This window comes from Camellia sinensis, chromosome 15 (assembly GCF_055761805.1).
Source record: "Camellia sinensis isolate YWXY chromosome 15, ASM5576180v1, whole genome shotgun sequence".
NCBI classification, from domain to species: domain Eukaryota; kingdom Viridiplantae; phylum Streptophyta; class Magnoliopsida; order Ericales; family Theaceae; genus Camellia; species Camellia sinensis.
Genome location: NC_138975.1, coordinates 40,108,847 through 40,180,935, shown reverse-complemented (window position 1 = coordinate 40,180,935; position 72,089 = coordinate 40,108,847). Strand labels below are relative to the sequence as shown.

Genomic DNA, 72,089 nt, shown 5'->3' with positions numbered 1-72,089 from the left:
TGGTAACTGTATTACCCACAAGACTTATTGGAATATAAAAAAATAATTTAAACTAAGTGCAATATAAATAGGTAAAGAGAAATTTATGAATAAATATTGCATTTTAAAACCATACTCGGAGTTCATTTATAAAAAAACAAATATGATGTAATCATGTGGTTATGATTATTTGGATCCATCTAATTTTTTTTATAAATCATTTATATATAGTGAATTAAAAAATGAATAGATTGAATAATTAGAGAGAAATCCATAACAAGTCATATAGACTCAAATTGCAAAAATCCGATCGACCATGAATTAGAGACAAAAGTCTTACACTTTTGTTTTTTGTTTTTGTTTTTGTTTTTGTTTTTGTTTTTGTGGGAATTACATTTTAGTGGGATAGAAATTTATTTTTTATACAAAGATGGAAGGATGCAAGTCACACTTGCACCTCACAATTTTTCACTTACATCTTATTATAGAATTACTTGTATTTTACATATTTTTATAATTTTTTTTCTCTATTTCACTATACTATAATTCCCTTTTTCTTTTTGTCATCTACACGATACCAAATTGTATAGATAGTCTAAGAGTAAACAAGTTTGTTTTGGGATAAATGTAAATTTAAACGTCAAAAAAAAATAAAAATAAATTAGCGGATGGATGATTGATTTGACGGTTTGAACTTTATAAATTTTGAATATTTTTTTGAATTATAATTCATAATTTTTATAATTTTTAATAACTAGTAATCTGACAAAAATATGTACTATTTGTTTATAAAAGGCCATGACATCACATAAGCATATTTTTGAGATACAGCCCCGCTGCATACCCCCAGTGGGGGTCGCGCCCCCAATGATGTGGCGCGCCCCCACTGGCCGAAGACTCAAAAAAAAAAAAAAAAAAAACAGTTTGTTTTTTTGGCCAATCCCCCAATGACACCTCACTGGGGGTCGACCCCCAGTGGGGGTAGGAAGCATTAATCTTTTGAGATATTATTTTTTATTTTCACAAAATATATATTTTATTATTTCTACTTTATATTGTTATTTATTAGTAGTTTTTTTTTTTTTTTGAACTACATTTATGGACGGATCGAGTTCATGCGAGTATGGGATGATTGATCTGCTATCCGAATCGTATCTACGGATTTTGAAATATTTCATCTATATCCGTTCACCGAAAAACATACATCCACGCAAAACAATCCGACTCAATCGGGTTAAACGGATCCATAACTAACCTTAGCATAGGTTGATAAGTAACACTAATAGAAAAATTATGGCTCCGTTTGGTAAACAGTTGAAATTATAGTTTCACCCATTGATTTGAGTTTATTATTTATTTTGAGCTTTCAAATCATAATTCTACACCAATTTCTCAAAACTCAATTCAAAACATAATCATTATTTCTCAAAACTCATAACCAAACACATAATTCAAAACTCTTTTCAAAACTCAATTCAAATCAATATTTTAATTTTTTAAATATTTTAAAAATATTTTAATTTTGTTAAGATTTTAAATATTTTAATATTTAAATATGTTGGGCCAGTCTGGTAACCATTCCGTTTTCAATTTTCAGTTTATATTTACAAAAATTTTAAAAACTGTCATAAAAACTTGTTTGATAATTTTTTTGGTTTATAAATAGTTGTCTCAGTTTATAAATTTGAAGAAAAAACGTAAACTCAAAAAATGAGTTTACATTTTCAGTTTTTAATATTTTTTTTCAATTAAATTTTTTTTCAAATAATTTATTTTCAATTATTTTTTTTTCAATTAATTTTTTTTTTCAAATAAATTTTTTTTAAAATATTTTTTTTCAATTTATTTTTTTTAATTAAATTATTTTTTCAATTAATTTTTATTTCAAATATTTTTTTTTCAATTAATTTTTTTCCAATTAATTTTTTTTTTCAATTATAATGTGTGTGATTCCATTGTCATAAATAATAAAAATAAATATAAATATTTTAGGCCTGAACAAACATATTTTTTAGTTTATGTTTTAAAATTTTTTTAAACATTTTGTTCAAACCAAATACGTTTGTAATTTATGCTTTTCTAAAAATAAATAAAAATCAGTTTATAAAATTTTTGTAAACATAAATAAAAAATGTAAACGTTACCAAACGCTATCGTTACAATTTTTTTAATTTTTTAAATATTTTTAAATATTTTAATTTCAAAATATTACGATTTTAATTTTTTAAATTTTAAAATATTTTATAAAAATAAATTCAAACTCTATTTTATAAAAATAGTTTTAAATATATATATATATATATATTTAATATATTTGGTTACGATTTGAGTGTAGAGTTTTTTAAATTTAAAATATTAACATTTTAAATTATTTAAATTTTTTGAATATTTAAATTATTAAATTTTTACGACTTAAATTTTTTGAATATTTATTTTAATTTTTTACTTATTAAATTTTTAGATTATTTGAATTATTTAAATATTTATGATTTAAATTTTTTGAATATTTATTTTGAAAAAAATTTATTTCCTTTGTAGTATTTTCAATTAAAAAATTGATTAATATTATTTTTTGTTAATAATAATTTTTTTTAATTGAATTTTAAAAAGAGTTTGGTTATGAGTATTGAACAGAATATTTAATAGTGTGAAATTAGTGTGTTTTGTTATGAGTTATAACAATTTTAATTAAGTTTTGAAAACTTTTTCCAAAACTCATAACTAAACAAATTTGTCAAATCAAATTTTTAAAACTCGATTCTACACTCAATTCAACACTCTATTCAAAAATCATAACCAAATAAATTTTTTACACTCAAATCATAATTCCACAACTCATAAATTCAAAATACAACTCATACTCTCAACCATATTTATAAAATTCTACCAAACGTAACATATTATATGTTAAGAAGGTATTACATGACACTATTATATGATATTTTTTTAGTAATCATAAATATATAAATTTTATTTATTTATTTATTTTTGTTGTCTTGCTAACACCTAACCAACTCTTCTGTCAAATTAATCACAAGAGCAAAATGTAACCGCGTGATTTCTACCTCGCTGCATCCAAATTTTTTTGTCCTTGATGCCTATTTTGAATCTTTCTCATAATAATTTGCATTCTTGGATTGCGCTTATTATGACAAAAGGATTGACGGTCAAAAATAGCAGCTATGAAACCTACCAGCCCATGAAAGTGTTACTAAAATATACATATGATGTGTGGGCCATATATTCATGTCCTTTTTTTTTGTGGGCCATATATTCATGTCCACTAACTACTGTCAGCTCTCCCCACTCTACAATAAAAATTAGTATTTGAGCATAATTGATTAGGATTAGGATTGCAAATGAATTAAGTCGAGTTGAATTTTGCTGAGTTTGAGTTTGATTCGTTTATTTATTGAGCTCGTTCATTGAACTCAAACTTGGGTCGATAAGAAATTGGGTTTGGGTTCGAGCTTGGCTCAGCTCGTTAACATTAATAAAACTCGAGTTCAGCTCGGCTCGACTCGATAATTTTTTTTAATATTATTTAAATTATTTAATATATAAATAATATATTTATTACATAATTTAAATAAAGATAAACGAGTCGAGCTTGTCGAGCCGAGTTTATGCGAGCTCGCATAAACTCGGCTCGTTTACTAAACGAACTTAATATTCGAATTCGAGCTCGGCTTGTTTATTAAACGAACCGAGTCGAGCCAAACTTGTTTATGAACAGTTCGGTTTATTTGCAGCCCTAATTAGGATAGACTTGTTTGATGTTTAAATTTGAGGGCTATTTTGGGAACAAATTTATAAATCAATTTATTAGTTTAGGGAGGCTCTAAAGGCATTTTAAAAATAAGGTTGGACACTTTATTATTTTAACCACTCTAATAATAAATTTAAAATTTTATTTATTTGTTTGGACACTCTAAATAATATTTATCTTAACCCTAAAATCCCTAAAATCCTATACTAATTTACTTTGTATATCTCATTACCCATAAATAGAGGAACAAAATCAGAAGAGAATTTCAAGCGACGAAAAGGGTTCATCCAACAAAGAGGGATTCGAAGCTACGAAGGTCTCCTCCCACTCTACATCAGCCGAAGATCTCTTCCTACTCTACATCCACTTATGGCTACCGATTTTTGTATATTCAACGTCAAACACAAGAAAATCAATTCTAATTGTTTCATATGGATACTCAGTGCCGAATAAAATATATTTGTCCGGATACTTGATTCTAAACATATGAAGTTTATTCGGATACTCAGTGTCGAACAAAATATATTTGTCTAGATACTTAATTCCAAACATATGAAATTTGTTCGGATACTTAGTGCCTAACACATAAAAATTGATTCTAGTTATTTCATGTAAATACTCAGTGTTGAACAAAATATATTTGTCCGGATACTTAATTCTAAACCTATAGAGTTTGTTCGGATACTCAGTTCTAAATAAATTCAAAAAATCAAACTATGAAAAATAATGAATAACAATTAAAAACTACTTTCTTTATAACAAATTATTTGAAAACATATCCATTGTTGATTTCAATATGAAATAGAATACAAGTATGATGAATTAAAACAAATAGGGTTGGGTTAGGTTGGGTTAGGTTGGGTTAGGTTTGTGTATGAAGATGCAAAGTGATGAAAGTAAGAAAAGAAGAGAGAAAAGGAATATTGAGACTGATGATTAATGGGGTGTCCAAAACACTTTCATTTACATTTTTTTCTAATGTCAAGTCTTTTTTGGTCATTTTAAATAGGGACTTAATAGTAATAAAAAAAATATAATTAAATAGGGGTGTCCATTATAATTTTGAGATGCAAATAGAAGCTCTTATTAGTTTATTGGCTTATTTAGATCACATCACCTTTATATTTTTTTACACATTTTTCATAATAAGTCCAAAAGTCACTTCCCAAAACAACTTGATATTATTGTTATGTTTAGCCCCGTACCGTTATTATCAGTTTCATTTTGATAATTCAAATCGTTCATTTTGTAAGACCCGCTATGTATATCATTTATGAAAAAATTAGGTCGATTTGATTATTGTAATCTTTTTAATTTAAGCATTTGTCTAAAAAATATATATGGTCTATTCTAAAAAACACATCATCATCTTTTTTTTCTTTTTTTCTTTTTTTTTTTTGGGGGAGACTAATGTGATGAAATAAAAATGTTATGATTATCAAATTAATCTTTTTTTTTTTTTTTTTTTAAATGATATACATAGATGCTTTACAAAAGAAAATGGTCCCACGAGCTCAATATCATCGTGATCATATTTAAATTTGAAACAAATTTAACTCATTTATCATGATGATCATATTTTATTTATTATTTTACGTGAGGCCTCAAATTTAATGTATTTCACTACTCTATATATATAGTGATGATACATAATAAACAAAACAATATCATCATCATCATCAAATTATTGATTAGAAAAATAAGGAACTATTCATCTGATAAGAAACTTGTGAATTCATTAAAATATACAAGGTAATGTTGCATAAATAAAATTTTTATACAATATTTTATCTAAAATAATGTGACTTATTTCTGTGAATTTTAAATTTCTTTTTTAAAAAAAATTTAAGACAAAATAATCATCATAGTGACTTTAGATTTTTTTTTTTAAAATGTCAAAAAATGTCATATTAAAATTATATTTGTAAATATTTTTTCCTATATAAATACCCAATACTAAAGTAATTTTTTTTGGGATCTGTTTCAGTTTGCTTTTTTTTAACCTACTATTCCTTTGGAAGAAAAAAGAGAAAAACTAAAAAAAACCTTGGTTCTTGTGGGCCCATTTCAAAATGGCTTGATGGCAGAAAAGAACACTTACAAAAACCCCCCAACACAACTCTCTACTCTCACCACTCTCTGTCTCTCAACCTCCTCTTCTTGTGCTTCCACCACCATCAACCTCTCTGAGACATATCACAAACACCTTCATCAGTACTCCTCCAAGACCGCTCCACCCCGCGCTGCCGCCATGGCCAGACCACAACAGCGATACCGCGGTGTCCGCCAGAGGCACTGGGGCTCTTGGGTCTCCGAAATTCGCCACCCCATCCTGTAAATCCTTTTTATTTTTTTATTTTTTTATTTCCAATAATATATTTTCTAAACTTATGATATTTTTTACTTTTTTGGTATTCTAAACTTGTTTATGGCAACAGGAAAACTAGAATATGGCTAGGAACATTTGAGACTGCGGAGGCCGCAGCGAGAGCGTACGATGAAGCTGCCAGGCTCATGTGTGGCACGAAAACGCGAACTAATTTCCCTTACAATGCAGAAGAGTCTCGGTCATCATCGACAAAGCTTCTTTCGGCTACTTTGACAGCTAAATTACAAAAATGCCACATGACATCACTACAAATGGCCAAAAAAATGATACCTAAGGAGCCTCGTGAAGTGCGATCACCGCGTGTTGCCAGAGATGGTGGCATTGTGAAAAAGGAGGGGGAAATGGGTACCGGGCTGTCGGAAAAATGGGTAGTTAATGAAGGTGATCAAGTGGAGAGTAGTGCCCAACAATTCAAGGCTCTTGAAGATGATCATATAGAGCAGATGATAGAGGAATTGCTTGATTGTGGGTCTATTGAGCTTTGCTCTGTTGTGTCAAATTAGGCAATATTGTAAAATGTAGCATCTACTTCCATCTGCTAATGCCAGCCTTTTCTTCTCTCACTTGTTATAAATCACTATATATATATAAGTATATAGTACGTTGGAGTGGCTAAGATCCATAGAGGTGTGACCCAGATTATGCACTTTGTTCATGATCTCAAATAGAAGGAAAAACAAGCCAAACTTTTGAGGTGTTAAAGATGAAGGAATTAGAAGGTTCAATACTGCTTTACACTTTGTGGGTCTCACATATTTTGTTTTGTCGGTATTGGTGTGCATAATGCCTCTCTTTATGAATGTTTTAAAAACATGCTTATATCAAGTGAAGCTCTTGTTAATACCAATTGATTTTAGGCAAGATAGAGAAGCTCGACTTGACAAGAGCTATGCATAGCCAAGTAACTGTGGGTTTGAATCGAGGGAGCCTCATTGTGAGGGAGAGAAGTATTGATATATATTATGCGGACCACTTCATTATTGTAGCACGCATCAAGATATTGTCTGCTTTTTACTACGAGAATACGCACGATTTTGTTCCTTTCACTAGAAAAGACCTTTTGAAGGTTTGTAATAGTACACTTATAAGGTAAATCAAGAGTTCCTAACGGACCGACGTGGGAATGAATTGGGCCCTCCACAATGGCCCCCAAGCGTGTGGGTCCATGTGGTGGAGCTAGCTTTCCCACAGACAGCACCATTTGTGCAGACCACTCTACTGTCATAGCACGCACCAAGATATTGTCCGCTTTGTACCATGGGGACATACAAACAGTATTGTTCTTCCTTAACTAGAAAAGGCCTTTTGGAAATTTGTGAGTGTTAGTATATTATTGTATATTCATATTGTATATTAGTAGTGTTAGTCATCATTGTAGTCTATTATTATGTTTATGCTTTCATAATTGTTGTTCCCTCTCTCTCTTTATGCTTTCGGTGCAACGGCACCCAATGTCCCTCTTCCTCTCTATAAAAGAGAGGTGTAAATCTCCTTGTAATTACACAGATATACAACAACTGAACAATTCAGTATTTCTCTCTCTCTATTCTCTATCACTCTCTCAAATTATTGTTTCATGGTATCAGAGCCCAGTGTTGCATTTCTGGCAATTTTCGATTTTGGTGTTTAGTCCCGTACACAGTGGCATACATCAAACCGCTCGGAATTTCCTCACGATTCCAACGGCACCAAGCCCGTCCTCAGAACACGCTCCACGCGCCCTCACGCGCCACCTTTGTCTTCGGCGCGTCACCACCTCCGTCACCACTCTCACACGCGCCCGCACGCGCCATCTGTTGCACCTTGCTTCCGCCACGCGCCTCCACGCGCCCACACAACCGCGGCTGACGTCAGCCCTACCACTCCCGTACGCCGCGCCTGCTACTGTGCGCCTTTCGTGCGCCGCTTCACTAAAGTGCACCCGCGTGCGCCAAAACGGCTACCGTGCGCCGCGCCTGCGCCTGTCCGCTATCGTGCGCTGCCGCTTCCTGCTAACGTGCTCCTTCTTGCAGCCTGCTAACGTGCGCCGCTGACATCATTGCTGACATCATCTCTGTCCAGCATACCTTTCCTGGCTATTTTCGACCTTCCGGACTCACTGGTACACTCTGTTTTACCTAATTTTGCTCCTACAAGTCTATTCCTCTTGCTTTAAATCCTACTCAACTAGTATTATGGATCGTCCTGATGCCTCCCATCCCATTTCCGTTATTTTGAATGGTTCCAACTATGTTCTGTGGGCCCAAGCCATGTCTTCCTTCCTCAAAGGCAAGAAGCTCTGGCGAATTGTCACTGGGGATGTGACTAAACCGGTTAAAGACAGTGTCACTACTGAAACTACTGCTCATACTGCTACATATGAAGACCAACTTGAGGAATGGGACAGTAAAAATTACCAAATCATTACCTGGTTTCGTAATACATCTATTACCTCTATCAGTCTTCAGTTTGGTCGCTTTCAGCTTGACTCTGTAAATACTCCTGCAAAGGACATATGGAATTTTTTGAAAGAACGATACCAGACTACTGGTCTTGCCCATCAATATCAACTTCAGAACCAACTTCATCGCATGCGCCAAGAATCCACTCAGTCCATTAATGACTTCCTTTCTCAAATGTACTCTGTTTGGGATCAGCTTGCTCTTTCGGAACCAACTTGGCATAACCACGAAGATGCTGTTTTATTTACTATCTATCGCAACCAGCAAAGATTGGTGCACTTTCTCATGGCTCTTACTTCCTCCTTTGAGCCCGTACGTGCCTCTCTGCTTCATCGCCATCCATTGCCCACTCTTGAACAAGCAATTTCTGAGTTGCTCTCAGAGGAGACTCGTCTTGGTACACTTCAAACTCATCATGTGGACTCTGTTCTTGCCACTCCTCCGTCCCGGCCATCATTTACCCAGCGGCCCACTGCTTGCCTCTATTGTCAGAATCGGGGCCTTTCTTCAACCCATCTCCTGGTCAACTGCCCCGTCAGATCCTGCCGCTACTGCAACAAACTTGGTCCTGGTCATCTACAACAGGATTGTTATCGCAATCCTTCCCGATCATCCTCCAACAGCCACTCCTCTCGCGGTGGCTCTTCCCGGGGAAACTTTCATCGTTCCGGGAATCAGTCTCATCACACTGCTGCTGCTGCTTCCGGGAATCAGTCTCATCACACTGATGCTTCTGCCTCTGCGGAGTTCTCTGAGTCACCTGCTCCGTCTACATCTCGCTTTTCTCCGACAGATGTAGAGGCCATGCTCAAACAACTTCTCTCCTCATCTGGTACACCTCCTCCTACTGCTTTGTCTGTAATCCCAGGTAACTCTTCTTGGTATTTTGACTCTGCCTGTTGTAATCATATGACCTCCAGTTCTACTATCTTTTCTTCCTCCTCCTCATCTCCTCCTTTTCCCTCCATTCATACTGCTGATGGTTCCCTCATGTCTGTCCGTCATGTTGGTACTGTTTCCACCTCTTCTTTATCTCTACCTCAAGTTTATCATATCCCTGCTCTCACTTTAAATCTTATTTCCATTGGTCAATTATGTGAACTTGGTCTAACTGTCACATTTTCTGCTACTGATTGTTTGGTACAGGACCCTCAGACGGGGCAGACTATTGGGATCGGCCGTAAGCATGGACGTCTCTATGAACTCATTCACCTTCATGTTCCTACCTCTCCTCAGATCGCTGCTCCTACCTCTACTTCCTCATTATCTCCTTTTCATCTTTGGCATTGTCGCTTAGGGCATATTTCTGTTAATCGCTTAAAGTCTTTGGTTTCTAGTGGACAGTTGGGTCATGTAATTCCCGATCATTTCGATTGTATACCCTGTCAACTTGCTAAACAACCTGCTTTATCATTTAATAAAAGTACTTCTGTTTCCCTTGCACCTTTTGATCTTATACATTCGGATATTTGGGGACCCTCCCCTACTCCTACTATGGGGGGATCTCGTTATTTTGTTGTCTTTATTGATGATTTTTCCCGATTTACTTGGCTTTTTCTCATGAAACATCGGTCTGAACTTAAACACATTTATTATCGCTTTGCCCAAATGGTCCACACCCAATTCTCTAAAGTCATCAAAATTTTTCGCTCTGACAATGCCATGGAATATCGGGATTCAGATTTCCTTTCCTTTCTTCAGCATCATGGTACACTGCCTCATCGTTCTTGTGCTGGCACGTCCCAGCAAAATGGCCGCGCTGAACGGAAACATAGGCATATCCTTGACACTACTCGTGCTCTCCTTCTGTCTTCTTCCTGTCCTGAAAACTTTTGGGGGGAAGCTGCCCTCACTGCTGTTTACACTATCAACTGTGCTCCTACCCCTGTCATCCTTAATCAAACTCCCTTTGAACGTCTGCATGGCACTCCTCCTCCTTACGCCAATCTCCGGGTTTTTGGCTCTGCCTGCTTTGTTCTTCTTCAATCTCATGAACACACCAAACTTGAACCTCGTTCTCGTCTTTGTTGCTTTCTTGGATATGGAATTGAACATAAAGGCTTTCGCTGTTGGGATCCTATCTCTAAACGTCTTCGTATCTCTCGCCATGTCGTTTTCTGGGAACACCAAATGTTTTCCTCGCTCTCCTCATTTCACCTACCCACACTTTCCACTTCTGTACTGTTTACTAATCCTTCCATCGATCTTTTCTCTGCTGATTTTGATACAGGGTCTTCATTCATCGAGACGCCCTTGCTCACTCCTGATTCTGTCCAGCCTGCTCCCTCTGAAGGTCTACCTCTTATTGCCACACCTCCTTCTCCACCGGTTCTTCCTCCCACCGATCCTCCTACGGGTCGACCACGCCGGGTAACTCAACCTCCTCTCCATCTTCGTGATTATATTGTTGGATCTGCTGCCTTCTCTACTTATGAACCTACCTCCTATCGTGAGGCTTGTACTAATCCTCTTTGGCAGCAAGCTATGACTGATGAACTCCAGGCCTTGGACAAAGCTCATACTTGGGATCTTGTTGATCTTCCTCCTGGCAAGACTGCAATTGGCTGCAAATGGGTTTACAAAATCAAAACACATTCTGATGGCTCTATTGAACGCTACAAAGCTCGTCTTGTTGCCAAGGGTTTCAACCAGGAATATGGTATTGATTATGAGGAGACATTCTCTCCTGTTGCTCGACTTACCTCTGTTCGCAGTTTACTTGCCGTTGCTGCTGCTCGCCACTGGGGGCTCTTTCAGATGGATGTCAAAAATGCTTTCCTCAATGGTCATCTTCTTGAGGAGGTCTACATGCAACCTCCACCTGGGTCCACTTTTCAACCTCATCAGGTCTGCAAACTACAGCGTGCTCTCTATGGCCTCAAGCAGGCGCCTCGTGCTTGGTTTGCTACGTTCAGTTCTACCATTCATGACTTCGGGTTCACCTCTAGCTCCTATGACTCAGCTCTTTTTATACGATCTACTTCTCATGGTACCACTCTTCTTCTTCTATATGTGGATGATATGATTATCACTGGTAATGATGAAGCTGGTATTCTCCACCTCAAACAGTTTCTCCACCGACAGTTTGAAATGAAGGACCTTGGTACTCTTAACTACTTCTTAGGCCTTGAAGTCTCTCATGACTCTACTGGTTCCTATTTGTCCCAGGCCAAATATACATCCGATCTTCTGGCTCGTGCTGGTCTTACTGATTGCAAAACTACCTCTACTCCAGTTGATCCTCAGATTCGTCTCACTCCTCTCGATGGGACTCTTCTCTCTGATGCTACTCTTTATCGCCAGCTCGTCGGCAGTCTTGTCTACCTCACAGTCACTCGTCCTGACATTGCCTATGCTGTTCACATTGTCAGTCAGTACATGTCGGCCCCCCGCACTCCCCACTATACTGCTCTACTCCGCATCCTTCGCTACCTCAAAGGCACTCTGTTCCATGGCCTTCACTTCTCTGTTTCCTCCTCTCTTGAACTGCGTGCCTTTTCCGATGCTGATTGGGCTGGGGATCCTACGGATCGACGCTCTACCACAGGTTTCTGCTTCTTCTTAGGGGATTCTCTTCTTGCTTGGCGTAGCAAAAAACAATCCCTCACTGCCCGCTCTAGTACCGAAGCTGAATACCGAGCTCTTGCTGATACTACTCAGGAACTTCTCTGGCTTCGCTGGCTCCTTACTGATATGGGTGTTTCTTCCTCTGGTCCTACCCCTCTCTATTGTGACAATCGGAGTGCCATTCAGATTGCTCACAATGATGTTTTTCATGATCGCACCAAACATATTGAGATTGATTGTCACTTCATTCGCCAGCATGTTACCTGTGGTACTGTTCATCTTCTTCCTATTGCTTCAGTCGATCAACCCGCTGATATCTTCACTAAAGCTCATCCTCCTGGCCGCTTTCATGATCTTGTTTCCAAACTCAACTTGGTTGATGCTTTCCCTCCTTGAGTTTGCGGGGGGATGTTAGTATATTATTGTATATTCATATTGTATATTAGTAGTGTTAGTCATCATTGTAGTCTATTATTATGTTTATGCTTTCATAATTGTTGTTCCCTCTCTCTCTTTATGCTTTCGGTGCAACGGCACCCAATGTCCCTCTTCCTCTCTATAAAAGAGAGGTGTAAATCTCCTTGTAATTACACAGATATACAACAACTGAACAATTCAGTATTTCTCTCTCTCTATTCTCTATCACTCTCTCAAATTATTGTTTCAGTGAGTATGGCACATTTTATAAGGTAGGTCAAGAGTTCCGTGCGGACCAATATGAGACGGATTCGGATCTACCACATATACGATGCCAACATGGTAGAGGTGAAAGAGACTGGATTTAGTTAACTTTATCAAAGAAAAAGCAAGTGTGGATCAGTATGAACAAGGTTTGGGAATTTGGAGATCCTGATGTGCACTTTCCTAGTGGACATTCTCTGTGTTCTTACTGCCACTTTTCCAGATAAATAGACAGCAGCTCCACATTTCATACAAGCTTTGGTCCTTTATATTCCTTCAGAAGTGTCACTTTTGACTCACATGATCACTTTAACATCACATTTTTTGTTTTGGGGGGGGACATTCTCAAATGCTAGATTTCCCATACAGGCCATGTATTTGTTTGACAAGGGAAATTAAGTTTACACTCTCTGCAGATGCACTTTCAGAGTTGGTATATGTTAAGAATTTCAGATATCTAATCAAAATCGGTGAGATATCCAAACAAAAAATAATAATAAATAAGAAGGGTAAATAATACGCACATACAAGATTTATGTAGTTTGTTTCAAAAGTAGAGTTACATCCATAGTTGTGTCTTCAGTATATGATTTGAAGAGTTTCCCAAATCTAGAATTATGTTCATATTCATGCAGTTTCACAATAATTTGAAAGAGTTACAAACGAGATATGGAGACAACTGTACCTTCAACTACATAAATATAAAATTAGAATTACATACCACAAACATAAATATACTAAAAATATCATTACTTGTCAATATTCACACTACCCAATAGTATCACGTTGGAGTTACAAAATTTGATTACATCATCACAGTTTAAGCAATCTTAACAAAAATTTACTGTGCTAGAGATCCTTTAGGCTGTGTTTGGATATTGGAATTAAGTAGAAATTTTTCGAGTGAGAACTAAAGGAAAGAGAAAAGTGAAAAAAAAAAAAAAATAAATTTCTATTTCATTTACATTTTCATTCATAAATCTCAACCCAAATTTAAGATTCAAATGTAGCCTTCACAAATCTTTATCCAAATTCAAAATTCAAACACAACCTTAACAAAATGAGCTGATACAGAATGAACTCTTAAAAAAAAGGACATACTATATACATGGTGCACCAATTTACAACCTAATCACAACATTCTATAACAAGTACAACAACATGTCATAACATTTTCCACCACAACTAGTTTGTACCATTTCTCATCACAAACAATTTGTAACATTTATACTATACCATTCAAAACACAATCACAATAATTTATAACTTTCACTTTAAGAATTCACACCATAAATTTATTATTTATAACTTTTACCACAAAGCAACACAACATACACTACAAAGATTTGTAATTTTTACTACAAAATTCTTAATTTTCTTATGATAAGTGATGTGGACAGCTTTCCTAATAAAATTGGTATATTGATGACTTTGGAAAGATATTCTCAATTCTGATATGATTGTAACCTTATCTTGATTAGCATGAGAGATTTATAAGAAAAAGCATATAGTGGCATGCACATGACTTTTTGTGATGAGGCAAAGAAGGTTTCATACCAAATTTTAGCTTGGTAGCATAGTTCCATGGAAATCATCATGCACAATAATGCTTACCAAAACTATAAAAATTCAATTTTTGCTATGATTTGGCAATTATTTTTTTCTTTGGCTGCAACTCTTCACGTTGGATCTAAAAAAGTGTCAACACCATAAAATAGTCAAAAAAGTCTTTAAAAAAAATAAACTATTCTCTTTATTTTTTAATGTCTTTTTCTAAGAAGTCAAAAAAATAACTAAAATAACTACTGTACTTCTCAAAACAAACCTATATCACAAATACGCTTAGTTTAATCACATTCTTTATCATAAAGTTTGAACAAATAATGCCATGGCATTCAACCTTAGTCAATACTCGCACATCAATAATCCCGATTAATATTCTACTCTATTTGATGCCATTTTTCTTTCCTTTCCTTTTCTTTCCTCTCATCTCAGTTCACATTAGCGTTGCCTTGTCAAAATCATAGTACAGCTGCAGTAGAAAAGAAGAATCGGCTTTAATCCTAGCTTTAAATCACACCTAATTATGTTTATTCTGTTTCTATTCTTTTTTCTTTTTTTCTTTTTTTTGGGCGTGGGAAATGGGTGGAGCCTCTCCCTTCTAATTACCTAAGTTCATGATTAACTTGGTATTTGGAAAAATTGATTATTTTGTCCCCCACAACGACCCAGCAAGATAGCAAAGTTTTACTAGTCTCATTATTTTGTTTCTGATAACAAGGTTAATGATTTTGTTTGAATAATATTAGAAATCATGAAAAAAATATCATAAAATGTATCTTGAAGATTTTTCATCATTTAATTAGTGTGTGGTGTTTTATTATATGTGTAATCCAAAGGTAGAGAATATTTCATGATTATCTTCATAATATTTTTTTCATGATTCCAAACATTACTCATTTTGTTTACACTTCCAATCTTGTAAAGGTGATTACATGATCACCCCTCCAAATGAAAAATACCAACTGTACACTGAAACCTGAGTATAAATTAAATTTAGTATGATGTGATTACATCATGAATAATTGTGGTTTACAAATGGACTGTGATAGAGACCACTAGGTGTAGAGCTCTAAATTGAACTCTACACAGTTGGCGGGGGCAAATTTAAAAACGAAAAAGAAAAAATAGATAAATCATCATGAAAAAAAAGACAAATTAAAAATCCTAATTTAGAGCTCTGGAATATTTTCCGTTTACAAATATACTTTGATAGGAAGTAATATCAGAGCAACTACGTTGGTGCACGACTGAGCTACCAGCACGTCAATCGAGTAGAACACATGATAACGTCGCCGAACATAGTCCCCAAACTAACGGCTAAGCTTGGACAACTTAACCCGAGTAGAGGATAGACCAAGTCAAGAGCAAGTCCACGTCCACGATTCAGTGATAAGCTTATCATTTCTTGGGATATTGCGAGCATGGGCCACGTTCCCCAGGGAAGTGGAGTAGTAGGGAATAGTTTCTAAGAACTCTCGTGTCCGTTTATTTTTAGAGGTAGAATACAAAAAATTTATAGTAAATGAATTAATAGTGAGGAAATTGATAATGAAAGGATTAAATAAAATTATGTTTATTTTGATGATAATTATTGATGTAAGGATTGTTAAATTATTTTTATATAAGATAAATATAAAATAATAAAAAAAATACAAAAACAATAAACATTAATGTTTAAAAAAAAAATGCCGAACATGTAAAAAAAAAAAAAAAATAGTCTGTCGGACTATTTTCTAATACCAAGTCCCAAGCCTCCATCCTAATCCTCTCCCCAAGGCCCATTCTAATCCGGAGGGGATTATGAAACCCCTCTCTATCTCCCAAAATAAACACAACATTAGTGAGTCCCACCTCTATCCCAATCTCAATCCCCCATCTATCTCCCAAAATAAACGGGACCTCAATAGTCTTTAATTGTAAGCAAATTCAACAATAATTAAGGAGTGGAGTCCGCAAACCAAGTACACAATCACAATCACTCAGGCTAACTGTTCTATTGAGTATCCTTCTATCAATACTAATTTAGGCGTCAAAGAGTTCCTCGGCTGAACACCCCAGCCAGTTTCTTCACTTGTGTTTGTAGAAAGTAATTAACGATGCAAAGATATTTTTCAATGCCATAAGTTTTTCCCCACACACTTTTTAGAGTATTATTAAATAATTTTTTTAGTATGTAATATTGTTGTAGGAAAATGGATTTGACATAATTGCCTTTTACTGGACTCTTCATTTTCAGTACAATGCTTCATACATTCTTCAATATTTATTATTATTATTATTATTATGATGATGATGATGACCAAAAGTTTCATTTAGCTTGATGACCCTGCATGGTTAATCTGGGTGATAACAAAATAACCCAATTCCTTTTTACCTTGTTATCAATCATACCCCAAGAGAAAGATCAGGTAATGCACTAATCATGCTGATAAAAAATAAAATAAAATAATGCACTAATCATCTCAACTATTCCATTTAACATATGCACCCTATCATAAATTGATATATTTTTATAACATTAATTACAAAATTTTAAATATTTTGTTATGTTAATTTGTGGTGAGATTATACATTTTGTGATTGATACTACGAAATTTTATAATAAAATTATACTAATTTGTAATTGGGTGCATATGGTATGTAGACTTTTCCTTCAATTTAATTTGGATTTCATTCTAGGAGTAGTTTCTCTCTATTTTACTTTGTGGATTGGATCGGTGGGCCATTACAAATCTTATTAAGATGATATGATTTGTTCATTTTATAAGTCCAAGTTTATAGATTATTCATAACCAAAAGAATAAAACTACTGATTTGATAATCGTAATTATTTGATTTTATTAATTTGTCTTAAAAAAATATATGACAAATATGATTTAAAAAATAGATTGTTGATTTTTTATTTTTTTTTTTGTAAAATAAATATGATAAATTATGTGATTATAATTATCAGATTAATCTATTTTTTTTAATAAATGATCTATACATAATGACATCATACATGAATGAATCGGATCATCAAATTAGATAGTGTGGTAGGTTTATAGATCCAAACTCAACCCTAAATCCAAACTATTGATTCTTTTCAAGTCATCATATCAAACAAAAAGGGTTTCTCTTAACATGATTACAGGCCCGACGAGCGGTCCACGGAGCTCCATCCCTACTTACTCACCTTTCAGACAAGCTCAATCCTAAATTTTCAACAAAACCTATTCATATATATATGAAAACAAGTTAAGAGTTAAATGCAAAAAAAAAAATGATTAATTACATTTTTCACTCCTATTGTTGGATTCAAATTTTATTTTGGTCTTTATAATTTTAATTTCGACAATTTATTCCTTACACTTTAAATCTAGTTTCAATTTAGTCATTTTATCTAAATTTTCATTAATTTTCCTACGTTTTCAAAAATCGTTAATTTTACCATCCAACTTGAATAAAAAGACCAAACTAAAACTAGAATCAAAATATAGGAACCAAACTGTTCTATTTAAAATAATTGGGACTAAGTAAACTTAGGTCAAATTATAAGAGTTATAAGTGTAATTAACCCCTCCCCCAAAAAAAAAATCCAGTTGCCCTTTATTTGCATCAGATTGACCCATCTACATAATCAAATTTTGAGAAATTCTTATCTTGCTCCAAGAAATATACTTACAAAATCATATGCACCATATGATGATGCAATTACTACGATTACAAATGAATCGAGTTGTTTAAAAACAATTCGAACTTAGCTCTTACTAAATAAACGAGTTTGAGTTCAACTCGTTTATTAATCAAGGCAAGTTCCAGTAGCTCGAAACTCAAGTCGATAAAACAAGTGAATATAAAGAAAATAAATTAATATTTAATTTTAGGGTAAATTACAAATATACCCCCTGAGGTTTGCTTAAAATACAGATTGTCTCCTGTGGTTTGAAAGATTACAAATACCCCCTTATTAAAAAAATTTATTTAACAGAAAATGAAATTCATAATTGCTCTCCTATACAATAATAAAATTACCTAAATTATTAATTGAAACATATTTTTAATATCATTAAAACTTATTAATTGACTTGATGATTTATTAATAAAAGGAGCGATTTGTTATGAAATTAGAAACCATAAGAGGTGGAATGTAATTTTGAAAACTATAGGGAGCGATTCGTATTTTAATCAAATCTCAAAGGGTGTATTTGTAATTTATCCTTAATTTTAATAATATATCAAATAAATTTTTATTTTTATTTTTTTTAAATTTGTGTTTTGTATTTGTGTAAATTTATATATTTGATTAATAAAATGTATTATTAATATAATCATTCTTGTATTTTAAATTTTTTTTTATCTTAATAAGTAAATTAATTAAAGTTTATTATTATTTTTTTTTTAACTTGAGCTCAAGTTCAAACTCGGCTTGTTTATGTAATTGAGTTGACGCGAGCCAAACTCGAGTTTCTCAAATATTTAACGAGTCAAGTTCAAGCTCAATTATTTAATTAAGCTCGGTTTGAGCTCAAGTTTAACTATTTTTCAATAAACAAACTTAAATATTCAAAATCTTGATTTGACTCAACTTAACTCGACTCAACTCGACTCATTTACAATCGTACTAGCTCTCTACACAAGGGTTCGAAAAAACAATAGTCCATATATTGCCAATAATGAAGAATGAAAATATCTATTTCAGTCTTGGATTTTCCCTATAAAAGCATAAAAGCAGTCAAAATCAATAATGGCTTAATGGTACCTCATGTCTATACCATGTTGGGACAATCATCAACCATTTTGCCGGATACATATCCTAAACTATATAAAAACACATTTCAATCCTTATTATTAAGTTTGGATATGTTTATCATTGGATTTACCCTCTTTTTGGATGGAGGGTGTTGCTGAGAAAATAAAAGGAATGAGGAGATTAAGATTTCTCATCATTTATTTGGCTGATTAAAGATGTGAAAAATAATGGGAAAGATAAATTCTTCCAAACTTAAGTTTTGTATCTCACTAAAAATAGTGAAATTTGATGAGTAATTAAAATTACTCTTTACAAAAAATTATAATACTTAAATTACGCATCTAAAAATAAATAAAAAATAAAAAAAACACGTTTATCATCTTTTATTCATTATTCATCCAAATAAGAACATAAAAAATTATAGCCATTTATTTCTTCTCTCACTTCACGATCTAAACAGAGAGTTAGATACTAGGGGTTTAAGCGACTCACAGAAAGACCCACTAAAAAGCAATTATAATTTATTCTATTTTCAAAATCTATTTTTTAAAAAAATAAAAATTAATTTGACGAAAATAAATATAAAAAATATTTAAGAAAGAAAAAATTATATAAATTTTTTTGTTTTTAATTTTTACACCAAACTGATTTTTAGTTTTTTTAATTCAAAAAATAAATTTTAAAAAATAAATAAAAAAAATTAAAAAAAAAAAGTTTTAAAACACACCCACCGTTTTTATGCAGTTTCTATTTTGTGATACAATAGTTTTTGAAAATTATTTTCTTTTTTACATTGCTAAAAAGGTGATTGTTTTTGGAAAATTTTCCCTAAAGCCAAAACTTTTTATTTTTTGAAAAAAGAAAAAAAAAAAAAAATCCAAAACATAGGTGCATGTGTTCCCCTTTCTCAGTCATGACATGTCATGAGCATGTGTTTTCTCTTTCTATTCTATTGCTTACCCATCCCTTCACATGTGCTAACCATGTTATATAGCCCATCCAAATAGTTTATGCATATTAGTTGGGCACATGGTTTTAGCTTAGCTACCATCGTTGCGAGGTATGGAATTTAGATGCTCTATATTGTGGTATAATTTGTAATGTTTTAAAATGAGTAAAGTTAAAAATAATGCAGTTTTGACATCTTTACTCAAGTTTAAATAAAGACTCCAAAATAACATCATTTTTTATTTTAAATTTCAACTCTTTTTTTTTTTTGTTGATATATAATGTTGTCATTTAATGCATTACAAAATGATGAAGATATAGAGAGAAATAAAGAGAGAGTGCATATGTGTTTTGTATATGATTCAAGTGTGTACAATAAGCTCTTTTATATAGTAGAGAAGACATATGTTAAGTAAGGAATGAATCAATCACAGCCAATCAAATTATCTAAGTTATGAAAGGTGCATTAATTAATCAATCAATCTATATATATTACTATATATATACACATACTAATAGCCCCTCACAAACTCAAGGTGGAAAGACAATAACCATCATGAGTTTGGAAACTAAATTAGTGAAACGTCTGTAAGAATGAGCGTTGGTGAAGATATCAATAGAAGTAATGGAATCCCAACACCGATACCATTTATGTTCAATGCATAACCAAGAAAATAACAAAGACGAGAACGAGATTCTAGCTTGGTGTGTTCATGAGGCTGAAGAAGAAAATTATGTGTTTTGTAGATTATCAAGTGTGTACAATGAGCTCCTTTATATAAAAGAGAATACATATGTTAAATAAAGAATGAATCAATCACAGTCAATCAAATCATCCAAGTTATAGAAGATGCATCAATTAATCAATCAACCTATACATATTACTCTCTCTATATATATATATATACATACTGTACGGGGAGGAAATAATTCTCCTCGTATAATCCTGTTGACCAAGTCCACGCTCCTCCGTACGACGTCGCTTTGTCACCTGAAAACACAAACGTGAGCTAGCCGGCGGGTGTGTGCCGGAAACCTCTCCGATGCCTAAGTCAGAAAACTTGACAAATAGACAAAGCTCTAAGTTCTCAGAAAGATTGTGTTCAATTACCTCCTCCAAGGTGTTGCTTGTGAGCTTTTATAAGTTTCGTATGGCACAATCCTAGTAGGACTTGTACTTCTCCATGCAGAGTCCTCCTAGGATTCATTCTCCTAAGGATAATGCTTATCCTTTTGCACCCTCCCCCACTGCTTAAACCAAGTGGGATGGTTTTTTATATGACCGAACTTCCACATGACCGAAGTAAAATTGGCTATACCGAGCCACAGAGGGCCGAACTATACTTAGCTCGGTCTGCTCCTCCAATTGATTACTTCGGCTGCCCTGTTTGACCTTGATGTGCTTAGTTCAAACTTCCAAGTAGCAAGTTCTGACCGTCCCAACCGCTGTATGTCACGACCGGACTAATTCTGAAACCGGTCTTCCCAGAACATACTGCGGCCGGACTAACTCTGAGACCGGCCTAACTCCGAGTTGTCTCCGGACCGGAGTGGCTTTACTCTTCCTTGGACCGGAGTAATCTCACCTCCTCGGGCCGAAGTAACTTTGTCTCCTTAAGGCCGGAGTAACCTTGCCCCTAGGCCGAAGTAGCCATTACGGCCTTTTTACTTAGTCCTTCGCGTTTTGGGCCTCGAAGCCAAACTCGGAGCTCGGCCCAATTTTTCCCAAAAATTACCCTCTCAATTGCCCCTTAATTCCATCTGTGCAACAAGATTGGGATTACCAGTCTACTGGCCGAGCTAGAGTTTCATTAGGCTTTTTCAGCCGATCTAAGAACCCTTTAGCCTCTCTAGCCGATCTAACTTTACCTCGGATATCACTATGTCCGGTCAAAAACGTCTCTTCAATCACAGCGACTGTAACGCTTCTCATTCCAATGACACGTGGCAGGCTCTGATTGGTTAAGGACGGCTGTCACGCCGTCTTCGTGCTTTGTGATCTTGAAACGGTTCCCGCCCAAATTTTGGGCTTTCTAACAAAAGTAATTCCTGAGGCTAGGGTCTCTACACTTTTGCTATTCCTTCGTCTTCTCTCTCTGTTCTCTTGCTGCTCGAGTTCTGAGCTTACTGTGTTCGTGCTTCTGTTGCTGCTACTGCTCCATCTTCAGCTTCTTCTTCTTCAATCTGGTAAGCAGGTCTACCCTTCTCGCTTTTGTTACTTGTTTTTTCCATCTGTATTTGCTTTGTATGCTTTTTGCAAACATTTTTCCTCATTTGTCTGCTTTGCTCTTCGTACTTTGATGAAGAAACCATAGAACCCAAGAGTATATGTCATATACCCTAGAGAAAACTCGATTTCGATCCAGAATCACATCCCAACCGAACCAGGATACTGTTTGTGTTGTGTATGTAGATAGATTTCAGAGAACAACCGAACTAGGACTCAAAGGAATAGCAGTAGTTTCTTCTCAACCACTCTAGCCAAGATAAACTCACCGGAAAAACGTGCACGTACCGAACTAGGTACTTCGGTCAATAACCGAGCTAAGGCTTTCGGGGCCCAGCCGGCTTTCTTAGTTCTTAAACCAAACTCAGAAAGCCGCCCCTAGGGGCTTCGACCGAAGTAACTTTCCTCAAACTGCAACCGATTTAGGCCTTGGGACTAAACCAGCTTTCTGAGTTTTTTAGACCGAACTCAGAAAGCTGCCCCTAGACGTTAAAACCGGTCTAACCTGCTCAAAACCGAGTTAACAAACCTTCTGATGAGCCGAGGTAGAACCAGCCCACTGAGCCGAAGTAGGATTTGTATATCTTGCTTATAATTTGTAGCGCGGTCCCACGATCTGTGCTTAACCCCTTTGTTTTCTACCTTGCAGACTTAGGTTGCCCAGGCACTCCTACGTGTGCTCAACCGGGCTACTGAGCCAAATTTTTGTACCGAAATAATTTATTCGTAACTTATTCAACAAATGGGTAAGTATAGATATTTAGTCGAAACCCCTGGTGGCATGGCCGAATTCAGGCAGGACTACCAGATTCCTGATGATGTCCAACTGGAGTTGGCCAAGAAAGATGCTACTCCCTGGGATAATGAAGGCTCCGTCCCTTTTACCCTTCAGTCAATAATTGAAACCGGACTACGGTTTCCTGTCCAACCGCTCATCTGCGAATTTCTTAGACAGACTAGGTTATGTCCTACCCAACTGTCCACCAATACTTACCGTATTATAATGGGAATAGACGCATTAAACCACCAAACCGGACTAAATCTTGGTCTAGCCGAAATATTCCATCAGTATTCCATCGGCTCAAAGAATGCTGGGTGGGTCTACTACCTCAGAATTCGCCGCCGCCGAGAGAAGATAATTAAGCATACTCCGGACAAAGATCTTAACGATGATGATTTCCTTTGGGTCTCTGGGAATTTTGAGGATTTTCAAGCTCAAATTCCTGGCCGACCTATAAATTGGAAAATGGGAGAGCCTGGTAATTTTGCTTCGGTCTTCTGTCTTGTTTGTTATCTCGGTTGTTTAGTTTATTAGCCGAACTAACACTTCTCTTTATTGCAGATTTCGCCCATCTCCGTTCCCTGTACAGTTATCCCAACCTTGGGGTTCTGCGAGCCGCACTACGGGTTAAAGAAAGAAGTTGGTCAAAGCTTCTAAATTTTGAGCCGACCTACCGGTATAGCGGTCGCCGCAAAGCAAAGGTAACTGATTTTCTTCTCGAGGAAGCACCGGAGCCGGACCCAACTCTGCCCGAGATAAGACTTGTCCCTCTAACAGCAGAAGAAGAGATGGCGAAAAAGAGCAGAGTGAGGGCCCTTCTTACCGAAACGGCTAGGCCCGAAGTAACGCCTCCCAGTCAATCGCAGCCTGCCGTTGTCGCCCTCCCTTCCCAACAGCCATCCTCTTCCCGCCGGACCAAACGTCCCCGGACTGCCGAACCCGAACGAGTTTTGGTTGATGAAGAACCTGTCATTCAGCCGAGCTTACCACCAAGCCCTCGACCGGAGTCTTCCGACCGGACCATCAGTTGCTGGGCACCGAAGCTATCTTTCAACGACCGAGACATTCTGGAAACAGACTCGGTTGTTGCTGAGAAGGACCACCTGTTGGCTATCAATTTGGCCAAGAGTGTGTGTCTTCCTAAAGACATGGAACATCACCACAAACAGTTAACCACCGAGCTGAAGTCCATCCGGTCAGCCACGAAATCAATGATTCTGGTAAGTAACTTCGGTCGTATTTCTGTTTTTCTACTTTTCTTTTTCTTCGGCTAAATTGAAGTTGTTGCTTTGTCAGGCTATCCAGAAAAATCAAATCACCCATAGGAAGGTGCTGGAGCTGAGGAAAGTGACAAGGCAAGCTGCGGCAGAGGCGGAGGCGAAATCGGCCGAACTAGAGGAGGCCAGAAAGGGAATGGCCGAACTCCGAGGTGAGGTCGGTCGTCTGACCGGAATGGTTAGTTCGGCCGAGGCCGAAAAGCAAAAGACTGCCATTGTGCTGAAGGACAAGTACTTGCGCGAGTTGCTAAAACTTGAAAGAAAGAAGGATGCCGAAATAAAAGAGAAGGTGAAGGAAGCCGACAAACAAGGCTTCAAGAGGGCAGAGGATGCTTATGCCCAACAATGCAATGCGGCCAAGGATCTGTTCTTTAAGTGCGGCTGGAGGGGAGCCGTTGAGAAGCTCGGTCATGATCCTCAGACCGAGGTTTTCAACCCTCCAGCCTACTTTATACCGAACTCCCTGATGGATTATGCCACGGCCATGCAACAGCAGTTCCTTGAGGGCTCAGACGATGAAGTTTCTGATGAAGACTCTGCCCCTGAGGATACTTCGGTTGTGAATGCAGATCAGGTAGTTCGGTCGGAGCCCGTGGTGGAAGATCTAACTCTTGATCAACCAAGTGAAGCCGTGGCTCCAGCCGAACCCGTTCTTCCTTCTGAAAATGTTGTAGTGCCCGAAACCGGTCTTCAAGTTGACGCCGATGCTGCCTTCGACGCCGAAATAGATGAACTTTTTTCTTAATTTTGTAGTCTTTTCTTCGTAACCGAACTAAGCAGCCTTGTAATGACTTCTTTTTGAATGAAAATTTTACTTCTCTTATTCCGGTTATTGTGTATATGCTTGCATTTGTAATGTCTTCTATTACTCCAAGTGTTGTTTCGGTTTTTGGTTGGTTAAACTATACTTACCAGCCAACCACTCCTTAGCCGACATAATTGCTTCGGCTGGGGAGTACTAAGTGTTGGTTTAATCCAGCCAACCACTCTTCAGCCTTACACTTACTTCGGCTGAAGAGTAACAAGAGTTGGTTTATTCCAGCCAACCACTCGTTAGTCATGCACTTACTTCGGCTAAGGAGTACAAAGTGTTGGTTTAATCCCGCCAACCACTCTTCAGCCTTACACTTACTTCGGCTGAAGAGTAACAAGAGTTGGTTTATTCCAGCCAACCACTCCTTAGTCATGCACTTACTTCGGCTAAGGAGTACAAAGTGTTGGTTTAATCCAGCCAACCACTCTTCAGCCTTACACTTACTTCGGCTGAAGAGTAACAAGAGTTGGTTTATTCCAGCCAACCACTCCTTAGTCATGCACTTACTTCGGCTAAGGAGTACAAAGTGTTGGTTTGTTCCAGCCAACCACTCTTCAGCCTTACACTTACTTCGGCTGAAGAGTAAGAGTTGGTTTATTCCAGCCAACCACTCCTTAGTCATGCGCTTACTTCGGCTAAGGAGTAACAGGTGTTGGTTTATTCCAGCCAACCATTGAAGTTTGTTTTTCCAGCTAACTTCTAGTATTTGGTTATTCCGACCAAATGTCCTGCAGCCTGGAGCCTTATCCTGGGCTTAGGATGGGTGTTGGTTTAATCCAGCCAACCTTTAAGTTAGTTTTTCCAGCTAACTTAGAGTAACATGTTTGTAATATACGTAAGTCTTGAAAGCTAACTTTTACAAAGGGTAATTTGCGCCAAAAAGAATTTCTTATTTTATTGAAGGAAGAGAAAATTACATATGTTTGAAAAAGAAAAAGCTAAAAGTAAAATAACTTGAGATTGGCCGTGTTCCATGGCCTAGGGATTGCCTTGCCGTCCTTGTCTTCTAGGTGGTATGCCCCTTTGCCTGCTAATCCAACCACCTTATAAGGACCTTCCCAATTTGGGCCTAACTTGCCGTCTCCTGGGATTAGGGTGTTTCCCATTACTTTGCGTAGTACCCAATCCCCAATCTTGAATTGTCTTGGATGTATCTTTTTGCTGTATTTTCTGATTAACTCTCGTTGGTAGGCGGCGATGTGAACCATTGCTTTTTCTCTTCTTTCTTCTATAAGGTCGAGTTCTAAGGCTATGGCTTCTCCATTTAAGTCTGGATCAAAATTTTCGCTTCGGATTGTGGGGAGGCCAACTTCTAGTGGGATGACTGCCTCTATTCCATAGGCCAAGGAGAATGGTGTTTCTCCTGTTGATCGCCGAGGTGTGGTTCGGTAAGCCCATAAGACGTGAGGGAGTTCGTCCGCCCATTTGCCTTTTGCTTTCTCTAGCCTTTTCTTTAGTCCATCCAAGACGACTTTATTTGATGCTTCAGCCTGCCCATTTGCTTGAGGATATGCCGGAGTAGAATTGTAGAACTCTATCTTGTATTCTTCGCAAAAGCTTCTGAAAATTCTGCCGTCGAACTGAGTTCCATTGTCTGAGATCAGTGCTTTTGGTATGCCAAACCGAGTGATAATATTTTGCCAGACAAACTTCTTCACATCCTTCTCTTTGATTGACGCCAATGCTTCTGCTTCCACCCACTTTGTGAAGTAGTCTGTTGCTGCGAGAAAGAATTTTCTGCCACCGGGTGCTGTTGGAAGTGGTCCTACTATGTCCAAGCCCCACATTGCGAAAGGCCATGGGCTAGTTAAGGGTAGGAGTTCTCTTGCTGGTTGATGTATTTGGTGCGCGAATTTCTGGCATTTTTCACACTTTTTCACATATTTTTCTGAGTCTGCTTGCATATATGGCCACCAATATCCTTGCGAAATAGCCCTGTAGGCGAGCGACCTTCCCCCTTGATGACTTCCACATACCCCTTCATGTATTTCGAACAGGAAGGCTTCTACTTTGTTGGGATGAACGCACTTGAGGTAAGGCCCAGAGAATGACTTCTTGTATAATGCAAAAGATGGAGACAGCCAAAATCGCTGCGACTTTGCCCTTATTTTGTTGGCTTCTTTTTTCTCTTCTGGTAGGATGCCGTCTTTTAGGAACAGGATGATGGGGTCCATCCAGGAGGGCCCTAACTCTGCGCAAAATACTTCTTCTGCTTCGGGGTCTTCTATGCTTGGTCTTGGTAAGAAGTCGATGAGTAATGGATGAGGGATCGATGTATCTGCCATTGAGGCCAGGCCTGCTAGCTCGTCCGCTCGGCTGTTTTCCTCCCTGCCAATTTGTTCTATCCTTACCACATCAAACTTCTTGATCTCTGTTCTGACTAACTCTTGGTACTTGGCCATTCTGTCGTCCTTTGCTTCGTATTCGCCCGAAATTTGGTTTACTACCAGCAGAGAGTCACTGTATACCATTAGTTCGGCTGCTTTCATGAAGTGTGCTGACTTGAGTCCTGCGATAAGCGCCTCATACTCTGCTTCATTGTTGGATGCTGGGAAGCCAAGGTTGATTGCTTGCTCTATAACCAGGCCGTCTGGAGAGATGAGGACTATGCCAAGCCCTGCACCATGTCGGTTGGATGCTCCATCCACAAATAGCTTCCACATCTCTCCAACAAATAGTTTCCAGCATGTGGAAGGGTCAGACGATGCTATCTTTTGGGCACGCTTTGTTGACTGTTTTGTAGTCGACGCAGACACGCCATTTACCATTCTTTTTTGGCACTACGACGGTGTTGGAGATCCATTTTGGGTAGTGCACTTCCCTTATCGCTCCTGCCTCCAGCAGGTTGCCTACCTCTTCTGCCACTATTTCGGCGTGGTGGAGTGCCGATCTGCGCGTGCGTTGAATGACTGGTCTGGCGGAAGGGTGGACATTGAGTTGGTGACTGATGAAGTTTGGATCAATGCCTGGCATGTCGTAAGGTGTCCAGGCAAACACTTCGATATTGGAAGTCAAGAATTCCATGACCTCTAATCTCTCAGCGCTGGATAATGATGAGCCAAGCAGGAAGAACTTATCCGGGTTCTTCTCATCTATTTTTACCTCCACCAAGTCTTCCACCGCTTTCTGATTAGCTTCTTTGCCGACGTCAGCGAATAGTTCATTACTCTCTGGTTCTTCCACCGAATGAACGTATCCTTTGGCAGCTCGGCTTCCATTTGCTGTGGCGAAGCACTGCTTTGACATGATCTGATCGCCATAGACTTCTTCAATTATACCGGCGTCATTGGGGAACCGCATTACCTGATGGTATGATGACGCCACCGAACGCATGGCATGCAGCCATGTTCTGCCTAGGATGATGTTGTAGGTGGAGGGGACCTTCAATACCCAGAACTCCACCTGTTTTGATACACTTCCAGCTCTGACTGGAAGGATTATTTTGCCGACAGGCCACTCTGGCATGGAGTTGAATCCAATCAGGGGAGAAACTGCAGGTGCCAAGTCTTTGTCTTGCAATTTTAGTTGTTTGAATGTGTCGTAATACATGATCTCACATGAACTACCCTGGTCAATCAGAATCCGCTTGACGTCAAAATCCTTGACTCGGAGAGTGACAACCAGGGCATCATTATGGGGGCAGTAAATTCGTTCCAAGTCCTTATCCGAAAAGGACATGACGTTTGTTGCCTCTGTCCTCCCCTTCTTGATGGCGGGTTGGGAACTTAATACTTCCCTAAAGTGTTCAGCCTTCTTGATTGAACCTCTAAGCTCGCATACGCGCTCAGGTTCAAAAACTCCATGAATTACATTGATAATGCCTTGTGGTGGTGCGTCGTTTGGCATTCTGTTGGGTTGGTCATGATCTTGGGGGGCCGGTTGCGCTCCTCCTTCAATGTATTCGTCCAAGTGGCCTGCTGCCACCAATTCTTCTAAATGCTGTCTTAGGGGTGTGCAATTTTCAGTTCGGTGCCCCTTTTCTTTGTGGAAGGTGCACCGTGATCTGTCGTCGTAATTCTTCTGAGCCTCCCCAAGCTTGGCTGGCCACTTGACAAAAGGCTCATCCTTGATTTCGCTCAGAATCCGATATATTGGTTTTTTGAACACCGTGGTTATGGCAGTGCGAATTCTTAGCCATCTTTTGTCTGGGTCTTCTCCGTTATCTCGTCTGCCACGTCCATTTTTGTTACTTCGGTCCACCGTATTAACCTTTGCTGAGGTTTTCTTTTCTGGTACCGTGGCCGCACTTGTTTTGGCTTTGGAACGTGCGCCATCTTCTTCTACCCTGATGTGCTGATGCACTCTCTCCATCAGGGCTTCCATGGTGAGGGGTGGCGTCATGGTAATTGAATCCCTTAGTCGGTTCCCTACTGGTAGGCCTCTTTTATATTGCGCAATGGCTAGATTGGTGGGGCAATCTCCAATCTGGTTGAATGTCTCCCAGTAGCGACTGTTGTAAGATCTGAGAGTTTCTTTCTCACCCATGTCGATGGAGAGTAGTTGGTCTATCTCCACCGGTGTTTTAGTATTTGTCCGAAACCTTGTTACGAATGCTTCTGCCAATTGGGCCCAGGAGGCTATGCTACCTTCTGGGAGCTTTTCGAACCAAGTCAAGCCCAGGTCGCCCAGACTTGATGGGAAAAGTATGCACATTAAGGCCTCGTTTCGCCTGTACACGGCCATGACTTGGCGAAAGTGGCTCAAGTGTGAATACGGGTCCGTCTTCCCTTCATATGTATTGAACTTCGGCTGAAGGAAGCCTGATGGTAGGGGAGCGTTTTCGATCGCTGGGACAAACGGCGAAGTCTGTAGCCTTGCCAATGCTTTGTCCGCTGGTTCGTAGGCCGGTTGCGGTATTGGCATTCCAACCTCGACGCTTCCATGCGTTCGAGGAGCCAACCGTTGTAGGGCCGAAATTCGGTGTGGATCCCTTGCCCTGGCATCCTCCTTGCATCGTGCTTTTTCTTCTAGCACGGTTCGTAAGTCGGATGACCTGGGTAGCTCGGTTTGTCTGGATCTGGTCTGGTGTGAATGTGAAGGCCAATACGTACTTCCTTCAGTATATGATCTTTCGGATCTCGTCCTCTCAGACCTGGAGTGACGAGTTCTTAAAGATAAGGAGTGAGTGTCGCCTGTCCTGAGGCTTCTGCTCTCTCCTTGGGAGGGCGTAGTATTCCTACTACGATTCTCTGAGTGGCGAGGGGGCGTTTTATGCTTGCGCCCCTCTCCTGTCGCCACATCTTTGGTCTTTATCTGGCGTTTTAAAGTCTCCATGTCCGCCGCCATCCTTCGAATTAGTTCATCCTGTTCCTTTACGCGATCTTCCAGGGCTTGAGGATCAATCCTCCTCCTTTGCCTGTCGGGACTTTGAGAGTGACGAGGGCTGCCATTCCGCCTTCCCCTGCCACTCCTCCTGGAATTATGTTGTTGGGGCTCCAAGTCCGCCATGGGAGGGACAGCAGGTAATCCCTCACGCCTTGCGCCCCCTTCTGGAGTTAGTCCGTCGACGGCGGACTGCGGCAAGTCTTCAATGTGTGCCATTGAATGAGAAAAGGAGAAGCTTAGTCAAGAGGTTTTTGTTCTTGTCTGTTGTTCCCACAGACGGCGCCAATTGTACGGGGAGGAAATAATTCTCCTCGTATAATCCTGTTGACCAAGTCCACGCTCCTCCGTACGACGTCGCTTTGTCACCTGAAAACACAAACGTGAGCTAGCCGGCGGGTGTGTGCCGGAAACCTCTCCGATGCCTAAGTCAGAAAACTTGACAAATAGACAAAGCTCTAAGTTCTCAGAAAGATTGTGTTCAATTACCTCCTCCAAGGTGTTGCTTGTGAGCTTTTATAAGTTTCGTATGGCACAATCCTAGTAGGACTTGTACTTCTCCATGCAGAGTCCTCCTAGGATTCATTCTCCTAAGGATAATGCTTATCCTTTTGCACCCTCCCCCACTGCTTAAACCAAGTGGGATGGTTTTTTATATGACCGAACTTCCACATGACCGAAGTAAAATTGGCTATACCGAGCCACAGAGGGCCGAACTATACTTAGCTCGGTCTGCTCCTCCAATTGATTACTTCGGCTGCCCTGTTTGACCTTGATGTGCTTAGTTCAAACTTCCAAGTAGCAAGTTCTGACCGTCCCAACCGCTGTATGTCACGACCGGACTAATTCTGAAACCGGTCTTCCCAGAACATACTGCGGCCGGACTAACTCTGAGACCGGCCTAACTCCGAGTTGTCTCCGGACCGGAGTGGCTTTACTCTTCCTTGGACCGGAGTAATCTCACCTCCTCGGGCCGAAGTAACTTTGTCTCCTTAAGGCCGGAGTAACCTTGCCCCTAGGCCGAAGTAGCCATTACGGCCTTTTTACTTAGTCCTTCGCGTTTTGGGCCTCGAAGCCAAACTCGGAGCTCGGCCCAATTTTTCCCAAAAATTACCCTCTCACATACTAACGCAGAATATGCAATATAAAAAACCCAAATTTGTAAATACATCCCATGTTATCCAAATGGTGTGTGCCCATATGCACCATTGCAATGCATGCACATGGTTTTGCTATTTAATTTATGCTTGCGAAGCGAGAGAGACCTAGACAAGAGACTAGGATCATAACTTCTCTCTCTCACTCACAACAATTGGAATGGTTGGGGAGCATTGCCATTTCTTGTTAAATTGTTAACAATCATACTTTTTTTTGTCTTTTTTTTTATAGTAATTTTTTTTTTTCAGTCTAAACACTTGCAAAATTGACAAAACCCTACTTTGTGCAATTTATCATATCTTCAAAATATTCCTTTTTTCCAAAATATCTTAGATTGCTATATTCTTTATTTAAAAAAAAAAAAAAAAAAAAAAAAAAAAAAAAACTCAATTTTGTAACCAGAGTGACCTTTCTCGTCTTTTGGTCATTTGATTATTTAAGAACAATTGTGTCAACTTAAAGTTGAACAAGATTTTGGATTTGAAACAATACACGGTAAAGAAAATAATTTGTATTTATCTCCTAATTTTAAAAGGAGAATAGAATTTTGTTTATCAACAAATTTCAATGTTTAGTTACAAATTCACACAGTATATAAATTTGTGAAAATATTCTAAAAATGAAGCAAATTCATAAAATAAGGTGACTGGAAAATCAATTGGGCTTTACATTGTGCAGGCTATAAGCCCATAGCAATCTCCCGCGTGACCCATAGAACCCATACCTTCCAGGCTTGCCTTGTAATATAAAGTTCAAGGCCTCAGGTCTAGCCACTCAATAGGGCCATAGAAGACCTCAAACGTTGAATGGGTTATAGCTTCCATTCTACATGTAAACATTTAACTTCTGTGCTTCTTGGGTTTGCTCACACGTTAGGGTCCGGGTCGAGGTTGAGTTGTATGTAACCGAGTAAGTATAGGTTGAGAAAATCTCATCTACAGCTGGCAAACTATGGTTTCAGAATCAACCGAATGGGTTGAACAAATTGGCTAGTTGATACAAATCAGGTTGCCGGATTGGACATTAATGTTTTGGGCCTTTTGAGGCTTAGTCTCTTAATTATTTTTCTTTTTTTTTTTTTGGGCTTTTTGGGCTTTTTTTCTCAATTATTTTTCTTTTTGTCTAGGCTTTCTATTGGGCTTTTTTCCCATTTTTATTTTATTTATTTATTTATTTATTTATTTATTTTTATATAGAAAAACAAGGGTTTATGTTTGGGCCCATTATGCACTAAAAAGTTGAAAACAAAGCCAGGGTGCTGTCCAAAATGCCATAAAGGACCTCTTTATGTATTTTGTTGTTCTCTGTCAATATTTTAACAAATAAATATATACTGAATTTGTAGACATATCACTGTTTTACTTAAAAGCCTAATTTCATGTGGTCAAGTCGAGTTCTGTGAATAGAATCTTATATACACCCGTAACTCGATTGAAAATAACTTTTTGAGAATTGCCGTATCTACATTTGCCTGTCCATTTCACTGAATTATCCATTTGAGCTCAGGTTAGATTAGGTTGAACGGAGAGACTGAATGTTTGTTCACCCTATTCCATGTCTCCAGAAATAATCAAGATGGGCTTGGACCTCCATGCTTAGTTGTACTTATTTTGAAAATTTTAATTTGTTTGGACCTAACATTTTTCTGTTTTTAAATGAAGGGGTTACCCTCATAAATGAGACACAAATTTGTTGAGCAACAATGATAGAGACCACTAATTTTAGAGCTCTAAAAGACAACTAATGACATGGCACTCAATAAAAAAAGAAAAAAAATACAACACCAAGGCCAAAACATTAAATCATTCCTGGTGGGACCCACTGCCACATCATTAGTGATAGCACTAATTAGTGCTCTCACTCATTTTCCTTTGTTGAGTGCGACAATCAATTTCCAATCTTGTTATTGTGCGATATAATTTATTTTTCTGTTTGACTCAATTTAGTTAGATAGAGAATACAAGAATGTGGAAGAAAAAGAAGATAAATAAAATTTTTTATGTTTGTTTATATAGCTTGTTAGTGAATTTTCTCTTCGGCTTATGATTTCTTACAAAATATATACCAAAATTTATTTTTTTCCACAAAACTTGATAATGTTTATTTTGTTTCTCTTTATCTATATTTCTCTATACAATTCTCTGTTATGCAGTGAATATATTTTTTCTCATCATTTTCTTACAAAATTTGTCATCTATTTAAATGCATGAAAGAAAACAAATTTTCATTTTATTTTTCTTTCTTTTATTGCACTTTCTATCAGTCGTTTCTTTCTGTACAAACAAAATCTTAATGTATAAGAAAAAAAAATTAAAAAGAAAAACTCCTTTGATTTCGCAAGTAAGAAGGGTAAACATGAAATTTGAATCCTAGAGTTTCCTACATGGTAGGCAATTGTTACTAACTTAGAATGATAATTAAGGCTCCGTTTGGCATGATTGCTTGGGCTAATTTAGTCATATACGACAAAATTAGCTATTTTAGTCAAATATAATAAAATGTCACATCTAATCCATAAGTATTTTATTTTTTCTCTCACAAAAGTCAAAAAAACATATTTCAAATGAAACTTTTTAACCCCATGTTAAAATAGTTAAAAAGTTAAAAATTCAACCCACATCTCAAATGAAAGCTAAATAGGTTAATTGAAAGTGTCAACCACTTATTGTTTAAAGGCAAATGTTAACAATTACCTCCTATGTATTGTTTAATGTTGGGATTAGTATAAAAAATATTTTGGAAATGATGAAAAAATTAAAAAATATTTCAAAATGAGTAAAAAGAGTGTTATAAAACTCATAAAAAGTGTATTGGGTTCTATACTTGTTTTGTCTTGTTCTTATATCCTTAAGGCAATTGTTAATAATACTATTGTTTAAATATCTTTATAGTCGGATTGTAGATTCAAGATCTATGATGAAGTATGGGTGCGGGTACAGATATGAGTACGGTACTAATTCGATACGGGCACGTTGATATGGTAAAATCTCAAAAAGTAAGGTATGGGTATATGTTTGTAAAAAAATATTTATTTTTAATTTGGAGTAATGCAAAAATTGGTTAAATAGTTCAATTTGTTAAGATCTAATCTACAATTAACATTTAGTGCCAAAGTAAAGGTATAAACCAAAATTAAATATTATTATATTAAATAACTTACAAATCATAACTTAATTTTAAAATCACGCTTAACAAAAAATTTAAAATAAAAAAGAAATCTAGTAAAAAGAACTATATCTTTGTAGTAGAAGAAAATATTGTTTCGATTGAGGTACGATACGTCTTGGATATATACTAAGTACGTCTAGATATGCCAAAAAAATTTTAAAAAATTATATATATATATATATATATATATATATATTTTATGTACCCAATACGTATATAAAAATATCATATGAAATATCATATACCGGTAAATACCATGCTTCATAACTCGGGATTGAATCCACATTCATTTGGTTGGATTTGGCTTCTCTATCCAAATTTTCAGTGATCATATGAAACTTTAAATCAGGTAGGGGGACACATTACAAATGAGAGAATCCAATGGTTGTTATGAAAACACACCTAAAATTATGTTGTTTTGAGTATAATATTAATGTTATTATCATTCTTTTTTTTTTTTATCAGCAAAAAGAAAAATTTATTAATAAAAACAAACAAGATATGATAAAGTACATAAAAAAAGAGGAGGGTGCAAAAAGTATCATGGTGAACCATCAAGATCCTAACCAGGTTGGTACCCAGATGCCCACCCAATCATCTGTTAGCACAAGCTCCAAGCTCTAAGCTCTAAGTTGTTGAGTGACCAACATACAGAGCAAAAAACAGAAACAAAACAAAAAAACCAGTAACACCACCAATTGAAACCAGCAATCCTTTATGCTCCCCAACAAGGCATTCCTTTAGACTCAACCAATTAGAGAAAGAACTACTTCTTGCAATAGCAACAACACCATCTGAACCTAGCAAACATCAACACAGCAGCAACCAGCAAATAAGCACCCAACAATGGGGGTGTTTGTTTTAGCTTTTCAGAGTCAACTTATGGTTTTTAACTTTGAAAAAGTTATTTTGGACTGTTTGGTTAAACTTATTTCAAACAGCTTCTAATTCTAACAGTTTATTTTAACTCAAAAAAGCTGATTATGAGAAGTTGCTCACCTCTTGCTTCTGATTATCAGTTTCTGCTGTGGACATGTTAATTTATGGTTATACTCTTAAATTTTTTTATTTTTTATTTTTTTAAAAATAGAAAAAGACTCAAATGGACTATAGATTATTATTATTATTTTTTATGAGAAATGCAGACAAACAAAAAATAAAAATTAATTGAAAAAGCTATTTCACAGCTTATTTAACAAACACTATTCAGCAACTTAAATCTATAATTCAACAGTTACACCAAACACATTAACAACTTCTGATTAAAGTCATAATCTATAATCTGTTAAGTTATAATCTATAAGCTGTTTTAACAGTTACACCAAACGGGGCCAATCAACAGCATCACAACAGCCTCTCCATCATGACAACAGCCTCTCAATAACAGCATCAACCTTATAGGACCCCTTAACAAATGTTGCTCTCGACCAACATAAACAACATCAAGAGCATTTCAACAAAAAACAGGGCTCCTAATCTGCTGCAGATTGTTAACAAGGTCATGAACTGTGTACTCACACTTAAAATAGTGAGCTCTCGACCAAAAAACAATCCTAACTTTAAATAACTCGCACAACTCATCCAGATGGGGCTGAACCCCATTAAAAACACTTTCATTTCTTGCTTTCCACAAAGACCATATAAGGGCACTATAGCGATTCCGGTTTTGACCCGACCTTTATTATATTCCAGACTCGAGTTCCATGGTTGAATATAGTATCCATGTCTTGTTTTCCTCCTTTAACTCTTTAAATTTGAGCTTTGGAATAAGTTGGGCGGGTTTGGAACAGGTTGGTTGATAGTTGGTCTGGATTGTTGTTGCTCAGATTTTAGCTTTTTCACTCGAGCAAGCCTTATGAAATTTTCTACTTCGCTCGAGCGAGATTTCTTGCACTCGAGCAAGTTGTGAGTGTTCTCAGTATTTTTTCCCAGACACAGAATTTCTAGGAAGGCTAAGTTCTTTGCTCGAGTGCGCTCAAGCAAGGCTTCTTGCGCTCGAGCGATAGTGTACATCTGTAAAACTTTTGAAGGTATGTATTCTGCGCTCGAGCGACACTTCTTGCGCTCGAGCGAGGTCACTAATTGTGTCTGGTCGCTCGAGCGACAACTCCTTCGCTCGAGCGAGCCTCGCGTATATCAATTTGCAGCAGCTCATTTTTTACACAGAATTTTTGTATCTTTTCACCCCAAAACCCTAATTCGGCTCATTCTCTCTCTAAAATACACTCTTTCTCTACAAATACACCTAGATCTAAGGATCTCTCTACCCTACTCCCTTTGATAAAGTGTTGGAGCATCTCAAGGGCTTTCCTTTGATCCGAGTAAAACCAAGTTTGGGCATTTTCAAAGTTCTTCCATTTCTCCTTTGGGCTTCTGCTCTTGAGGTAGGGATATTCTACATTTTGTTATGATCTTTAACCTAATTATTCGTTGTTATATATAAATGATGAGACTTGAGAGTGATTTGGGTAAAGTTAGGCTTTGGGTTCAAGTTGAAAGGAGGGGTTTCCATGATTGGGTTATATAAATGAATATGGTGTTTGAATATGAAGTTCCCTTGTGTTAAAATGGTGAAATTTAACCTTTGGACTGATATTTGAAAAATTGAGAGTTTTGCCCTAGTTTGTGTTGAACAATTATTTTGAATAAATAATGGAATTGACATGGGGAATGTGAAATTGGGGGAATAAACGAATGAATGGTGTAGTTGGATTTGTTTAATCACACATCTATGAAAATTTGATAAATTATCTGTTATAAAAATTGTATATCTATTTAGAAATATCTGTTTTGGGCTATCAGTGGAGGATAGTTATGGTTGTTGTAGGAATTGCATGTGGATTAGGTGAATTGAAACTAATCATTTAAATTATGTCATTGAATATGACGGTATGATTAAGTCATTGAATATGTGTTGTGGATAGTCATTGTATATGACGATATTTTTAAATACATTGTATACGTATCATTGTTTGGGAGGAAATAGGGGATGGACTTTATTTAAAATTAAGTTTAGCTGGAGTGTCCAGAGTGAAAGTCTCGAAACCTCATACATATATATATATATATATATATATATATATATATATATATGGGTGCCGATTCCCTCGGATGAAAAATTCGTAAAATGACAAAATTGAAGTATTTGAATAATAGTTGTATTGAATTGTGAATCACTGAGTTGTAATCTCATTTGGATTGTTTAGACAACAATGAACTTGTCTCATGAATTGACTCAGAATTAATTGAATTAATATGAAATGAATAGATAGAAATGGATTGAGATATGGGTATCAGTATTGAATGATTATGGAAAGAATGCAAGTTGGTTATTAGTGTGGAACATTTATCTAGTACTTATATCTTAGTTAAATCTCATATATTGTGTTAGTCTATCTTTACTGGGCTTTGGCTCACCCTACTTGGGAAACCATTTTCAGGTACTGGTGATATGTTTCTTCCAAGGACGTAGCTTAGGAGGACTTATGAGCTGGAGGCTCTACTTTGTTATTTTGTGTTTAAATATTTATTCAAGCCAATGGCTTTATATGTATAGAGCTTATGACTCTCATTTGTTGTAACCAAGTTATGTCTTGGAAAGATGTAAGCCCGTAGAGCATTTATTTTGTTATTATTAACAAATGTTATATGTTGTAGATTCGGAATGAATATCAATGAATGTATAATGTATATAACACCTGTTGTAATATAAACTTTGATGAATGGCGTATATCATTTCTATTACGTTCATAGATCTTATGGAATGGATTATTTGTATTATAATTTGGGGGCATGACAGGCACTAAGAATAGATTTCCACATTATCCAATAAAATTTTTTAAACTTAAACCCAGCCCACCAACACAACAACCCCTTAACTGAACCAAGCATTACCCACTGTAAACCCCATCAATTTAAACTATTTGACCATAATCTCTACACCACGAGGCACCACAGCAGCACATGAATCAACGACTCACCTTCAGAATTACAAAACACACAGCGGGTGCTAGTATTGTCACTAAGCACACAAATCTTATGTGAAAAATCTGATGATTTAATTCTATCCTTCCATGCTAGCCATCCAAAGAATTGTGCTTTTGGAGGAGAAATTTTTTTCCAAATAATACACAAAGCCTCAAAGACAGCTCCAAGCTCCTGCCGATTATACATTGAACCCACACTAAACTGACATGAAGGAAATGCTTTCCATTTAAGGCAATCATCAACATTCAACACAACAATTTGAGTTGTGTTAAGTTGAGAAATGAGTTCACCCACCTCAGTTATCTCTCATTCCCTTAAAGGCCTTCTAAAATGAAAACACCACTCCTCGGAATTTCCTTTTTGATCCAACATCCCTCGCAATGAAACATCTTTGTTTGTAACCAATCAAAACAACCTGGGATAAGACTCTTAGAAACATTGATTACCCATCCACTTATCAACCCAAAACCCAATTCTAGTCTCATCACCAATAGCTAAGTCCACATTTGAAAAATAAAAGTGCTTGAGCTGGGGATTGGAAGCTGCTACACCAAGAATGTCTTCCCAAACCCTTAATACTATGTCTAAGTTATCCAGGAACGGGAACCATCTACCACCAGTCATTGGGTATTTGGAACATATTACCTTTTTCCACAAGGCCTTATCTTCATTTGCAAACCTCCACCACCACTTAGATAGCATAAATCATTAACATTCCTAATCCTCCTTACTCCCAACCCGTCTTGATTCTTACTTTTAGTAACGTCCTCCCAATTCACCAAATGCAATTTCCTTTTAAATTAGACCCTCCCCAAAGAAAAGTAGCCTGAACCTTATCAATAGCCTTTGCTACACCTTCCGGCATTTTAAACAGAAACAGATAATACACAGGCAGACTTGATAGCACCGATTTAATGAGAGACAGTCTACCACCAAACGATAACAACCTCCTTTTCCACCCTTGCTAACCTGAACTTGAACATTTCAACAACAGGCTTCCACGTCTTCAACCTTCTTGGACTAGCCCCCAATGGCAAACCTAAGTACTTAAAAGGTAATTTACTAGATTGACAGTGTAATCGAGCTGCAAAATCACCAATGAGCCTCTCTTCCACACCCATTTCGTATACACAACTTTTATGAAAATTTATTTTTAGACCAAACATCACCTCGAAAACATCTTAGAATTCTTTTTATGGTAGGAATTTCCACCCAATCTACCTCACAGAAGATGATGGTGTCATCAGCAATTGCAAATGAGATATACACTCATCACTGGCCCCAACCTTCACCCCTCTAATCAGTCCCAACTCCTTAGCTCGAGTTAGCAGAACATTAATATTGAACAGAAAAGGTAAAAGGGGATCACCTTGTCCTAGCCCCTTCTCTGGACAAAATTCTGAAGATGGAGACCCATTAACCAATATTGACACTCTTGCTGCAGTTACGCACTCCTTCATCTAGCCAATCCATTTCCTGCTAAAACCAAAATTACCAAGCATAAAGAATAAGAAGTCCCAATTGATTGAATCATATGCTTTTTCGAAATCCAGTTTTAGAATCACCCCTTTCTTATGGAAACACTTCCACTAATCCACAATTTCATTCGTAATCAATACCCTATCAAAGATATTCCCCCCTTGCAAAAAAGTAGATTGAACCTTGCTAACCACCATAGGAATTACACACTTCAATCTATTAGCAAGAACTTTAGATAAGATCTTGTACATTGCTCCAATGAGACTTATTGGCCTAAAACCTTTGGAATTAAAGTTACAAAGGAACTAGTAAGACACTTAGCCAATCTGCCATTACAATGGAACTCATTGAAAAACTGAACCATCTCCTCCTTAAACACCTTCCAACACTTCTGAAAACATGACAAGTTAAACCCATCAGGCCTAGGTGCTTTATTACCACTGCACTCTTTAACAGCTGCCTATCTTTCACCTTTAGAGAAAGCAGATTCTAATTCAACCTCAGTAGCATTACTCCCAATTGTTTTGAAAACTCCTCCAAGCTTAGGCCTAACCTTCCAAGATTCGACATATAAGTCGCTGAAATGCCTAAAAACTTCTTCCTTAATTTTCCCCGGATCCTCAATCACAACTCTATCAACAATCAATGAATTTAACAAGTTCTTATTACGACGACAAGGTGCAATGGAATGAAAGAATTAGTGTTCTTATCCCCTTTCAATGTCCATGACAATCTTGATTTTTAAAGCCACAACCATTCCTTTCTCTTGCTCCACTTAATCACCTCCCCTCTAAGCTCCATTCTTCTTTCCACCTCACCATCATCTAGATCTCTAACTTCATAAACCAGATCCAACTCATGTAATGCCTCCTCAGATGCTTTAAGTTTATGATTAACATCGCCAAATACTTCCAGATTCCACTGTTTCAATGATACCTTAACTACTTTCAATTTGGTAAAAATTCTATAACCAACCCAATCTGACACCACTGTTTCCTCCCACGCTTTCTTCACAACAAATAAGAACTGAGGATGCAAAACCCAAGCATTAATGAATCTAAACGGTCTTGGAACCTAATCTCTTGTGTCTTCCATTGGAACCACTAGGCAATGATTAGAAACTACTCGAGGCAACCTCCATATCTTGAACTTAAACATTAGTAGCCACTTAGATGACAGCAGAAACCTATCAATTTTACTCCACTTCTATTAAATCAATAAAATTGTTAAAATTCTTTATACCCTTCTCCCTCCTAGAACAACCTTTCATTTCCCTAATATTTCTAATTTCGTTAAAATCCCCCCCCCCAGACACCAAGGATATTGGAAAAAGGACTTTTAACCTAATGATGGACTCCCAAAGTAATCCTCTCCTAGCAACCTTATTTGGAGCATATACATTCAATAGCACACACATACAAGAATGAGCAATCATACCTGTTAACAAGATGAAATTCCTGTTACAGCAACAACTGGACAATGCAAAAACAGAAGGATTCCATATACATAAAAGTCCACCTGTTGACCCCTCCGAATCCATTGCCATGAATTCCATCTCCACCCCTAGCCATAATGAACGTACTAAATCCTTCGAAATTTCCGCTTTCTTTGTCTCTTGAATAAACACCATGTCCACTTTCATTTCTTTGAGCACCTCCTTTATTTTTCTCCGTTTTCTAGCTCTCTCAAGCCCTCAAATATTCCATATGATCAAAATCATTACAAACCTCTCTGTCCACCGAAATCTCCACCTTAAGCTGGCTAGGACTGATCAAGCCCCACCCCCTGTACAACCCTCTCTGTATCCTTCTTCTCTAATTCCACACATTTAAGTAACAAATCATCTTCTCATCCCTCGCATTGTACACCCAGTGTTTTGCCAACCTGGATTGTCGCTTCCGCCTTCGAATGCATTATACATCATCTATTTTGAGATCGTCTGCTCGACATAGATGATGACAACGCTACAACAACAGCTCTGAAAATCGCTCATCTGTTCCAGCTGCCCGTAGGAATTGATCAATTCTTTCGCACCAGACTAGCATATTTCGCCATCTTTCGAACCTATCTTGAATCAGCCACCATCATTATTTTTTTTCCACATACTCTTCTCCTCCTGCTCTGAGGTAGATCACTCCCTCTCTCATCTACATTACCCACTAAACCCGATAGTGTACCTGTTCCAGACCCAATAAAACTTTGGGCTGCAACACCTATAGGACCCAAAACTACCTTGCCTCCAAAATTATAAATAATGGGCATATTTGATGGCCTATCCACATGGGTCTCTCCAACATTCACCACCAAATTAACTCCTGGCATATTCACTTTTGATTTACTAAGACTTTTTAACAAACTTGGCGTGATAGCTTTATCATCTAGAACCTGCTACTGATCATTATTATTGAAATATGGAGAAACTAGTTCAATTGCCGCCCTCATAAGTGATTCTTTCATGCCAACTGCCTTTTCATTACTATTTCCCATGCTATGGGTTATTTCCTCAACAACTATGTCAACCTCATTAATCATGCTGTTAACATTTACCAATTGAATATTTGCCACCTCCTCTAACTCTGTTGACTCACCATCACACTTGTTCTGCACTACTTCCAGATCAGCCTCTTTTTCCACTATGTTGTTGCCCCTTGCTGGCTCACCTACCACCTTGCTCCTGCCACCATCATTATCCTCCACATTGCTCCCTACCTTCCATGGTATACCATCCTCCTTACCTATGCATCCATCATTTGACTTCATGCTAGGAGCCTCATTTAAGCAGAAACCATCCATGTACCTTGAACGACTCATGGTGCTGGTAATTGCTTTATCAATTGCTTGTTCTTCACATACCAAAATTGGGTAACAACTACCTTTGCATTGAAGATTAATGGTAGTGTTAATTTGCTTCATACATCTAGTGGCAACACGGACCTTCCCATAACAAAATGAAGAGGGTTGACAAATATCATCCTCTAACCTGAGAGCATTTCCTCATATTTCCCCAACAAAATGAAAAGTTGATATATTCCATACATGGAGAGGAACCCTAAAGCACCTAATCCAAACACATTGCTCTTGTTCGATAAACAAATCTGGTTTCCAGACCATAATGGGCTCACACCATTCATCAAACCATTCCTTAATGAGACCAAAATTTTTCTTCAGGGTCTCTTGAGTCTTGAAAGTTAGCACAACATCCCTACCACCTCCACACCTTACTACTATCTGATTCAATCCTTTATCCTTTAGTACCTTTTGAATGCTATGGACTGAGCACTCAATCTTCAATCTCATAATCACACTTTCAAACAACCACCCATGTCCATCTGCATTCACATTAACCGTAAAGCTTGTCTTCCCCACTGCCATATTTGTATTACTTTTTAGCACCTCTGCAAACGATTTCTGTCCAGCCTCTGTCCCTCGGCCATTAAATGTCTGAACCTTAGTTAACGATGCATCAAACTAAGTTCGCCTCCTCGTCTGTTCCTCTTTTTTGCCTTTATCATAAGCCGTAATCTTCACTTGTAATCTTCTATCATCAATCCATAATCCATTGGCTTTCTGAACTGCTATATTCACTGCAACTTCACAATCATACCTAACAAAACCAAACCATGAATTTGTTGCCCTCCTTCTTTTGAATGGAATGAACACATCCTTTACAACTCCAAACTTCATAAAAATTTTGTACAAAGCTTTTGCATCCATTGATAACGGTACATTATCCACGAAGACATTGACCAAACCAGTACTAATCCTCCCATAACTGTGCGCTCCACCTCCCTTCCTCTGGCGGATCACTGGAATCCAGCTCCCTTCTCCCATAGCTCCTCCCTCGAGTGATACCTTAGTGAGGGCTTGACTGACTAGCTCTCTGTCTCTGTCTCTGTCTCTGTCTTTGTCTCTGTCTTTCTCTCTCTTGCAAGCCCTCATGGAGGCTGCTACTTAAAACATAGGAGGCTGCTAACATTATTATCATTCTTACATATACCATTATCGTTTCATTATCACCATTACCATCCTTACATATATCATGATGGGTCGTTACACACACTAAATATAAACACTAAACTATACCAAATTTTTTCAGAATAATGGCAAGTCCAGGTATCGATCTACAGGGACAATTATGAAATTAAACTAATTTAAATGCTAAATTCTTAAATTAATTTTGATAAAAAAATTGAGGGATTCATAAACTAATAATAATTAAATTAAATAAAGCGAATAAACTAGCAATCATAACTAAAGATAAATTTACTGATTTGGGGAAAAACCTAGGGCAATGAGTTTACCACTAGTTGCGTAAATAGGGTTTCAAATTGAAATCAATTATGTTATGGTTCGAACGGAATAATGCTTCGCAACTACAAGTTCAAAGCACTTAACAAGAAAATCATCACATTCAATGTACGGGTACGAGCCATCTCAAGTAGCATGAATCGTTCACTCTAAACGAGGGTAGCGACATGACTCGTCTCTCGTAGTATGATTCGTCTCATACCTTGAATATAAAAGAATAGAAAACTATTATATGAAAAACATTCAACAATTACAGAAAGCCGAATACTTGAAGAAATAATAGAAAATATATATATGAAACTTCTAAAACACCATACAATTGTTCAAACTTTTACATAATTAAAAATAAAAAAGAAAACCTAATTAGATGGCTAGGGTTTCATCAAAATCCTAGAAAAGAATAACCTAGCCACTCATGGAGAAGTGGGAAGAGGAAGAGGATGAAGAAGAAGCCCCCATGGAAGTCTCCTTTAAGCTTGAGAAGAAGTCACTTCGTTAAGACCCTAGTCTCCATTTTCTCCAGAATAAATTTTGAACCCTAAGTTAGCCTAATTTTCTTCCTTTTATTCCTAACAAAATAGACTAAAAATTTCACGCATGCGTCCCTAGGTGGGTCGCTCGAGCGTTGGTTAGACGCACATGTGGTGGTCTGGCTAGCTCGGATTTTTTGCTTCTCGCTAGTAGAATCTGCTTTCGCGCACTTTTTGATTGAATTTGTGTGTTACCCGCCAAATCTATACAAATGTACAAAACACATTATCTCTACTAAATAAACAATATTGAAAGACTAAAAATGTAACTTTAGTGACATCAATATGATACTTTTCGACCTACATCATACCACCACTGTTATTATCATCCATTATCAGAACTACCACCCTTCTACCTTCATTACACAACCCTTTTCACCATTACCACAATCATTATTCATTCACTTTCATCACCATCGCCATTAGCACCATAACCACAATTGTGGTTGCTCTCACCACCATCTCCTCACAACCGTGATATAGAAATTGGATAAGAAAATTTACAAATTTTAAATCTCATCTTATACATATAAATAATTTGTTTTAATTCAAAATTTAAAAATTTTATCAAATAAATTTTTAACTTAGAAAATTTAACATCTAATTTTCAATATTTAGTTTTCATGTATCCATTTTCGATTTTCAAATCCATCAAACAAATTCGCTAGATTAATTCTTACATCTTTGGACAAAGTTAGTTAGCGAACAATTCCTATGCAAATTCTAACCATGTATTTCTTAAAATAGATTGTAATTCAACAATACTATAAATTTAGGGAAAAAATTTCAAAAAGCTAGTCCAAAAACACATATATGAATCACAATCATTCTAGATATGGCTTATATGACATTAATTTTAAATTTATATCATATAATTTATTTCAGAATAAATTTCGAGATATGTTTTTCATAATCCACATAATTTTTAATTAGGGATAATTACAAAAAAAAAAAATTCTTAGGAATTTGAGTCTTGTAACAAGATAAATCATAAATTTTTAATTTTGTCAATTTAAACCTCAAATTTTTAATTTGCTTTCAATATAAGTAAAATCGCTAGAAAAAGAATATTTTAATTATTAAACCCAATACAAGTATAAATAAAATGTCTAAAATACCATTTTTCATTGAGTTTAATGATTAAAATATTAATTTTTTCATTTATTTTTCTTAATAAAAATAGACAAATGATTTAGATCGAAAATAAATAAAAATTTTAAAATTTAAATTGATAAAATTAAAAATTTAAAGTTTAATTTGTTAAAGAGGTCAAATCGTAAAGTTTTTTTTTTTTTTTTGTTTTATCTAAAAATTATGTTCAAAAACACTTTTTTCCAAATCTATGTTAAAAACCCACGTATAATCAGGAAAACACTTCAAAATGAAGGGAAACTTTACTTAAATTAACCACATGTTAATCAACCACATGTTTATAGCCAAGTCCAAAGTCCAAACCAATTCACCCCTTCTTCCACGCCATTCCCGCCAAGTGTTCCCAAGGATCCCCTCACATCCCACTCCACCAAAACCATCAAACCCCACCACTCATTTCTCGCCACCTCAAAACCACAAAACACGTGGCACAAAACAATTGGTACTTCTCATCCACACTCTACAAAACCTAAGTCACATTATCATCCCTTCTCTGACCGAATGACCTGGGCCACGGAACCACAACAGTCCCGCCCGTTCGTTCATTGGGGTTTTCTTTCGGTCACTCACTGAATCCTCATATAAATATGGTGGGATTCGAAGTTCGTTACAAAGGAAAGTCTATGGAGCTCAATGCTTAGAGAGAGAGAGAGAGAGAGAGAAAGAGAGAGATCTATACGTACTTATGGGAGTGTATAGAGAGAGATAGAAAGGAGGAATAGAGAGGGAGATTTGAGTCCGTGTTTTTAGGTTTTCGTTTCTTCTTCGGCATTGTTGTTGCTGTTTTTTTTTTTTTTTTTGAAAAATCTGAAAACTATTGTGTGAGTGAGAGTGAAGAATATAAAGAATCATGGCGGATAAAGGAATTAGCTTGGAAGAAATCAAGAATGAGAACGTCGATCTCGTAAGAATTTTCGTTTCTTTTCTCTCTGTTTGATCTTTTTTCTGTTTTAGTTGATTATCATGGTGAACACTTCCACTATTGGATTGTGTGATTTTGAGAGAAAAGAAAAGCAATGAAAAGGATGTATTTGAATCGCTTAAGTGGAGAGAAATGATAAGAAAAAGAGAGAGGCGGAGAGAAATTTATTTCTCTTCTAATCTTCATTTATTATGAGAAAAAAAAAAAAAAACTAACAAATTCTTTTATTTTCATAATACTAATTTTATCCCATAAAAATAAAAGAAATAAAATGGTTGACAAAATATAAAAAAATTATTTTAGTAATATAATATAAAACAGTTTCTTTTCTTTTCTCTTATAAAATCTATCCAAATAAGAATGAGATATTTTTTTTTTCTTTTCTCTTATAACTCAAGCAATTATTTCATTTCTTTTCTCTCCTAATTTCCAAACATAGTGTTCAATCCTTTGTTTTCGATAATCTATTAATTTAAATGCATATTCACATGGATGTGAACTTTTTTAGTTATTGTTTTGGAATAATTTAAAAAAAAAAAACCCAAAGTTTAACCTTTATAATAAAATAAATGTTGAATTTTTAATTTTATCAATTTAAATATTAATTTTTTGATTTTTTTTTTTCAATCTAAATTATGTGTCTATTTGTGTTAATTAAAACCGTACAAAAAAAATGTTATTTTAGTGATTAATCTCAATGTATACATAAAATGTCTATTTTTTTTTTTGATTTTATTTAATCAAATGCTTCAGATTGAAAACAAATAAAAAGTTTAGAATTTAAATTGACAAAATTGAATATTCATTTTGTTATAAAAGTAAAACTTTTTTCCCCTCTATTTTTTAATAATGTTGGTAGTTAATTTCAAGGGAAACACCCCTTATAACTAAAGAAGAAAATGACATAATTTCATATTTTTTGAGTCATAACTAATAAAAATGTCATAACTAAACACAACCTGAGCCATAACTAAAGATCTCATCTGTTATAACTAAAATAATATCATAATTAAATAAGAAAATTGGTCCTAATTAAAGAAAAAAATGCCATAACTAGGGATGCATATAGTACACCCCTTTTAAAGGTATGTATATTAGAATTTCCCCCATCTGAAATGGATTCTATGAATGATTTGAATTGACGCTTTGTTTCGTTTGGATAAAAATGTCATAAGTAAACACAACCTGAGGCATAACTAAAGATCTCATCTATTATAACTAAAATAATATCATAATTAAAGAAGAAAATTAGTCATAACCAAAAAAAAAAAAAAAAAAAAAAATTACGTAATTAGGGATGCATATAATACACCCCTTTTAAAGGTGTCAAATGCATTCTATGAATAATTTGAATTGACGCTTTGCCTCGTTTGAATGAGGTGATTTAGCCCGAAACAATAAGAATTTCAACTATTGATCCGTATTATTTTACCTCTTCAACTAAAATTGTAACAACTAACCCCTTCATTTACCATTTTTTTTTGTTTTTTTTCCAATTTAGATCTTTATCACTAAAATACCCTTTCATCAATTGGATAAATTACATTTTACCCCTTTGAAGTGTCACCTCATATTGCTTTATCACCTAATATCACTTTCAATTTGGACTTTCTTATTTTTTCCCATTTTATCACTAAATTAATTTTTAGTTTGTTAGAAAAAAAAAAAAAAAATTAAAAACCAAACAACAAACAAAAATATTTATGAAAAAATCTAAAAAATGTTCACTAAAGACCAGAAAATATAAAAATTATCAGTTTTTTACATGTCTATGAAATTGGAATAATAAACTTCAGCTAATTTATAAATTAAAAATTACTGTGGATCAAGTATAATTAGTTTGATACCATTTATAGTATATATATAACTCATGCAGTTTGAGTTTTCCTGAAGGGGCATGCAACAAAACTATATGCATCAGTTTAATCAGAAGATTTGTTTTAAATTAATCCAAATGCTTATTATGTTAAGAAGTAATATATTTAATGAGAAATCATGATGATAAAAAGTACCTGCTCAATCCAATTATGTATGCACAGGAGCGTATACCAGTTGAGGAAGTATTCGAACAATTGAAATGTACAAAGGAAGGATTGACAAGTGAGGAAGGGCAGCACAGGCTCGAAATCTTTGGCCCAAATAAGCTTGAGGAGAAGAAGGCAAAGTTTTATTTGGCTAAGTGCTCCCATTCTGCTGCTTTATTTTTAGTACTCCTGAAAAACTGATTTTTTCAAACAATATTGAAACAGGAAAGTAAGCTTCTAAAATTTTTGGGTTTCATGTGGAATCCTTTGTCATGGGTTATGGAGTGCGCTGCTATAATGGCCATTGTCTTGGCAAATGGAGGGGTAATGCTCTGTCTCACCCAGTCACCTCTCTCTCTCTCTCACTCTCTCTCTCTCTCTCTCTCTCTCTCTCTCTCAAGTTCTGGTTTTCATCAATAAATAAATGCAGGGGAAGCCTCCAGATTGGCAAGATTTTGTTGGTATCGTGTCATTGCTTATCATCAACTCTACCATCAGCTTTATAGAAGAAAACAATGCAGGCAATGCTGCGTCAGCACTAATGGCTGGTCTTGCTCCCAAGACAAAGGTACTTTTACAAGATAACAAGACTATAGCAAAACTGACCCATGAAATATGTCAAATAAATTAAAAGTACTGGATACACAACGACATTAGTTCTGTGTTTATGTTTAATGGTTTAGGTCTTGAGAGATGGAAAATGGGGCGAGCAGGACGCTGCTATCCTGGTACCGGGTGACATAGTTAGCATTAAGTTGGGAGATATCGTCCCAGCAGATGCACGTCTCTTGGAAGGAGACCCTCTCAAAATTGATCAATCTGCCCTCACTGGGGAGTCCTTGCCAGTAACGAAGAACACAGGTGATGAAGTATTCTCAGGTTCCACCTGTAAACAAGGTGAGCTTGAGGCTGTTGTGATTGCCACTGGAGTGCACACCTTCTTTGGCAAAGCAGCTCACCTTGTCGACAGTACCAACCAAGTAGGCCACTTCCAAAAGGTATTATAGTAACTTGTGACAGTTTGCAAGGTGGTTTTAACATTTTGGATCTAAATGGAAATCAATTTGTAATTAAGTTCGAAAAACTCAAGAATGAACTTGGGCTGGAAAAAAGAAATTCATATTCTTTAGGAAGAAGAAGATGTCATCATTGTGACATCACTTGATATATTTGAAAATATGAGTTTGAAATAGATTATTGAATGATATGAAATTAAACTTGTTCAGACATGCTTGGCAACAGTAAAGTAGAATTGCATAATTTGAAATAAGAAAACTAAGACAATATGTCACACTGTAGTTACATACAAAAAGTATATGCTAATGGTACAAATGTCAAATTGTAGTAGTTTGCCTACAAAAAGAAAAGGAATTATTATCATTTCTAATTTCTGCTTCTTGCTGTTTTCTCTTACTTCATTGGATGGGTGATGGTATGATTAGGTATTGACAGCCATTGGTAACTTCTGTATATGCTCCATTGCGGTGGGGATCATAATAGAGATAGTGGTGATGTACCCAATTCAACACCGCAAGTACAGGGATGGGATTGATAATCTACTGGTTCTTCTCATTGGAGGCATTCCGATTGCCATGCCTACTGTATTGTCTGTGACCATGGCTATTGGATCCCACCGTCTGTCACAGCAAGGAGCCATCACCAAGAGGATGACAGCTATTGAAGAGATGGCTGGGATGGATGTCCTTTGTAGTGACAAGACTGGGACTCTCACCCTTAACAAGCTTACAGTTGACAAAAACCTGATTGAGGTAGGTAATTAACTATTATTTGGTGAAGAATACGCTATGATTAATCTAAGATGAAGTTTCAGGATATCTAATGGTGAATGTAAAAGTACGCAACAATGAAAATAGTAAAGAAAAGTTTTTAAAATGTTTGGGTAACACTTGAATTCTGTCGATTCACTAATCAAAGAAGTAATGCCTTCATATGCAGGTATTTACAAGGGATGTGGAGAAAGATATGGTAATTTTGCTAGGGGCAAGGGCTTCTAGGGTGGAGAATCAGGATGCTATTGATGCTTGTATTGTTGGAATGTTGGCTGATCCCAAGGAGGTAATGTCAGCAAAGAGTTGTATCATATATTAAGGAAAGTTTACTAAGTGCCAAACAAACATGTTTCAGTTGAGCTAATAACTTAATTGAAAGAGCTACTTTCAGAAGCTCGAGCTCAGCTCATTAGGCTCCTGAGCTGTTTGAGTTTGTGTTTTTCTACTGTGGTTACTCCTTTTGACTTGTAGGGTAGATCTAGTAAGGTATGATGAACTGATTAGATAAGGCCCATGTTTCATTTCATAAATTAAATTGAATTTGAAAAAAGTAGAATTAATGATTAGACAAGGCACATCTTTCGTTTCATAACTTCAATTTGAAAAAAAGTAGAATTAATGATTTTTAACTCAAGTGTGTCATTTGAATTGGTTGGTGAATAAGAGCAGCATGTCATGGCCTTGGTTATTTCCAAACACTCTGTGCGGCACTTAGACAATCACAAGCCTTACTTGATGATACTAAGTCAGCCTAACTCACAAGCTTGCAAAAAGACTAGTAAGAAGATAAAGAGAGTTTGAGAGAATGCCTTTGTTTTCACTTTGAGAAAGCTTGTACAACTCTTGGATGGATTGGAGCAAATGAGCCCCTCTCTTATTTATAGGTTCCTTTGGAGCATTCTAGAATACACAAGAAAGTGGTGTGTAGAAGCTTCCCATGGAAGCCTTCTTACAAGCCACAAGATCATTCTAGAATGCCTTCTAGAAATATCTATACAAATATCTACAAGTTTAGTCATATGTGGTATGTTCTTGAATTCCCTAGGGCCTTCTAGAATTCTCCATGGTCTCATATGTGCTAGAGTTTGCTAGGAAGTTCTAGATTCTTCCATTGGCTCCCATTCTTCTAGGCTTCCATCTGTATATATTTGGAGAATTCAGTAGGGATGTGACAAGCAGCCACGCTAATAGTCCTGAGCTTTGACTAAATAGAATAGAAGCCTTAGTCTTGTTGGTTGTGCTCAGATCAAGCTTGAAGAGTCTCAACCAAATGAACCTTTAAAAACCTAACATGGATTGCAGAGTTCATTCTGCTCCTTGGCTGAAGGGCACCTTAATTTTGCATCTTCTTTAGTGTGGATGAAATAATAAGAGAGAATCAAAAGAAACAGAGAATGTTATATCAGTTTTTGGCTCTCAATCCCATGTAGGAAAGTCATATCTGAAGCTCCTTTACTTTGAACTTTTACGATCATCAATTCAATCAATGTTAACTTGATCAAAGAAAAATGAAAAGAAAGAGGGAAAGAATAGCCTGCTACAGCATTCGATCATGTTTTAAAACACTGCTAGTTTTGATAAGAAGTTTTCCAGTCCATTTGTTGATACAATTTACTTGAATGTGTCCACTTGGGTAAGCAGTAATTAATCTCTCACTTGTGCTCTTCAGGCTAGAGCAGGAATCACAGAAGTGCATTTCCTGCCCTTTAACCCAGTGGAAAAGCGAACAGCCATAACATACATTGACTCCAATGGAAATTGGCACCGAGTTAGCAAAGGTGCACCAGAACAGGCAAGGGTGTCATCCAGAAAACACGGATATAGCCTTTGATTTGTTGTCACTCCAGTTTCAATATATTTATATACCTGTTTATTTCTACCAGATTATCGAGCTCTGTAAACTTAAGGACGATGTGAGCAAGAAAGCTCATGACATCATTGATAAATTTGCTGATCGTGGTCTTCGCTCCCTTGCAGTTGCTCAACAGGTGAGTTTGTATTCTTTTGTCATTGAGTAGGTGTTTAATGAATGAAGTCAAGTGCATATTATAATAACTGGTGGTATTGGTTTTGCTTACAGGCAGTACCAGAGAAGAACAAGGACAGTCCAGGAGGGCCATGGGTGTTTGTGGGTCTCTTGCCTCTTTTTGATCCTCCAAGGCATGATAGTGCAGAGACCATTAGACGTGCCCTTCACCTTGGTGTCAATGTTAAGATGATCACTGGTGATCAGCTAGCCATTGGCAAGGAGACTGGTCGCAGGCTTGGCATGGGGACCAACATGTATCCCTCTTCCACCCTCCTCGGTCAGAGCAAAGATGAGACCATTGCTGATATCCCTGTCGAAGAGCTAATTGAGAAAGCCGATGGCTTTGCTGGTGTCTTCCCTGGTACGTGGACTACATTCTCCTATCTTATTTGTGTAGGCTGTTGGGACAAGCCACAATAACAATTTTGCATTTTGAGAAATTATTTATTACAGAGAGATTTAAACATTGAAATTGATAGGTAAAATCTGTAAATAATTCTGGAAAATGTAAATGAACTTGACTGGGAGCAAACGCAAAGCCAGGATTTTATTTTAAGGGGCGCCAAGAACAATTTAATAAAAAACGTTTCATACAAAAGTATAATTAGTAAATATAAATAAATATAGCATGTATATTAAATTATGAATATGATAGAGAAAAAACAACCAGAAAGTTATTTTATGAATTCATATCAAGTGTACATTCATGGTAATATGTCTCTAGATTAAAACTTTTCTTAAAAACTGTATATATTAAAGCTTGAACAGTGAAATGTCTCCAAGTTATAATGTAGGAAAGTTATTATATTAAAGCCAGTTGTAAAGTCTTTGCACTATACCATATAATTTTTTTTCCAAAGTCAGAGGGCCCAAGGGTAAATGTTATTGATTATAAATTAATGAATGAGAGCAAATCCTATATACATGCTTTTCAAAAATCATGGGGGGCCATGGCACCCCCTAGCTTTGCCCCTGACTGGGAGAAAGAAATCATCTCGGATTTCACTATCCCAATAGGAAGAAGAATAATGTAATCATTATTGTTTTAGTTGGACTAATTGTAAACTATTTGCTGTGTTTGAGAAAAACAATCAACACTAGTGGGTGAATGATGCAGAGCACAAGTATGAGATTGTGAAGAAGTTACAGGAGAGGAAGCACATCTGTGGGATGACAGGAGATGGTGTAAATGATGCTCCAGCTTTAAAGAAGGCAGACATTGGTATTGCAGTGGCTGATGCAACCGATGCAGCCCGGAGTGCATCTGACATTGTCCTGACAGAGCCCGGACTAAGTGTGATTGTGAGTGCCGTCTTGACAAGCAGAGCCATTTTCCAGAGGATGAAAAACTACACCATCTATGCTGTTTCTATCACAATCCGAATCGTTTTGGGCTTCATGCTTATTGCTCTTATCTGGAAATTTGACTTCTCGCCTTTCATGGTTCTTGTCATTGCCATTCTCAATGATGGAACCATCATGACCATTTCGAAAGACAAGGTCAAGCCATCTCCCCTACCCGACTCGTGGAAGCTCAAGGAAATTTTCGCCACTGGAGTGGTTCTTGGCACTTATCTTGCCGTCATGACTGTTATTTTCTTCTGGGCTATTCACGAGTCTGACTTCTTCTCTGTAAGAAAATTCTATCAATAAACTTGATATGGCTTCAAGTCTGTTACTGGATTTTCAGAATTTTTTTTTCCTTGATAAGCGTAAAATCTATTTGTACTTATTTGGCAGGAAAATTTTGGGGTAAGATCGATTAGGAACAACCCTGATGAGGTTACTGCAGCTGTATACCTTCAAGTAAGCATTGTTAGTCAGGCTCTTATCTTTGTAACCCGGTCCAGGAGCTGGTCCTTTGTTGAACGTCCTGGTCTTCTGCTTCTTACTGCATTCCTAATCGCACAGCTGGTGAGTTGCATAAATCATAATTCAACCGCTGATATATCATTATTTTCTTTTACATTTTAGTTTGGCTGCAAATTTTTTGATAAATTTTGCTTGTTTGCTTAAGATTGCTACATTGATTGCTGTATATGCCGATTGGCCCTTTGCGAGGATCAAAGGTATCGGTTGGGGATGGGCCGGAGTTATTTGGCTTTTCAGTATTGTCTTCTACTTTCCACTCGATCTTTTCAAGTTCTTGATTCGATTTGCATTGAGCGGTAGGGCCTGGGATAATATGCTACAGAATAAGGTATATTTATGCAATAGTTTGCTATTGCTTGTCCAGAATTTTTTTTCCATGCTTGGTTGATCTCTCAACTTCTCTTGAATTATCCAGACTGCTTTCACAACGAAAAAGGACTATGGCCGAGGAGAGAGGGAGGCCCAGTGGGCTTTGGCTCAACGTACATTGCACGGTCTCCAACCTCCAAGGACATCGGAGCTCTTCAATGACAAGAACAGCTACCGCGAGTTATCTGAAATTGCTGAACAGGCCATGAGACGCGCTGAAGTCGCTAGGTAATAATAATCACATCATGAGAAGATTTATCCTCGTTGTCATATAAATTTTAATTTTGTACATATTTTTTCTAATTATTCTCTGTTATCATATAAATTTTAATTTTGTACATATTTTTTCTAATTATTTTGCAGGTTAAGGGAGCTTCACACGCTTAAAGGACACGTTGAATCTGTGGTGAAGCTCAAGGGTCTTGACATTGAGACCATTCAGCAGCACTACACGGTTTAAAAGTGCAAAGCGATGGAAATGAATCTGTTGGGGTCTGGCAAAGTTGGAAGAGAGAGAAGGAAGAGAGTTAGAATAGGCATCTACATTTTTTATTTTTTTTCTTTCTATTTCTATTTTTCAAATTTTGATTTTGCAGATGATGATGATGATGATGATGAAGAAGAAAGGGCTGGGAATAATCCAACTGTTTGAGATTGGTTATATATATAGACAATCCAAGGTTGGGAAGTATAGGTGATAGAATATATTGTTCCTTCTCATAGTATATGAGAAGTTACCACAATCTGTATGGCAACACTTGACATTTTTGTTTAGCCTACTGAATCCCCTTTTTTTTGTAGATTAAAAATTGAATATTTTGTGTGTGCGCATGCCCTTAAATAATCATCGATTTTAATGTTAGTTTAGCATTTCTTGTCCCCATAGCATATCTGATTTGAATAATGTTACACCAATGGCAAAGCCATTTCAGCATTTTTGTTGTTGTTAGTGTCTCTGATTTGAGAAGTGTGGGGGTCTATTAAAATGGTTTCTGTAGAGCTTGCTGGTTTGTCTTCTTGGGCTGTATTTTGTCATTTGTGTACACTGTCAACTGTATTGTTAATATTTGTTAATTGATGTGGGTTATTTGCAATGCGATTTTTTTTTTTTTTTGTTTAAATTTTAGGGACGGAATTGGATTTTTCAAAAGGTTTCGTAATGCATGGATAATACTGTAAAATAACCCAAGTTATTAGTATATGACTTGTTTATGGCCTACTAAAATGTAATTCGAGATTGATTCGTTATTTAGACAAGCTAATTTTAAATTCATTTTCAAGAACTCATATTTTCTTGAATAAATAATGTTGAGACTTCTGTTTTATCAGCAAATATTAATTGTTATTTATTAGGTTAGTTGTTGAGAGGAGTTGAATCCCCAGCCTCTTCTTTGCAAGCACCCAAGTGTCATTCCATGCCACTAAGCCACATGATACATGAATTAGGAGTTAGTGGGTATAACTGAGGGTGCAATTCAAGCGGTTTCGGGCGGGTTGGAAGGTTGTCTAAACCCACCTTAAGTTGTGTTGAGACTTACCCAGGTCTGAATTATAACCCGAGGTTGCCTGTCCAAGCCAGACTTGAGTTAAACCCGAATTGTTCGAATTGTAAATGATTTTTTTTTTTTCAGCTACATTATTAAATTATTAAAATTTGACTCTACTTACATTTTTTATATAGAAAATCATTAATACCATCAAGCACAAATAATTTATATAATGTGAGAGAGATGCCGCTATAGTAGTCATTACAATTTATGAGTGAAAATAAAAAAAAAGTAAGATTTTACGTTATTCGTATATATAATAATATATATTGAATATGATTTAATAATATAAATTACTTTAATATCATGTAATGACTAATAATTTATATGTATATTTAATATTTTTATATATCTATATATGTATAATTCGGGTTTCGGGTTGCTCGGGTTGTTTGACATCTTTTCCCAAGCCCGTCCAAATTTAATTCGGGCTTTTGAATTTTTGCCCAAGTCCGTACCGAATTCAAAAATATCTTGTCCAAGCCTTAAAAAAATTCGAGCTAAGTTCGGGTCGCTCAGGTTGAGCCCGCCCAAGTTGACCCCTAGGTATAACATGCATGGGTAATGCTATGATATGCATATATTATATATGCAAGTTATGTCATATGTGAATTTCAATATCACAATTGGCAAAACTTAATACTAGCATATCACCCGTGCTATGCACGAGATTAAATTTAAGAAAAAAAAAATCATTCATAGTTATGTCAAACATATTTTTAAATTGTTAGCATAAAATATATGTAATTTTAAAAGAAAATATTGACATTGCATAATTAAAGTAATAAAAATAAGAATTTATTATATTTGTTCGAAATTCACTGAATAAGTAAAATAAAAAATAACTAAAATCCTAATTGTTGTGGGCCTTCCACCAGCATTCCTGCATTGTCAACATGATAGTTAGTATTATAATTAATGGACAACACATATATTATGTATTTATAAAATATTATAAAGTAAAAATGTTATACTTACATTTTTTTTTTACTTTCTGAAAGGTATAGACATTCTTCAGACCAATCTATATTTAAAACAAAGGTTAAACACGGTGTACAATCTAGTTGACGTGGCATTGTTGGTACATGTATGATAAATGCATAAGCACGGTCTTGGCATGACACAATGTAATCTTTAATCATTCTAACGCCATTATCCTATAAAATTTTGGAATTATGACTTTGTGTTTGAAAAAGTAAGAATAAGTTATTTATAATAAATTTTATAATTTCCTACCTTTGATCTCATATTCTTCAAATATGATGATTGACATCGCAAAATAAACTCTGCCCGTTTTTCTTGAACAATGAGATTTATTAAATCAGTACTGTCTTTGACCACAAGATTAACATTGTATCTTATCAACCAAAAAAAAAAAAAGGACACTTGTTAAAAGGAAATATTGTACCTAATAAAAAATTAAAACACTCGTTAAGTTTGAATTATTATTGTACATAGTAATTATTTACCTAAAGAAAATTGCCTTGTTATAATATTAATCACTGTGTTTGGTTTGAGTTTTCTGGATTAAGTTTTTTGAAAATTGACTTTTTTGGTATTTGTGATTTTTTGTTTTTAGTGAATATTTTTTAAATTTTAAACATTTTTTTTTTACTTTTTTAGATGCACCTTACTTAGATGTATCTAAAAAGTAAAAAATTTGTGAAAAAATATTTTAAAAAATTAATAAATACATAAAAATACAAAAAATGTACTGAATTCTTGTATTTTTTTTTGTATTTTTGGTATTTAGTGAATTTTTAAAAGATTTTTTTTATATTTTTTTTACTTTTTAGGTGTATTTATGTTAGGTGTGTCTAAAAAGTAAAAAAATTGCTTAAAATATTAAAAAAATTCAGTAAAAACAAAAAAATACGGAAAATAAGAAAGTAGAATTTTTTGAAAAGTGTTTTGAAAAACTGGAAACTAAGCAAGGTGAATATCATCATGTAGGCAGTGACGACAAACAATGTGACCATAATGATATTCAACTTTTGCACAAATCAATCCAAAGGTTGTCAACATCAATTTGTTCGATGTACCCAAGTATTCGAAAATATGAAACCTACAAAATATTTGAAAAAACATAAATTAATCTCTCTATAAACAAATTATATACATATCATTTAATTTTCATTAATTTTCATTATATCTCTCGATAACAATTCTTACCTTTGGCATGAGTGCAAAATCACGTATTCGAATTCTTTTGGCATTTGATATTTTCAATGACTATGAAATTGAGAATCCATTTTTTCGATTCTAAGATACCAACTTTTGTGATATAAGATTCATAGCAAGCTTAGATAAACATGTCAATATATATATATATATATATATAATTGTGAGAATTATATTGTCATATATAATTGATTGATATTATACAATCATAACATACTACACTCGAATATGATTTGTATAACGGAATGAATGATTAATATATAACTTGCTGTATTTGCATGTAGCGAGACATGGACCTAGAAGTTGAGAAAATATAATTTATTAATATCAATATTTGTATATGCATGTAGATATTATAAAAGTGAATAAAAAGTAATCCTACCATGATAATCTTCAACTGTTAATTCAGTGGCAAACAAAATATTATCATTCTCTAGAGTACAATATAGTTGCATGCCATCAGTTGTTGCAAACACATCCCATAGAGTTAGTCTTACCAATGTGAAACTGTTTTTACAATTAAAAAAAGAAGAAGTTGAGATTAGGAAAAATAATATAATTCGTAGAGTATTTCAAATTTGGTAAAGACACAGAAATATGTTATAGTAAATAAAAAGATTATTTAGAAGCATTGAACAAACTACAATCACATTTTTCTTTTTGTGAGTGTTTATGTTTATCTAACTTCAATCATATTAAAAAAATCAAATTATAAACAAAAGGAGATAACTTCAATCATACAAATCACAATTTTTTTTAATACTATCTAACTACAATCATATTTTTCTCATAATAAAAAAAAATAATTGAAAAAAAGAACCATTAAAATAGTAAATAAAAATATTATTTAGAGTCGTTGAACAAACTACAATTACAATTTTTTTTGTGAGTTAACTTCAATCATATTAAAAAATCAAATTATAAACAAAAGGAGATAACTTCAATCATACAAATTACAATTTTTTTAATGCTATCTAACTACAATGACATTTTTCTCATGATAAAAAAAATAATTGAAAAAAATAACCATTAAAATAGTAAATAAAAAAGATTATTTAGAATTATTGAATAAACTACAATCATATTTTTCTTTTTTTGAGTGTTTATGTTTATCTAACTTCAATCATATTAAAAAATAAAATTATAAACAAAAGGAGATAACTTCAATCATACAAATCACAATTTTTTTAATGCTATCTAATCATCATCAATAATTAAAAAAATCAATCACAAGTCAATTGATAATTAAAAAACACAATAATTTATTTTTCAAAAAACATAGTGAATTAAAAAGATCAATTACAACTTTTTTTGGGGTCAAAATACAATCTAATCATCATCAATAATTGGTACATTATGTGACCCTAATGAGTGCAATCCATTTTGTTTTTCAATAAACACAGTGAGTTAAAAATCAAATCACAAATTAAGTGAATTGATAGTTAAAAAAACACAATAATTTTTTTTTCAAAAAACACAGTGAGTTAAAAAAATCAATTACAATTTTGTTTTTCAAAAAACAATCTAGTCATTATCAATAATTGGTACTTTAAAAATCAAATAAAAAATAAATAAATCAACTCACAAATATTTTTATGCTATCTAACTACAATCATATTTTTTTCATAAATAATTGAAAAGAAAAATCATTAAAACAGTAAATAAAATAAATCACATAAAAACAAAGAACCATTGAATAAACTACAATCACATCACATTTTTTCCATAATAAAATAAATAAATAAATGAAAAAAAGAACCATTGACCAACTACAATCACATTAAAAAAAAAGAACCATTGAACTAACTACAATCACATTTTTTTCTTTGTGAGCGTTTATGTTTATCTAATTTCAATCATATTAAAAATAAAATTAAAATAGTAAATAAAAAGATTAAATAAGATTAAAAAAAAATCATTGAACTAACTACAACAATCATATTAAAAAAAAGAGCCATTGAACAAACTACAATCACATCACATTTTTCCCATAACAAAACAAATAAATGACAAAAAAGAACTATTAAACTAATTACAATCACATTAAAAAAAAGGATCATTCAACTAATTATAATCATATTTTTCTCTTTGTGAGGGTTTATATTATCTAACTTCAATCATATTAAAAATAAAATTAAAATAGTAAATAAAAAGATTAAATAACATTAAAAAAAAAAAACCGTTGAACTAACTACAACAATCATATTAAAAAAAAGAGCCATTGAACAAACTACAATCACATCACATTTTTCACATAACAAAATAAATAAATGATAAAAAAAAACTATTAAACTAACTACAATCACATTAAAAAAAAGAATCATTCAACTAATTATAATCACATTTTTCTCTTTGTAAGGGTTTATATTTATTTAACTTCAATCATATTAAAAAATCAAATTATAATTTTTTATTCGCTAGACAAATCACAAATATTTTTATGCGCTATCTAACGACAATATTAAAACAGTAAACAAAAGGAAAAGTCAAGAAGGAAAAAAACAAAAAGAAGACTTACTGTTTGCCTACGTGATCACTGAAGTTGAAAGTGTAGAAGTGAGAAGTCAAGAAGGAGAAAACAAAAAAGAGACTCACTGTTTGCAATAGGTATCTGAAAAGTTAAAAAGAGTGTGTATTGGAGAAGTTAAAAAGACTTGGAAGAATTTAATAAGTGCTAAGTTTTTTTTTTCAAAAAAAATCAAAAAAATTAAAAAATTAAGGTTCAGATATTGGAACTCCCGCAAAACTTGTGGATTAGAGATAGATATAAATAAATAGATAGATATAGATATAGATATTTATATTTGTTTAAATTTTTTTTAATATACAAATTATTTGTTTTGGAAAAGGTACTGCAGTAATTATGAGAGAAGTCAAAAAGTCTTATAGGTTGAGAGAAGTTAATAAATCCTGAGGCTAATTTTTTTTTTTAAAAAATAAAAAATTAGAAAATTAGGATTGGCATATTGAAGCTCTCACAGGCCTTGGGGGTTAAAAACCTCATTTTGCTTAATATATAGTATAGATTATGGGAGTTCTAACTATAAAAAAAAAAAAAGAAGTTATAACCAAATAACACAAATTATAACAAAGAACTCTTGGATTATAATTAAAATAATGTCATAATCAATATTGCATTAAGTCATAACTAACGAAACAATATGTCATAACCAAATATCACCAATGTTATAACTAAGAGTGCATATGGTACACATAAAATTTCCCAATAGGCATTGTTGAGTTCTCTCTGGTTCACAGTGGATTGGTCCGAGTTGTTTGGGCCTATGTGGCCTATCATGGGTCCGGTTTTAATAATTCGAACCATTAATGTGTGCAACTCATAAAATATTTTATTCTTGCTAAAGATCACGTTAATTGGATATCGCTAGCTACTTCATCGGATTAGATTTTTGTCAACAATTTTTTTTAAAAATCATATTTACCATTGGTAAAAATATGATTTGATCAAGTAGCTATCGATATTCGATTAATTTGATTTTATGCGGGGATAAAATACTTGGCTAGTTCTACATATTGAACAATTCGAATTATTGAAACAAGGCCCGTAATGGACCCCACAAACTTAACAACACACTCAAGTCTAATTGGACGCTACTTAGAAATATAAAAATATTCACATTGATTAGAGAAGTTGAAATATATACATAAATATAGTAAGGGGTTGTCGGGGGTGTCTTAAATAAGTGTATTTTTTTTTCTTTTTAGACTAAAAAATTGAGGAAAAAAATATGAATGTTTGGGTTAACTTTTTGATTTTTTATAAAAAAATGTGTATTAAAAAATTGTATAAATTAGTGTGTAGAAGAAAATTAGGATTGAGAGTTGTGCAGCTGTAATTTTTGACTTTTGATAAATAGTGATAGCTTTTTAATTTTTTAAGTAACTTTTTAACTTTTTAACAACTTACCAAACTTGACCTAAATTTCATGCTCCTTATTTCTTCTTGGACAGGGTGCATTTGATTAATTTCCTCCTACTTATACCAAATTTACCGTGTGTTGGAAGAAACAAGAGGAAATGACATGGAATTTACTCTCTCACTAGTCCAAGTAACAAATAAATAGAATCACTCAGCACCAACTCCATTGCATTGTACAACGTGCCACTCCATACTTAGAAAGGTTGTAACTCATTGCTCTCCCTCTATTTTAGTTTAATGGACCATGTTTATTAAATTCGTAAAGATGTAATGGCCTATAAATAAAGCCTCTCAATACTATTTTATTGTATTTAAGGGTGTAATTTTGACTTGGTCTGGTCCATTCGGGCTCAAGCCGAGTCGGGTCGGGCCTATGTCGAGCCTTGCAGGTTCTCGTCAAAAAATTGGGCCGGCCCGACCCAACCCACGGGCCATAAAAACTAGGCCCAGGGATATTCGGGCTTTGGACGGGCTAGTGGGCTGGGCCCATGGGCTTGGGCGGGCCTAAATAATTTTTTAAAATTTTTCCACCAAATATTTATTATTTTTCATTAAAAAAAACACTAGGCTTTTGGGTGGGCCAAGCAGGCCGGGCCTATGGTTCGGGCCAAGCTTCAAAACGATGGCCCAGGCCCAGGCCCTAGGCATTGGGCTGGGCTTGGGCCTAAACGGGCCGGGCCTATCTCGGGCCATGGGCGAGCTTCGGGCCGCCCACGGGCCAAAATTACACCCCTAATTGCATTGCATAACAGATCAGTCCACACTAGAGAGAGATTACAAGTTAAATGTTTTCTTTTATAGGCCAACTACACTAGTTTAATGGATCATGATTAGGGACGGAATCAAAAATTCATTTGCAGAGGCCAAGACATAGATAAATTTTTTTATATGAATTGACATAAACTACTATTTTTTTGAGTTAAAAAAAAAACTAAAATTTGATATTAAATTAGTACGTAAAAAATAAAACAATCATATATTTAATGAATTTAATATATGAATAAAAGTAAAGTCGTGTATTAAATAATTTTTTATACGAATCAACTTAATCATCTATCAAAGTGGAACTCGATGTTCTGTCATATCTCAAAAGTCTTCAATGATTAACTCTGTGATAAAATTTTTAGCAATTTCCTTTTCAATGTATACATGCAAAGACTCTGTAAGAAATTTATTTTCCATTTTGTTACAATTAAATAAATTTCATATAAACTTAAAATTCAAATTTTAGATTGAACACATAAATTATATACAAGTCTCAATTCGTTTTAATTTTAAATTTATAACACTTAATTTAAATAAAATTAAATTTTCCCAAATATGATTATATATATATAAAAAAAAAACCTAGTAATTGAAATCTTATGTCCTAATTCATTAATATTTTTCTTAATATATAAAAGGGACATTTACATACAAGTCCCATTTTGTGAACTTGTATTCCATTAAGTCCTAAATAAAATTATTTGCTCCTTCAAATCCCATTAGAGGAAAAAACGATTGTAATGGGTAGAATCTCTAGGTCTGAGTGGATTCGAAGCAAGTGGCAGACTACAGCCTTGCTAAAGCAGATGGCTATCTTTAATAAAGAACAAATGAAAAAGGCCTATGAAATCATAACTCCAGGTGAATATGACAACAGAACAATGATGTACTACCATTGATTTCGAAGAAAACAGAGCACGCATCCATTTTTATTAGATTCAAAGCAACCTAACAACAAAACCAATCACCAAAACTTCTGATAAAAAAAAAATTAATAATAAAAAAATCACCAAAACTTGGTACAAAGCCCACGGATCTGCCTTGCCACCGCCGATAAATCCCCCGGCGGTGTTCCCAAATACCGTCATTTTCTCTCTCTCTCTCTCTCTCTCTCTCTATGGAACTATGATGGAGTGACATGGAATGGAAGGCATCAGGACTAAGCAGAAGAGAAAGAACCAGTTTTATTTGGTACAATGGTGACCAAATCATGGAGAGAGGAAGCTCTGACATAGAAGAAACTTTTCTCAGCGTTTGGCTTTTGAGAGACAGAGCAACAAGGTGCTCTCTTTATGGGTGTGATCTAGGGTTTTTTGAAATTGAGAACATTCTCAGTTTATAATATTCTCAATTTTAATCATGAAAAAAATTGAGAAATTTTTCAAAATTGATAATTATAAATTTCCTAATTTTGATAATATTTTCAGTTCATATTAGAAAAAAATTGAGAAATTTCTTAGTTTTGATAATTATAAATTGAGAATATTTTCAGTTTTGAAATTGAGAACATTCTCAGTTTTGGAATTAAAGGGTAAAACGTCTTTTTACCTATAAATGAGACTTATTGGTTCAAAAACTTTTTGATAGGACCTAAGCTACCACTAAATATGTAGATAGGACTTTTAGGTAATTAATCCTATATAAAATTAACAAAATTATAATTATATCAACGTGACATTGAAAAAAAAGATAATAAAAGTATTACAAATTGAAAATAGCAATAAAATAGAATATGAATCAGATACTTGTAATAATAAGAAAGACTAATAGCAAAAGCAACACTTTTTTTCTATGTTCCCAATGTTGATTTGACTCCAAGAAGAACACGACAATTTTAAAGAATAAATAGTGTCGACATTGCAACAAGTCTAATTAGGTTTTCTTTTTGTGCTTTCTGTCGCTTTCTCATCAGGAAAAGAAGTGAATTTTTAATTATATTTTATTCTTTATTCTATGTTCAGTGTGTATATATATATAAATATATTTTGGAGAGGAGAGACCAAGAAAAATGAATGAGCCATTTAATGAATAAGTGAGGCTCATACTATTTGACAATGACAAAAGGAGCGAGGCCATATTTTCCAAACAATTATATATTATTAATATTAGGTTCAAAAGCAGTATATAATAATAATAATTTCTTTTTATTTTAGCAGTGGGGCCGTGGCCTCTGTGGTCCATGCATAGGTTTGTCCCTGACCATAGTTATTATGACCATGTTAAATTTATAAACACCCAAGAAACTTACAGTTCATAGTTGACAGGGATTACATGTAGGAGTGTACAAATAGCCCGTGGTTTGTGGGCGGTCCGAAACCTGGCAGCTGTTGGGGGTGGGCTCGACCAGATTAGGCCTAGTTAGGCTCAGGCTTAAGCCCGGCCTAGGACCCTGATCTTGGGCCTGGGTCATCATTTTGAAGCCCGGCCTAGTCTATTGGCCTGCTTAAGGCCCATTCAAAGCCCAGCCCGCCTGAAGCCCAGCGTCTTTTTTGGTAGAAAAAAAATAAAATTTTGGTGAAAAAAATATAAAAAGAAAATTGTTCAAGTCTTGTCCAAGCTAAAATTTTGGTGAAAAAAATATAAAAAGAAAATTGTTCAAGTCTTGTCCAAGCCCGGCCTGTCCAAGGCCCGAATGTTCCCTAGGCCTAGGCTTAATTTTTCTGACTTGTGGGCCGCCCGAATTTTGGTGAGAGTCCATGAGACCCGACATCGGTCAGCCCAAGCCCGTACCTGGGCCCAAGCCTGAATGGCCGAGCCAAATTTATATCCCTAATTACATGGTAGAGAAATGCTCTTTTTTTTGGGTTAACAAGTAGTAACGGTTGCATCAGTCTTTGTGCAATTTCAACCACAATATACTTGACCACCTTCAAAGAAATGAGATACTCATGCCTCAACTTAATTTGATTGTATCTCAATTAATGAAATCAATTAATGACAAAACTCATATTGCAACAATAGAGACTACATAGCTAAATTAGTAGGAGATGAAGAATTTCTACTTAATTATGATTTGTTATTAGTAGTTAACAATATATGTTCCTTTGCATTCACTTATTTTTGGATAAATTATAATTTAACCCCCTGTGGTTTGCCTCAAAAATATGGAGCCCCTCTATAGTTTCATTTGTAACACTTAAACCCATATGCTTCATACCATAGTGCAATATTTGACAAAACTGTTTGTTTAAACAATGCGTGTGTTGCACGTGTAGGAATGGTGAGTGAAACAGTATTTCCCACCCAAAAACATATGGAAAATGACAAAAACACCCTTATTGCCATATATATACACAAATCAAGACCCAAACAACATAGAACCCTAAACTGAAATTTGCCCAGATTTTCCGAAAACTGCCCAGATTTTCCCAAAGTTGAAAATTTTGAAGATTATTGTTGAATGGCTTCTTCATTTGCTTTCGAAAGTGGACAGTCACTGACAAATGCTCCAGGGCTATGTTATTGTGGAGAGAGATCTCCTGTGAAGACTTCAATGACATCTGGAAATATGGGTAGAAGGTTTTATGGTTGTGCAAGATATGGGGTAAGCAAAACTATTTTTTTTGTTTTTTTATTTTGAAAAAAAAAATAGAATTTTGTTTGAAAATGAATTTGTGGATTCATATTTTTTTTGTTATAAGTTGATGCAACTTGTGGCTACTTTGAATGGGTTGATCCATCCATGTGCCAACGTGGGAGGGAGGTGTTGCCAAAGATGGTTGCAAAGATGAACATGTTGGAAAAGGAACTAGAAAGAAGTCGTAGAAGGGAGAAAATGTTTTGCAAAGCTCTGTTTGGGACATGGGTTTTTTTCTTTATCATAACAATTTTCTGGGTGAAGCTAGCTTGAGGGAAGAAAAATGGGTTGTTATTGGGCCATAGAGTTTGAGAGATGAAAAATATAGTGAAGGTAGAAAATGAAGGTGTACAATGGTCTATGAAGCAATTGTAATGAAAGAATGTTTTGGGTCATGAAATGTAAGCATCTGATGAACCAAACAAATGTAATAAAATTGTTGAATACATCTTCCAAGAACATTAAAGAATAGAAACATGTTGGTTCCCATTGTTTCCCTATTTGAAACATGCTTCATTTGCTTCATACAAAACAATTTCAGCAAGTAAACATGTGTATTAATAAAGGCATACAAAACAAACAATAAGGTACACAAACAACAAACAATAAGGTACACAATACTATTTAAACAAGTAAACCTGTGGACAAACAGCACAAACAACGTGTAAATATCAACTCAGAATTGTATAATTTAACTCATAGTACTTTAATACAAGCCATAATTCAACCCACTAGGCTTCTCAAAACATAATAAACTAAGATATTATTGTTTACTAGCCAGTTTCAAATTCAAAACAAATTGGTACAACCCACTTAATGATTTAAAAAGTTGAAAAGTACTCAAAACATAACAAAAGGTGACTCAAAACACAAAAACAGATGCCTAGTCCATCATGCTTTGCCTTTGTCTCTGTTAGTTTGCCTTTGAGTTGTAGCTTTTGCAGACCCACCTCCTCCTCTACCTCTTGTTATGAAGCTACCTCCCCATACAGATCTGGACATAACCCTACCATCTCCAACTAGTTCACTGTAGACTGCCCCGAACTCTGTTCCGCTCGTAAGGGCGCGAATTGTAGTTCTAGCTACTTCAGTTCAGACTCCTGTCACGGTTCTGAATCTAATCTCACAAAGTGCAATGTAAGACTGATAAATCACCAAAGAGTCCAAATCTGGCAAATCGTTTTGGAAAATCGATTTTAATCAAAAAGCGCCAAACCTGGACTGCTTTGCCAGATTTCAGAGTCGCCACCTAAATATTTTATTTTGAAAAATTTAGGAAACCCTGACTCGTGCCTAAGACCACATGTCCATCATCACCAAAGTTGCCTCGGCTCGGGAACTTGGGTACGAGGGGGAAGGTCATGAAATGAGCACCCTCACTCGCCCGATCAAAGGATCGGCCTCTACTAACATGATATGTTGTTTTTGAAAACACATGTGTTCTTATCCCGGTTTATTAGCTAGCTTACTATGTGATGCGCACATCATATAAGTATAGACTCAATCACGCGGATTGGAACAAAACAACTCATGTTTGTTTTTTAAAGTGGTTTGAAAGTGCTACTCGCAAGTAGGCTAAGACGCGGATTTGCCACTCTTAAGTGGGCTTAGAAAAACATGATTTTGCCACTTCAAGTGGGCTTAAAACTCACAATCATCGAGTTGTTCCAATCCAGGCAATCAAGCCTTCACCCACAGGCATTTATGCAGTTTATACACATAAGCACATAGCCTCATGGCAAGCATGCTATCATGGCAGTCACTTACATACATGCAAGGATGCTAAAGCGTAAACACTTACAGTGTACTCCGAGCCAAAGCAGAAGCTAGTTAGTAATCATGCATGATCCTAGCTATGTTAAGATGCCTAATGCAACACATGCAAAATACAACTAAAATAGGCTCGGCTATCTAAAATGGCATATGAATGCAACACTTGATACATGTATTCAAATAGGTATTGAAATACGATGCAGTTTGAATGATGCGCCGAGCCCGGTGCATGCAATACAAATGAATGAATGCAAACATACAAAGCATAAGGATGCTAATTGAAATATGTCCTAAAACTAACCATCAAAAGCTGATAAGGGAGAAAGAAATGGGGTTGGAAGACATGCATCACACACACGCACACTTATTACAACATTTGCCCTCTCGACAGAGGGTCCGAATGAATTTAGCTAACTAGCTACGCTAATTAAACTAATTATTACAAATCAACTAATTAACTAACTTAGCTAATTAATTATTACAAACTGAATTAATTAGTTAAACACTTAACTAATTAATTACAAAATAACTAAGCTAATGAACTAGTTTAGCTAAGCAATTTAAACAAATGGCCTCGGGAAGCGATGGGGATATGCATGCACGGTCGGCTTCGCTCGGAAATCCACTACCGTGCCTCATGATGCCTCTGTTTGCACTCTTTTGGCCTTCTGAAAATTGTGCCAACTTCCGAGTTGCTTTTGACCCATCTCAGGAACATGCTGAGGAATGATCGGCCAAATATGGTGGCCATCGGCCACTTTTGATAGCCGATCGGCAACCTTGGTGGTTGGTCGGCCACTACTTCCTGCAATTTCTCCTTTTGCTGCAACAGAGCACAAACAGGGGCATGTCAGTGTATTTGCAAGGGAATGTGTGTGCAACCACACTCCTTATCATGTCTCAAGCTCAAAGGAGTGTAGTGCTCGGCTCTCAAGCCATCAATCACGCATCTCAATGCATGATAGCCAAAGAGTCAAGCTTGCACAATGTTAATGAATGCACAAATAACACTTAAGACTCGATGAACCTCCACCTTATCATACATGATCAAAGGTGTCGGTGACCTAAGGAATGAGGCACGTTTCGTCACTTTGAGTATGAAACGTCCCTCGTTCCTCGTGTTTGGATTAACGTCCGATCCAAACACAATGCAATGCAATACACATGCAAACAACATGCTATCTATCAATGCTAGAGTGGCACTCATGCGGTTCCATCATATAAGCAATGCATGTATGGCATGTTTGGAGGCTAAAGCGTCAAAGCAAGTAAAGAGCATCATACAAGAGGCATGCAATACAATGCTCAATGGACTAAACCAACTCTGGACAGAGCTTAAATAGGCCAAAACAGTGGCCTAAATGAACTGAAATGATGGCTTAAAAGGCAAGAAAATGATGCTCATGCAATAGCTCACATACAAGGCATAAGGTACAACTCTCAAGAGCACTTAAAGAGTGAAAAACATGGAAGTGTGACAACACTATATGCTCTGAAATAACATGCCAAATGATGCCAAAGCATGCAAATACCTCAAGCCAAGCATGGTAGGGTCCTCAAAACTCAAGACTAGTCAAGGCATTTGCACTATAGCTATACAAAACATGAGTCATATGACCAAGGCAGCACAAAAAAGTCCTAAAACAGCCCAAATGGAGTTCTAAAACTTGCTTGAAATAAGCTAAGAATGGCTAGATTTAGAGGCCAAAACAATAGCACATGTTAGTTAATTTAGCACAATTGCACTACAAGTACATGAAGCATGCAAGAGTTGGCCAAACCAGCCAACATCAGAGTCATGGCATGTCGAAATAACACCAAAAATGGGCTAAGACTAAGCCAACACATGCTAGAATAACAAGCTAGCTCATTAGGCATGCAAGGCTAGCAAAGAGGATTTACAATACAAGTGCATGAAGCATGCAACCAATGATCAAACCAACTAAAAATAGAGTTATAACATGTTAAAAAAAGTCACAAAAACATGCTCAAACTAAGCCTCAAGAAGGGAGAAATACATGCTCATTCGATAGGCCAACAACACGTGCTAACAAGACAAGGGGAGACGGGGACCACCCCCTCCTATTTTGAGCCTCAAAACAAGTTTCCTACCACTGAAATTCCTTTGGAATTCAGTGATTTTAAGGCCAAAAAGAAGTTGTTTGAAAATCTTGAAAGATAGCTCAAAAGGCCTTACAAGCCAAGGAGCAAAAGGGAGGAAACACCCCCTAGCCAAACAAGGCTTAAACCAACATTTTTAGGACTGAAAATCAGACCTTTTTGTAGTTCAACACCACCCCACAAAACAGTCCAAAATAATGGAAAAAGGATGGTGAAACAAGTGTGCAAAACAAATACAAAAGAGGAGAGTTATACCTCTTGATGCACAGTAGCAAAACATCCTCTTTTTTGAGCCAAACAACCTTCCAACAGCCCAAAAATAGGTTCCAAGGGACCTCAGCCCAATGATATGCAACTTTGATGAAGGATGCCTAGGCAAACTAGAAGTATTTCTCTACTTCTATGCACTTTTATGCACAAAAGGGCAAGAAAGAGTGAACTATAGAGAGAGACAGAGGTTTAGCTCTGAAATTTCTAGAGAGAGAGGCTCCCAAAATTGCTTCAATGTTCTAACCCTTGAATATGAGATATAAGGCTCTCATATATTGCAAAATATCAACTTTGGTGGAAAATATTTGAATTGGGACAGCTGGAGCAAGCTGGAAATAGCTGGAGGAGAAATATCTTCAAAATTATGAGTGTGCGTCACTCTTGGCAGGCCGGCCATCTTTGGTGCCGACCTGCTACTTGTGATGGCCGATCGGCCATCTCCATGGCCGACTGTGCACATTTGTGGCCGATAGGACATTCTGTTCTGCTAGTCCAACTTCAAATGGACATAACTCCTTCATATGGACTCTTTTTTAGGTCATTATTGTGTCCAAATTGAAGCCCCGGAAGTAAGCTTTTTAATGGTGCAGCCTTGCATCAAAATTCTAACTATGGTAAGAGATATCCCTCTTTCAGT

At 35.7% G+C, this 72,089-nt stretch overlaps 2 protein-coding genes across 2 annotated transcripts; both read left to right on the top strand.

The window, feature by feature from the left end:
- The first annotated feature begins 5,721 nt into the window (after positions 1 to 5,721).
- On the top strand, positions 5,722 to 6,700 carry LOC114287804 (ethylene-responsive transcription factor ERF003). Its single transcript, XM_028231250.2, has 2 exons — positions 5,722 to 6,082; positions 6,187 to 6,700. Exons 1-2 carry the CDS (start codon positions 5,829 to 5,831, stop codon positions 6,638 to 6,640), a joined length of 708 nt encoding a protein of 235 aa, XP_028087051.2. The 5' UTR covers positions 5,722 to 5,828; the 3' UTR covers positions 6,641 to 6,700.
- A 40,225-nt stretch (positions 6,701 to 46,925) lies between these two features.
- LOC114287798 (plasma membrane ATPase) lies at positions 46,926 to 56,166 on the top strand. The gene is made up of 15 exons (XM_028231240.2): positions 46,926 to 47,176; positions 49,234 to 49,353; positions 49,444 to 49,542; positions 49,649 to 49,786; positions 49,902 to 50,216; positions 50,661 to 50,987; positions 51,175 to 51,294; positions 52,678 to 52,800; positions 52,892 to 52,996; positions 53,089 to 53,398; positions 54,155 to 54,669; positions 54,778 to 54,951; positions 55,055 to 55,237; positions 55,325 to 55,506; positions 55,642 to 56,166. The coding sequence occupies exons 1-15, from the start codon at positions 47,123 to 47,125 to the stop codon at positions 55,736 to 55,738; spliced, it is 2,862 nt and encodes a 953-aa protein (XP_028087041.1). The 5' UTR covers positions 46,926 to 47,122; the 3' UTR covers positions 55,739 to 56,166.
- Positions 56,167 to 72,089: the final 15,923 nt, after the last annotated feature.

Excerpts from the sequence above, each read along its gene's own strand:
- LOC114287804 (XM_028231250.2), top strand. The coding sequence starts at position 5,829 with ATGGCAGAAAAGAACACTTACAAAAACCCCCCAACACAACTCTCTACT. Across the intron at positions 6,083-6,186 it reads GAAATTCGCCACCCCATCCT|GAAAACTAGAATATGGCTAG; the intron begins GTAAATCCTTTT and ends TTATGGCAACAG.
- LOC114287798 (XM_028231240.2), top strand. The coding sequence starts at position 47,123 with ATGGCGGATAAAGGAATTAGCTTGGAAGAAATCAAGAATGAGAACGTC. Across the intron at positions 49,787-49,901 it reads GTCTTGCTCCCAAGACAAAG|GTCTTGAGAGATGGAAAATG; the intron begins GTACTTTTACAA and ends TTAATGGTTTAG. Across the intron at positions 55,238-55,324 it reads ATAATATGCTACAGAATAAG|ACTGCTTTCACAACGAAAAA; the intron begins GTATATTTATGC and ends TGAATTATCCAG.